This window comes from Diceros bicornis, chromosome 31 (genome assembly GCF_020826845.1).
Source record: "Diceros bicornis minor isolate mBicDic1 chromosome 31, mDicBic1.mat.cur, whole genome shotgun sequence".
Lineage (NCBI taxonomy): Eukaryota > Metazoa > Chordata > Mammalia > Perissodactyla > Rhinocerotidae > Diceros > Diceros bicornis.
Window position 1 is genome coordinate 77,295 of NC_080770.1, and position 66,227 is coordinate 143,521.

Genomic DNA, 66,227 nt, shown 5'->3' on the forward strand with positions numbered 1-66,227 from the left:
ACCCCCTTCCTGGTTACCTGCCGCGCGTGTGTGTTGTGTTGTGCTGTGCAGGGCAGCAGAGACAACTGAGATTTTGACTTAAGGAACAAGTCCAGGGCTCTTTCTCTAAATGGCAGCCCTGTTCAGGCGCCTGGATGGAGGAGGTGGGATTCCCTATGCTGTAAGCGTGTGTGTGCGCCTGGAACCTCGTGTTCTCAGTGGCTGAACTTCCGGAGCCAGGTTGTACAGCACCAACTGTATTTCACCTTCACTCCATTTCTTCCTGAAACAGTCTGGGCCCAGTCCTCCCTCCCCTCTGTTCCCCAGGCTGAATCAGACGCGAGCCTGGAGACCAAGCCTTCCTTTTGACTTGACTCCCAGAGATTTGAGAGGCCTGCAGTGGCCTGGAACGGGGACCTTAGGCTAGGTTCAGATCCTCGCGTCATCTAGCCGTATGACCTTGGGCAGATGACCTTCTAGACCTTGGTTTGTTTATGTTTGTTTCTGCTTAAAGTAGAGCTTCGTGCTCTCCTGAGCCCGAGGGTCACAGGCTTACGTTTTCACCTGTGCTCTCACTGACCCTCAGAGCAGCCCACTATCCCCTTTAATGGTGGTGAGGCTGGAATACATGTTGAGCCCATCCGAGCTCAGCTGTTAGCACCCCTTGTGTGCCAGAAGGCAAGTGGGTCCTGCAAACAGACCCCCGCCCTCCAACTGACTCTGCTGGCTGCTTCCAGAGCCTGCCCTGCAGGCGATGGCTGCAAGGACCCCTTTCCTGGAGTTGGGACACTGTCCCAGCCATAGGATTGAGACCCAGCACCCGGATCACCTCTAGAAACTGCAGGCCTGAGAGGACATGCCTCTCCTCTTTACCAGCCTGGCCTTTTGTGTCCCACCCTGAAACCCACCTCATCCTGAGAACCTCTCAGGACTGCCTACTCCCCCTGCCCAGGTCAGGCTCCCCTGCTGCCTTGGAGGTACTTACCATGGGAGAAGTGGGTGTTCTGGCTGGCTTGGCAGAGACATGTGCTTTGGGAACCACCCAGCCCCTCAGGGGGGCTTGCAGCAGCCTGACGGTGGGGGCCAGCCTCAGCATGGTTGTTGGGCCGTGCTCCCGCCTGAGTTCCGTGTGTCCGCTAGGCGTGTCCTCTGCTTGCCTGGGTGTTGGGCTTTTTATAGCTCGAGGAGGGAGCCACAGCTGTTCCCTCCCATCACAGGGCTTGGCAGAAAGGACACCTGCTTGGACCCGGGAGAGAGCCGGCCTCAGACCAGTGGCTATCCCCCAGCTGTGGTGCCCGAGGTGCCTCAAGCCCCTTGCAGTGCAGGGAGGTTTGGTTCTCTCCGGAAAGGGCTTTCACTTCTTTGTAAAAAAGGAACTCAACGAAGGAGCAGGACCAGGGAAGTCAGGTTTGAGAACGCAAGAAGGGAAGAGTGACATAATTTAAGAGTAAACCTTAACTATCTAGAGCGTCGCCTGGGAGTACCACGTAGAGCTGCTTGACAGTTCTGTGACTTAGGAACTCCTGGCTGAGCTGCCCAGCCTTCTCTTTCTTAACTGATGGATCAGCCGGGTGTTACCGGGGCACAGCACATGATGCATCTGAGCAGCTTCACTGCTGACTTGGGCGGCTTTGTCACTAACAGCCTCTGTTCCTCTGCGTGGTGGGCGACCCTCAGTTGTGCCGTGGAGTAACAGAGGTAGGAAGAAGTTCGGCAGACACTTTCTCAGTGCCAGCTCCAAGTGGGCACTCAGACCCCTGCCTCCAGGCCCTCATGTAGGTAAAGGCACCAGGGCCAAATGCTGAGTGAGCGCTGCCCTCTGCCCACCTGCCACGTGTGAGCTCAGAGCCTCTTTGCTTCTCTCCTGCAGACAATGAGTTGTTCATCCCTTCCCACAAAAATGTGTTAGTGAATTTGTTTTCCTGCTCTCTGAGAGACTGTTTCACACTTTCTGTCTGTGCAAACAGCCCCCACCCCTCTGCCTGCCTTGAATACCTGCTGTGGATGTCGCTGAGAGAATGGAAGCAACCAGATGAGACCCACTGCCCAACCCCAGCCCCTGACCTCCAGGAGAGCAGTGGGCCTGTGCCCTGTGCCCCCAGATGCCAAGGCCAAGTCCCCAGCGTCTTCTCCAGCCATTCTCTCCTTGGCCCCTGGTTTTCCTCCCGTCTTGTCCAGACCCTGCATGACCTCCAAGAGCCCCAGGACCTTTGCAGTCTCCCTATCCACCCTCCCCAGACCTCATCCGGCCTTGACCCTCCCACTGCTCCTTCTCAGTCGTGATATGTAGGATGTACTGAGGACTTGTGATCAAGCCCCCGTTCCTTTCCTCTGCCAGCTGCTCAGGCCAAATGTCTGAGCACCAGCCTTCATTTCTTTCTGGTGCTCGCACTCCACATCTAGTCCACCAACACCACCACACCCTCCCCCAGTCCAACCTTGAATGTGTCCGCTACAGCTGCTCCACACGCAGCCAGGAAATCCTTCTAGAGCAATCCTTCTAGGTCTCATCACTGGCTCTGTTCAGCGTCCAAGAGGCTCCACTCACCTCCTTCCCATGGCCCCCGAGGCCTGCGTGGTCTGACCAGTGCTTGCCTTGCCCCTCACCTGCTTCCCCTGCACCCCAACACGGGCTCCTGCCTTGTCCCAGACGCACCTGCCCACACTGGTGCCTTTGGACAGCCTTTCCCTCATGTTTTCAGGTCATTCAGGCCCTGTTCAAATGATGTCTCCTCAGATATATCTCGCTGATTGTTTGCTTTTATAGCTGGAATATAAGCTCCATGAGGGCAAGGACTGTTGTGTTCACCACGGAATCTTTGGGGCCTGAAGCAGTGTCTCCTTAGCAGATGTTGAATCAATGTTTGGTGGACGGAGGGAGGGGAGGCCAGGTGGGTGGGTAGATGGGTGGCTGGCTGGGTGGACGGGTGGAGATTCCCTTTTACACGGCACTGGGTTAGACTTGAGGGACACGTGGAGTCAGACGTGACAAAACGGCAGGGATTACACTCCACCGTCAGAACGATCTGAGTGGTTATCGCTGACAATGATGGAGGCCACGCCCCAGAACGTGCTCTCTAGCTCTCTCCAGACCAGATCCGCGTGGGTGCAAGTCCAGGAGCCAAGAAGCAGCAGGGCATCTGACCGCATCGGTCCCCACGCCCCCAAACTCATCCACGGTCATTGTCTGCTCCCCCAGACTCAGCTGTGGTCACTAGGGACAATCACGCCCGAGTCAGTTGTGTTGAAACGGTGAATTGATGTGACTACATTCCGCAAGGAACGTAATTTCACTTTTGTTCTTCCCTGGAAACCTCACTTGTTCTAAATGTGGGACTCGTTTCTGGGCTCCCTGCCCCACCACCCAGGGCCCAGCCCTGACCGTCTTCCTGTGACTTGGTTTCCCAGAGAGGAGCCAAGTCCTGGGAGGCCAGAGAGGGGAGCGTGTCCTGAATGTTATCTCCAGCAGCACTGGGTCCCGATGCCAGCCTCAGGCCACGGGGGGCTCTGCCCCTCCTCTGGAATAATCCCTTCCGTCTGAACCTTTAATTATAGCTTTGGGGTCCAGCTGAGGATAAGGCTGGGGATCAGAGGACCAATTACCCAGCAAATGGTGTTTCTTCTTTCAGAGATAAGACCTGCTGCCCTCACCTCCCAGGCCTGGCTCTGAGGGGGGCCTCCTCCTCACCCTCCCCAGCTGGGGTGGGGTGGGGGAGAGTGCATGCTGCTCTCCAGGCTTCCAAGCAAGTCCCCAGCCAGCCCAGTGCTAAGAATGGAACCCACAGTGAGGGCTGGGACAGGGGAGCTGGGGGCCACCCTCCAGGGGAGAGAGACAGCACAGGCCTTTCCCTCAAGCCTGGATGGCCACACCAGCTTCAGCCTTCAGCCCCTTCTCATCCATCCCCCAAAGGCCTTCTGACCTTTCCAGCCTTTCCAAACAAACCTGCCCTCCCTGCTCCCCTGTTCACACAGCTTCTGGAGGCTCCTACTGCCTGCAGCAGTAAGCTCAGGTCTCACCCTAACTGGGTTTTTAGTCCCCAGAACCAGTTGTTCAACCAAGGCCTACGCAGACCCCTGCTGCCCCCACCCATACCGAGGCTGCTGAGGTGGGAGCCTGACACTGCCTCTCCTTCATAGCCTCAAGGCCACGTCAAGCCCCACAGAGTGCAGCCCTGCATCCTGGACTCTCCTCCTCCACCAGGATCTGCCTCTTCCTGGAAGGAAAATAATGTGACCCATGGAGAAAGGGGTGGCGCCAAGTGGGGGTCACATTGAACAAGGCAGTGAAAGGCCCTGAGGGTACAGGGTGGGGATGAGGCCCCTGTAACGGCTGGAGAAACCAAGGTGTGGAGAGGAAACAGGGCCCAGGACTCAGGGCCGGCCTGGCCCAGATGGGGGTGGCATCAGGAAGAGCTCTCAAGGGCTCTGGTGGACACAAGTGTCCCTGTTGCCTGAATCCTCACCTCACCTTCTTCATCCAACCACACTCAGCACTTACCTATCGATCTGCGCCGGACCTGTCCCTACTGCCCCTGGGGGCGGGAGGTGGGGACCAGCCACCATGCACACCCTCCCTCGCAAAGCTGCAAGGCCACCTGGAAGGTCTGGGGTGGACACTGTGGGCACATAGCACCACCCTGTGTCCACACTCGGAACCACAGAAGCTGCTAGAGAAAGTAGGGAGGCACTGGGGCAGTAGCAGTGAGTAGAGAAAGTAGTGAGGCACTCTCACAGAGAGACAGTGGGGCAGAGCCCTCTGCAGCAGAGATTTTTAGTATCAGGGACCCATAAAAAATGCACAGGCATGCAAACGTTTGCATATTATTTTTATTGGAAATCTATTTTTATCACATAAAACAGTGGTTCTCAAAGTGTGGTCCCTGGACCAGCAGCATCAACATCACCTGGGAATTTGTTAGAACTCAGAAACTCTGGGGTGGTCCCAGTCATCCATTATAACAAGCCCCCCCCGACCCCCCCACCCCCACCCCCACCCCCGGCCAGGGAATTCTGGTGCACAGCCAAGTTTGAGAACCATTTTCACGTCATATGAAAACTTAATGCTTCACACTATTTCATTTGAAACTAAGTGGCCACTTCCAGAAACATTAAAATCTCACCCAGGTTGCAAAACTCAGCCCCTTCCTTTTATCTACAAAAACATACTTCCACTAAGTATTTCTTATGTTTACCAGGATCTACTGACACTTTCTGGCTCATGGGTAGAGATCCTGTGCAGGGGGCCTGCTGCCCCCTTCCTCACCCCACCCGCTCTGTGCTCCCGACCTCTGAAGCTCAGCTTCCACCCAGGCCCTCTTCATATGGAACATGCCCACCGAGAAACTCTAGTGCCAGTTGATAGTCACAGCATTCTCACAACCCTGGCAGTTTTGTTGGTGCGTTGATTAATTTTATGTGCCAGCTTGGCCAGGCCATGATGCCCAGATATTTGGTCAAACATTTTTCTGGGTGTATCTGTGAGGGTGTTTCTGGATGAGATTAACATCTGAGTCGGTGGACTGAGTAAAGCAGATTGCTCTGCACGATGTGGGTGGGCTTTGTGCAATCAGTTGGAGGTCTGACTAGAACAAAAAAGGTTGACCTGCTCATGAGTAAGAGGCAACTCCTCCTGCCTGACTGAATGAGCTGGGACATGGGTCTTTTCCCACCTTCAGACTTGGACTGAAACATCAGCTCTTCTTGCTGATGTTTTGAGCCTACAGGCTTTAAGACTGGAACTTACACAATCTGGTCTCCTGGGGCTCCAGGTGCCGACGACTGCAGATCTTAGGACGTCTCAGCCTCCATAATTATGTGAGCCGATTCCTTATAACTGTCAACTTAAAAAAGCAAATTTGCCTGTTATTTCATCTCAAAATGAGTTTATTGGGGAATAGCCAAAAGAACTGCAATTCAGGATATGCATGCTGTGGCAAACCACAGGCAAATCCAAAGAACAAAGCAGGGGAGCTGCTTTTATAGAGAAAGGGGGAGAGGGAGGGGCTGTTCTAAGGGAAAGTCCACTGGGGGAGAGAAAAAGTTCAGGGTGGCAACTGCGTCTCATTGGCTGGCTGCAGTGTTTCTATTGTCTGAGCTGCAGCATTTCTGATTGGCTGGGCTGTTGCAGGGTGGGGAGAGAATCTTTCTTCAGTAGTAAAGTAGTTGTACTTCCTGTCTGAGATGCAAGTGTGTGTGTCGCTTCCTGTTTGCAGTAATTGACAATGTGTAATGGGGCATGAGAGCTCCCCCTACAGGCCTCCTCAACTCCAGTTTAGTTAATGTTTCTTTTATTAATTTCCACATTTTTCCCTTCTGATCAAGATCTTTCTCCGAAAGCATCACTGATCAACAGTCAGGTTCTCTGCTCGTAGTGGTCTTGTCCCTCAATTCCAGGAAGGACCTTTTCCAGTTGACATGTCCCATGCTGGAGGGACAGTACATAGGGGTTGGAAACCATTTTGGCCACATTTGAGTAACGAGGAAGGTTAGGAGGGAGAATGCTCAGGCATTTCTTATTCAAAGTCTATATTTCTCTGAGGTCGCAGGCGTTGGAGATCATCTCGAAGTGCTGAGCCAGCATCACCTTATTGGGGACGTCATTTTTACAGAGGTTTGAGGCAACAGGTACAGAACTTTATAACAAGTATACAGAATAGGATTAAGAGCAATACTATAAGCCGAGTTGCAGGATGGTTCTAAACCAGGAGCCCAGACCTGAAGGTAACCAGCTGGACAAAGCAAAAGACAGTGGATTGTTAGGTGCAATTAGTTGTAGCCAATGTGCCTGCTCTCTAATCTTATGTAATTAGGTTTCTATTTCCCCAGAGGCATTTACCCATGTGCACCAGGAGGTGTTCACCACTGCACAGATACCTCCTTGCTTAGCAAGTAGGTAATCAAGGGCTATATGATTATCCAAAACTACCTTGACCAATGAGTTAAGTGACCATTGCTGAGTTGAAATTGCTTTGGCTGTGGAGTCGGCCAACTCTTTTGGTGTCAGGGAGAGATTCCCGATCGTTTGTTTGTCAGCACTCACTCTGATCCATGGGAAGAAAGCTCTTCCCATGGAGGCAAATCCAGAGTCACGTTTGCCTCCTGGAAGTTCTCCTTTAGAGCGACTATGGAGATTCAATGGGAGAGACCAATGAGAGGTCTCTGTTTGGTTATGCAGAGAGAACAGGACAGTGAATATGGCAAGGGCACACTGTCCTTGTATTCTCCGGCTGTCAAGGCAATGAGTTGTCCAAGCATAAAGGCCATTACTGAAACCTCCACAGATAAAGCTGTAACTAGGGGGTGTACATAAGGCCCTGGCATAAGTGATATATCATCCATAGACTCGTTCATCAGCATAGAGGTGTTAACATTATCTAACCAAGGCTCAGATATTATGTTGTTACATACCAAGAGGTTGCCTAAATATATGGGTATATCAAAAAATTTACAGATGGCCTGGGTTATACTGGCCGCCCTAGAGAATTTTTCATACAAATATTCAAAAGACCTTGTTTTCCCCTTCCAATGCTGGGTTAAATTAAAGCAAAGAACAAGTTTAGGCAGGCTTAGCACCCTGAGTTGGTAAAATGGGACAGCAGAGCAATTTAGACAAACAACAGCATCTGGAATCTCAGTGAAATTACTTACAATGGGATAAGGACAGTCTCTTTAATAAATTGTGTTGGGAAAACTGGACAGACACATGCAAAAGAATGAAACTGGACCACCATCTTACATCATTCACAAAAATTAATTTAGAATGAATTAGAGACATGAATGTAAGACCTGAAACCATAAAACTCCTGGGAGAAAACATAGGATGTAAGCTCCTTGAAATCAGTCTTGGCAATGATTTCTTGGATTTAACAACAAAAGAAAAAATAAACAAGTGGGACTACATTAAACTAAAAAGTTTCTGCACAGCAAAGGAAACCACCAACAAAATGAAAAGGCAACCTACCGAATGGGAGAAAATATTTGCAAATCATATATCTGATAAGGCGTTAATATCTAAAATATATAAAGAACTCATACAACTCAATAGCAAAAAACAAACAGTCTGATTAAAAAATAGGCAGAGAGAGGCTGGCCCGGTGACATAGCGGTTAAGTTCACACATTCCACTTCGGTGGCTAGGGTTTGCCGGTTGCGATCCTGGGCATAGACCTATTCACCACTCATCAAGCCATGTGGAGGCAGCGTCCCACATAGAAGAACTAGAAGGACCTACAACTAGGATATACAACTATGTACTGGAGCTTTGGGGAGAAAAAAGAAAAAGAGGAAGATTGGCAACAGATGTTAGCTCAAGGCCAATCTTCCTCAAAAAAAAAAAAAATAGGCAGAGGATCTGAATAGACATTTTTCCAAAGAAGACATACAAATGGCCAACAGGTACACAAAAAGGTGTCCAACATCACTAATCATCATAGAAATGCAAATCAAAAATATACTGAGATATCACTTCACACCTGTTAGAATGGCTATTATCAAAAAGACAAGAAATAACAAGTGTTGGTGAGGATGTGGAGGAAAGGGAATACTTGCGCACTGTTGGTGGGAATGTAAATTGGTGCAGCCACTATGGAAAATAGTATGGAAGTTCCTCAAAAAATTAAAAATAGAACTACCATATGATCCAGCAATCCCACTTCTGGATACATATCCAAAGGAAATGAAAACACTAACTCAAAAAAATATCTGCACCCTCATTATTTATAATAGCCAAGGCATGGAAGCAGCCTAAGTGTCCATGGACAGATGAATGGATAAAGAAGATGTGGTCTACATATACAATGGGATATTATTCAGCCTTAAAAAAGAATGAAATCTTGCCATTTGCGATGACACGGATGGACCTTGAGGGCATTATGCTAAGTGAAATAAGTCAGACAGAGAAAGACAAATACCACATGATCTCACTCATGTGTGGAATCTAAAACAAAATGAAAAACAAACTCATAGATATAGAGAACAGATTGATGGTTGCCAGAGATGGGGTGTGGGCAAAATGGGTGAAGGAAGTCAAAAAGTAGAAACTTTCAGTTATAAAATAAGACATGGGGATGTAATGTACAGCATGGTGACTATAGTTAATAATACTAATCATATATTTGAAAGTTACTAAGAAAGTAGACCTTAAAAGTTCTCATCACAAGAAAAAAATTTTTTAACTATGTGTGGTGATGGATGTTAGAAGACTTATTATGGTGATCATTTTGCAATATTTACAAATATCATATCAGGTACAGCTGAAACTAATATAATGTTATATGTCAATTATATCTCAATGAAAAAGTGACCCATTGTTTCCCTAAGGCCTGGTCCCATCCTTGAAATCAGGTTGACAGCATAAAAAACCAATCAAAGAAACCACAACAATTACAACAAATCACTAAGGCTATCAAAAACATACACATTTCCTAAATCCTACCCTATCCACAAGATAAAAGGGTAGGGACTCTCTCTCTCACTTCTTCCCCCTCATTTTGCTTTATTACTTCTCTTCTACTTCAAGGCTTCTTTGGCATTTATTCTTTCCTAATTTTACCTGTATCAAAATAGTGGGGCCCAGAATGAAATCAAGTCTTGCTCTAGGACCTAGGTCTTGGCCTCCAAGGGAATAGGGTGGGGGAGAGAAGAGGATTATCCCAGAAACTTCTGGGCTTTTCCCTTTGCATCTCTTGAAAAACCTCATTCCCCATTATAGCCCCCATTTCAAAGAAAGACAAAAGGAAGGAAAATGATCCTACAGATAATAAAAAATTAATAAAAGAATATTGTGAACAACCTTATGCCAACAAATTTGAAGATTTAAATTGGACAAATTCCCAGAAAAAATATTTTTAATAAAAATATTATGTCATGAGAAATAAGAGAAAATATAGATAGTTCTATATCTAAATAGTTCTACTAAATAAATTGAATCTGTATTTTAAAAGCTCCCCACAAAGAAAAACTTAAGTCTCAGATGGCTTCACCAGTGAATTCTACCTAAAACTTCACACAAAGAAAACTCAAGCCTCAAATAGATTCACTGGTGAATTTCACTAAACATTTAGGAAAGAAATAATACCAATCTTGCCCAAACTTTTCCAGAGAATAGAAAAAGAAAAAGAGGGAATGTTTCTCATGTCTTTTTATGAAGCAAACACAACTTTGATAATAAAACCTGATAAGGACATTGATTATAAAAGACAAGAACAGGTAAATCTCTCATGAACAAAGACAAAAAAAATTAAGAAAATAGTAGCAAATCAAATCAAGCAATGTATAAAAAGAATATGACATCATGACTAAGTTGGTTTTATAGGCTTGTTTAAATTTTTTAAAAAATTAAACAATGCAATTCATTACATTAATAGATAAAGGAGAAAATCATATAGTTACCTAAATTGATACAGAAAAAGTATATGATAAAAACCAACATCCACTCATCATTTTTTTTAAAGTAGTAAACAGGGCATAGAAGGAATTTCCTTAGTGTTGTCTTTATTTAAAAAAAAAAAAGAAGAAAAAGAAAGATTGGAGCAAGCGTCATAGCTAAGGCCAAAATATTGAAAGCTTTCCATCTCAGAATCAGAATGAAGCAAGAATGTCGGTATCACCAATTCAAGTCAACATTATACTGTAGGTCCTAGCCAGTGTGATATGGCAAGAAAAAGAAATAAAAGTTATAAGGATTGGAAAGAAGAAAAATAAAACTATAATTACTTAAAGACAATATGGTTGAGGATGTCAAAAATCCAAAAGAATCTACAGACAAGCTATTACAATTAATAGATGTATTTAGCAAGTCCACTGGATGCAAAATACAAAATCTGTTGTAGTTCCATGCCATCAATAAGCAATTAGAGAATGAAACAAAAAAATGACGTATTACAAAGCATAAAATTATCAAATGGTCTTTGGTTTCTAGTCCAGCATGTAAGAAGTTTGGAAGTCACCACTCCCTCCTCATAACAAGTAAAAAGCTGAAGAATCAACAACTCTTCTTAGATCCATAAGAGAAGTGAGGTCACAGGCAAACCATTGCCCCCCACATTGGAGAGACAGACGGGCAAATACAGAGAATCACAACTTACCAGAGCAGAAAGCCACAAGCAGAAACCTCTATGGGAACCAGTGCTGGGGTAGGAAACCCTGGATTGTAATTGATGAATTTCTGGAGGCTCAGTGTGGACAAGTCTAAGAGCCAAAAGCTCTGGGGAACCCAGTCATTGGAGGCTCCCACACAGTAGTGAGTTTACCTCCAGGAGCTCATCTGGCTTCTCACAATGAATATCAGAAAAAAAATCCTTTATGTCTCAGGCAGGTGAGGGGAAGAGGAACCATTTTAAAATATACCAGACCACTCTGCTCTTCTTAACAAGTCTGCCATCAGGAAAAACTACAAACAAGAGCTAACCTGCTGGGGTTTTATCAGAGCCTACCTGACTTGGGGGAAGGGAAATACCCAGCTCCAGGCCACTTCAGCCAGCCTGACCCAGCTAAATGGGGGGATGCGGGAGGTGCGGGGGCTGGGCTGAGAAGCACTTGTGAACTTCACAGTCCAGGGGCACAGGCTCCATAAGGACTGAGACCTAATCACAGGACTACAGAACGACGCCCCTCCCTCACCTTACCTCCACATGACGGAGACAGAACGCTGCCCTCCTCCACCTCACATCCACATCACAGGACGATAAAACGCTGCCCTCCCCTCCCCTCCACATCACAGGGCGACAGAACGCTGCCCTCCCCTCCCCTCCCCTCTACATGACAGGACGACAGAACGCTGCCCTCCCACACATCACCTCCACATCACAGGACGACAGAACGCTGCCCTCCCCTCCCCTCCACATCACAGGGCGACAGAACGCTGCCCTCCCCTCCCCTCCACATCACAGGGCGACAGAACGCTGCCCTCCCCTCCCCTCTACATGACAGGACGACAGAACGCTGCCCTCCCCTCCCCTCTACATGACAGGACGACAGAACGCTGCCCTCCCACACATCACCTCCACATCACAGGACGACAGAACGCTGCCCTCCCCTCCCCTCCACATCACAGGGCGACAGAACGCTGCCCTCCCCTCCCCTCCACATCACAGGGCGACAGAACGCTGCCCTCCCCTCCCCTCCCCTCTACATGACAGGACGACAGAACGCTGCCCTCCCACACATCACCTCCACATCACAGGACGACAGAACGCTGCCCTCCCCTCCCCTCTACATGACAGGACGACAGAACGCTGCCCTCCCCTCCCCTCTACATGACAGGACGACAGAACGCTGCCCTCCCACACATCACCTCCACATCACAGGGCGACAGAACGCTGCCCTCCCCTCCCCTCCACATCACAGGGCGACACAACGCTGCCCTCCCCTCCCCTCCCCTCTACATGACAGGACGACAGAACGCTGCCCTCCCCTCCCCTCCACATCACAGGGCGACACAACGCTGCCCTCCCCTCCCCTCCACATCACAGGGCGACAGAACGCTGCCCTCCCCTCCCCTCCACATCACAGGGCGACAGAACGCTGCCCTCCCCTCCCCTCCCCTCTACATGACAGGACGACAGAACGCTGCCCTCCCACATATCACCTCCACATCACAGGACGACAGAACGCTGCCCTCCCCCTCCCCTCTACATCACAGGACGACAGAACGCTGCCCTCCCACACATCACCTCCACATCACAGGGCGACAGAACGCTGCCCTCCCCTCCCCTCCCCTCTACATGACAGGACGACAGAACGCTGCCCTCCCCTCCCCTCCACATCACAGGGCGACAGAACGCTGCCCTCCCCTCCCCTCCACATCACAGGGCGACAGAACGCTGCCCTCCCCTCCCCTCCCCTCTACATGACAGGACGACAGAACGCTGCCCTCCCACACATCACCTCCACATCACAGGACGACAGAACGCTGCCCTCCCCTCCCCTCCACATCACAGGGCGACAGAACGCTGCCCTCCCACACATCACCTCCACATCACAGGGCGACAGAACGCTGCCCTCCCCTCCCCTCCACATCACAGGGCGACAGAACGCTGCCCTCCCCTCCCCTCCACATCACAGGGCGACAGAACGCTGCCCTCCCCTCCCCTCCCCTCTACATGACAGGACGACAGAACGCTGCCCTCCCACACATCACCTCCACATCACAGGACGACAGAACGCTGCCCTCCCCTCCCCTCTACATCACAGGACGACAGAACGCTGCCCTCCCACACATCACCTCCACATCACAGGGCGACAGAACGCTGCCCTCCCCTCCCCTCCCCTCTACATGACAGGACGACAGAACGCTGCCCTCCCCTCCCCTCCACATCACAGGGCGACAGAACGCTGCCCTCCCCTCCCCTCCACATCACAGGGCGACAGAACGCTGCCCTCCCCTCCCCTCCACATCACAGGGCGACAGAACGCTGCCCTCCCCTCCCCTCCCCTCTACATGACAGGACGACAGAACGCTGCCCTCCCCTCCCCTCCACATCACAGGGCGACAGAACGCTGCCCTCCCCTCCCCTCCACATCACAGGGCGACAGAACGCTGCCCTCCCCTCCCCTCCACATCACAGGGCGACAGAACGCTGCCCTCCCCTCCCCTCCACATCACAGGGCGACAGAACGCTGCCCTCCCCTCCCCTCCACATCACAGGGCGACAGAACGCTGCCCTCCCACACATCACCTCCACATCACAGGGCGACAGAACGCTGCCCTCCCCTCCCCTCCACATCACAGGGCGACAGAACGCTGCCCTCCCCTCCCCTCCACATCACAGGGCGACAGAACGCTGCCCTCCCACACATCACCTCCACATCACAGGGCGACAGAACGCTGCCCTCCCCTCCCCTCCACATCACAGGGCGACAGAACGCTGCCCTCCCCTCCCCTCCCCTCTACATGACAGGACGACAGAACGCTGCCCTCCCCTCCCCTCCACATCACAGGGCGACAGAACGCTGCCCCTCCCCCACCTCACCCCCACATCACAGGACAACAGAAGGCTGCCCGCCCGCACGTCACCTCCACATCACAGGACAACACAACACTGCCCCTCCCCCACCTCACATCCACATGAGAGGATTACAGAACGCTGCCCCTCCCCCACCTCACGTCCACGTGACCAATGGCCTTTTCATAGCAGTTCCTTCTATGAGTATGTCGTTTCCCGCTATCAGGAAAAAATTACCAGGCATACAAACAGCACAATTAAATAATGGAGCCCAAGTTCTCAAAAAACACCCCACCAAAGAAGATATAGAGATGGCAAATGAGCATGTAAAAGTTCAACAGCATGTGTCACCAGGGAAATGCAAATTAAAACAACACTAAAATGCCATTACACACCTATTAGAACGGCCAAAATCCAGAACACTGACAGCACCAATGCTGGCGGGGATATGGAGCTACAGGAACTCTCATTCATCGCTGGTGGGAATGCAAAAAGGTACTGCCACTTCGGAAGGCAAAAAACTGAACATGTTCTTACCACACAATCCAGCAATTGTGCTCCTTGGTAATTACCCAAATGAGTTGAAAACTTACGTCCACCTGCACACGATGTTTATAGTAGCTTTATTCAAATTACCAAAACTGGGAAGCAACCAAGATGTCCTTCAGTAGGCAAATGGATAAACTGTGTACATTCAGACAATGGAATATTATTCGGTGCTAAAAAGAAATGAAGCCTCAAGCCACAAAAAGACATGGAAGAACCTTAAATGCATATTACTAAGTGAAAGAAGCCACTCTGAAAAGGCCACATACTGTATGATTCCAACTATGTGACATTCTGGAAAAGGCAAAACTATGGAGACAGTAAAAAGATCAGTGGTTGCCAGGGGTTAATAGGGAGGGAGGGATAAATAGGCAGAGCAGAGGGAATTTTTACGGCAGTGAAACTACTCTGTATGACACTGGAATGGTGGATACATGTCATTATACATTTGTCCAAACCCATAGAATGTACAACACCAACAGTGAACCCTAATTAAAACTCTAGAGTTTGAGTGATAATGATGTGTCAATGTAGGTTCATCAATTGTAAAAATTGATGCAGAATATTGATAATGGGGGAGGCTCTGCATGTGTGGGGGCAGGGAGTATATGGGAAATCTCTGTACCTTCAGTGTAGGTTCATTAGTTGTAAAAATTGATGCAGGATATTGATAATGGGGGAGGCTGTGCATGTGTGGGGGCAGAGAGTATATGGGAAATCTCTGTACCTTCTCTTCAATTTTTCTATGATCTTAAAAATGCCCTAATAAAATAATAAAGTCTATTTAAAAAAAAAGACAACAATAATGTACAGAAAAGAATATAATGGGCCTGAGACTGCCATCCTTAGAAAGGCCTGCCTGCAAGGTGGGCCCTTGGCTGGCTCTGGGAACGGATGTATTCCCATTGTTCTCTAACTAATAAAGGTGGTTTACTGTACCTAAAAAAAATCAAATGTAAGATGTGCACGATGTCTACATAGAAAACAGAACATTCTGGAGAGAGATTAAAGTACCTCTAAATAATTGGAGGTATATATCATATTCATGCGTTGAAAGACATATTATTGTAATAATGTCAAGTCTACCCAAATTGGACTACAGTTTCAATGCAATTCCACCTGAAACCCCAACAAGGTTTTTGGTTTGTGGGAATTCAAAAGCTGATTCAAAGATGGAAACAGAAATGTAAAGAACGAGAATAACCAGACGATCTTGAAGATGAAAAAGAGTGAAGTTGGAGAACTGACATGCAGACTTATCAGGAAGCTGTGGTAACTGCATGGACTGGCATGAACGTAGACACATAGACCGAAGGCGCAGGATAGAGAACCCAGCAGCAGGCAGAGTCGTGGGGACACACCGTCTTTCCAATGAAGGGCTCCAGGTCCAAATGGAAAGAGGGGACTCCTAATGCCTACCTCACACCACATGCAACAGTCAATTCCAGGTGGATAGTAGATCTCAATGGGAGAGGTAAAGCAATAAATCTTCTAGAAAATTATGTAGGAGAATATCTTTGTGACCTGGGGCTAGAGAAAGGTTTCTTAAACAGGACACAAAAGGAAAAGACTGATGAATTGTATTTCATTAAAATTAGAGAAGCCTTTTACCAAAAGACTCCATTAAGAGACTGAAAGAACAAACCCCAGGATAAAAGAAAATATTTACAGTCTGGGTTAATGACAAAGAAATCACTCCTGTAAATCAACAGGCAGACAACATGACAGGAAATGGACAAGAGCCTTGAACAGACACTTCACAAACTGCAACATCCACGTGTCCAATAAACACGGAAATAGGCACTAAACCTGTCTTGTCATCAGGTAAAAGGGAACATAAAACCACAATAAGATACCGTTACTCATACTGGAGTAGCTACAATTAAAAAGACTGACTGCCAATGCTGACGAGAAGGTGGCATATGAGTTGGTACCAGCCCGGTGGGAGCAGTTTGGCTGAAGTTGTGCCCACGTGGGACGCAGCAGTTCCGCTCCTGGTGCAGAGAACATATAACCAGGAGAGACACGCACGCAAACTCACGTGATTTGGCCGAGACTGGTTCTAGCAACAGAGTTGCCAAAACCAGAGGAAGTGTCCATCAAAGTAGAATGGACAAATACATTATTAGGGTATGTTTATACACAAAAGCACACAGCAACTCGGGTCTCAGAATCATCATATCGGGAGAAAGTGCCAGACCTAAAGGAACACATACTGTGTGATTCCATGCGTGTGAAGGGGCAAAACAGGCAGAGCCAATCCACGGTATTAGAAGTCAGGGTAGTGGGAAGAGGGTGGGTGCAATGGGCGGGCCCAGGGGCTCCAGGCTGTGCCAAGGTCTGTCCCTTGACCCTGGTGGTCATTACACATGTGTGTTTGCTTTACGATTATTCATTGATTTGTTACTTATGATTTTTATGTATGTTATACCTCAATAAAATTATTAAAATAATAAATAACGTGTTTTATCTGGTCCACTTATGTTTTATAAAAGTCTTCATATTATAAATGCATATATAGCTATTTATCTATGTAATTGCACCAAAATTGGTCTGAGGTGTCACACTAAACGATTAACAGTGATTAGCTGCAGAAAACAGTGACTGGCGTAGAGAGAAAGGCTACTTTTACATTTCATTTCATGAATATCTGTATTGTTGGAATTTCTTAAAAATAATATATTCAACCACTGCTTGTAAAATTTAAAATAACGCCAATGGGGGAACAAACACCTCAGGCCCCTTCCTTTGCCTATTGAAAATCACTGGGCTCGTTCATTCAAAAAATATTGGTTGTGCACCTACTATGTGCTCGGGACTGTCCTAGATGCTCGGGACACGTCAGTGAACAAAAGAGAAAATCCCGAACCTCACGGAGTTTGCCTTTCAGCAGAAGGAGATGAACAATAATAAACACAACAACATTAAGGTATATAACGTGTTGGAGGGCGATGCATTCTACCAGGGAGGAGGCTGGTAAGGGGATCAGGACCACAGGCGGGGGTGAGTCGTGAGTTTAAATGGTGGCCTGTGCAGCCCTCACTGAGAAGGTGGCCTTTGAGCAAAGGCTGGAAGGACATGAAGGGAGAGCCGAGTGGACTTCAGGGAGAAGGCCCTCGGGTGGAAGTGACTCGGCAGGTTCCAGAAGGAGCAGGACGGCCAGTGTGGCAGGAGCAGAATGGAGAGGGAGAGACAGAGGAGAGAACAGAGATGACCAAAGGACCCGATGACCTCGAGGGGCCTGGATGTCCTTGCAGCAGCTGGTTTCACTCTGAGTGAAGTGGGAAGCCACTGGGGCGTTGAGCAGAGAAGGAGTGTGATCCAACTTAGGTTTCACAAGACTGTCTGGCGGCTGGGTTGAGTTAGACTGTGGGGCACCTGTGCAGGCCAGTGGAGAATCAGTGAGCCAGGTGAGGGCGGGACTGGGGCCAGGCAGGGAGCAGTGAGGTGGGGATCCAGTAAAACATCATGATGGTGGATCGGAGACTGAGGGGAGTCCCAGATGAAGCCAGGGGTTTTGGCCCAAGCAACTGAAAGGAGTGAGTCACCAACAACCGAGATGGGATGGCTACAGGTAAAGCACATTTCGGGAGAAGAGCTAGGAGTCTGAGGTATCTGTAGGACGTGTGGGTGGAGCTGAGACGGGAGTTCAGGAGAGAGGGTGGAAATGTGGGTGGAAACTTACCTCTGGGAGTCTTCAACTAGATGTGGCGTTTCAAGTCACAGTCTGAAGGAGGTGGACCAGGGAGTGAGTGCAGGGAGAGGGAGTCCGGCAGGACAGTGGGCTTGGAGGGAAGGAGACAGGTAGGGACAGGGCAGGCACGAGGGGTGGGAGCCGGGAGGAGGGGCAGCGGCCACGGCATCCACAACCTGAGGACCAGAGCTAGCTCAGGGGGTTCAGGGGGGACTACATTGGGGCAGACAGAAGCTCGACCAGTGGAATTAGGAGAGCCTGGGGAGCGAGAAATGGGAAACAGAAAACACAGACACTCCAGGAGCACCAGGGGTGGCAAAGAAGGGGGTATTTGCAGGACAGGAGGAATAGCAGAGTGCCTGCCTGCTGCTGGTGACCCAGGAGAGCGTGGACATTGCTGCTGCAATGTGAGAGTGCAGCTGGAGCCCAGCCCCGGGGCAAGGTGGGTGCAGTGGGTGAGGACAAGGGTGCAGATGCGGCAGGATGTGGTCACTATGGTGAGTCTGTCTCCAGCCATGCTCAGCAGCACTGGTCACATGTGGGGTTGGTAAGATTTTTGCCAGGTGAGAACCATGGAGTGAGAAGAGGTCCGAGGTGGTGGTAGTGACCACAGCAATTGCGTGGAGTGTGAGCTGGGGGGGACCCGAGGGGCAAGGGACAGTGGAAGGTTGTGGGATTCATGACTCGGAGGTCCTGGTGGGGGAAGGAGTTGAGGGGGAGTGAACGGGAGTGGGGGGGGCAGAGAGTAGTGTTGTGGGGGCTGGGGTGGGGGTCCCACTATGGGTCTAGTCTAAGGGGGACAGAGGAGGGAGCAGCTGAGGGGCAGAGAAGGGACCATTGCAGAAGAGAAGGTCAAGAGGGTGGAGGAGAAGGTGTTGGAAAGATGGTCTGCGTTGACTTTGAAATCACAACAGTTGCAAAGGAGCGCATTTGAGAAGACAGTGATGCAGGAGCTAAAATGTCCAAGAACGGAAGGGGAAGGGCCCGGGTTAGTGGACAAGGGGCATGAGAGTGGCAGGTGATACACTCTGAGGCATAATCCGGAGCTGGGACATCTGGGAGGAGGGATAGGCGACAAGGCCAGTGGCCATCCGGACAGCTGAATGGCCCGGAGATGCTATGGGGTTGGTGCTGAGGTTTCAGGGGAGCTGTCTGGGAGGGTGTGGCCTTAGTCACTCTTACCCTGTCCTGAGAAGGAGAATCTCCCCCACTGTCATGAGGGGGTCAACTGGAAACCCCGACAACTCCCAGGGGAGTGTTTTCCTTCGCTTGTCCCCACCAGGCACAAGTGCAATGCTGAGCTTCACTTCCCGGGGTTTGGAGGACAGAGAGCTATTTCCTATTATGAACAGCATAGTAAAGTGTTGAATTAGCTACTTCAAATTGCACGTGCCCCTGCTGCCACACTGAGGACCTGCCAGAGGGTGGTCCCAGCCACTCAGCTCCTGGAGGAAGCGGGTGAAGGATGCGCCCCTTCCCCATTCTCACTGGTAAGGTGGCTCCCAGACCTGGGCCTTGGAAGTTACCTGCAAAACCTGCTCCTCCCTCTGCCTCCCCGCTCCATCCTTCCTTGCCTCAATCCTTTCCCCTCCAGTCTGTCAAGTGATGTTTAATCTCTTCTACACAAATGCTGAATGTGACTCCCCTCCCCTCCAGGCCCACCCTCTAGCCCATTGCTCCCGCTCCGGCCCCTGCTCCTTCCTCCACAGCAGGGCTCAGACTTCCCCTCACACCTTCCTGGCTCTCCCAGACCTGGCACAGCTCAGCTCTCGTCCAGGACGCTCCCGCTGGAGAGCCACATGCTCCTCTTCACATAGGACCAGCCCCCTCCATCTGGCTGCTGTCCCCCGCTGTGCTGTGCACCCACTCATGTCTCCTCTCTCTGTTCTGCCCTGTCCTTGACACCATGTAATCCAAGTGTAGTTCCCTGATTTATCCTGTTTATTTTCTGTCTCCCTCCAGACGGGATTTTGTCCGTGGCACTCAGCATTGTGTCTTTAGGTGCAACATGGCCTATGACAGCTGCACTGTGGGCAGGCACTTTTTTTTAATGGAGTAAAGTATATACAACACAAAAGTTTCGTGGTAAGCATTGTAACCAAGTGTACAATTCAGTAGCATTAATTATATTTACAGCATAGTGCAACAACCACTGCTATTTCCAAAACCCTTTTGTTACCCTAAAAGCAACCCCGTATCCATTAAGCAACAACTCCACATTCCCTCCTCCCCCCAGTGCCTGGTAACTTCTCTAATTACTTTCTGACTTTATGAATTTGCCTATTCTATTTACTTCATATAAGTGAAATCATACAATATTTGTCCTTTTGTGACGGGCTTATTTCACTCAATCTTATGTCCTCAAGGTTCACTCATGTGGTAGCATGTGTCAGATTTCATTCCAATGTGTGGCTGGATGATATTCCATTGTATGTACAGACCACATTTTGTGTATCCATTCACCTGTTGATGGACACTTGGTTTGTTTCCACATTTCGGCTGTTGTGAGTACTGCTGCTACGAACATTCATGTACAAACATCTTTTGAATCCAGTTTTTTATTCTTTTGGGTCTTTTGAGGAACCACCAAACCATTTTCCACAGCAGCTGCCCGATTTTACATTCCCACCAGCAATGCACAAGGATTCCAATTTCTCTACATCCCCACCAACACTCGTTGTTTTCCATTTTCTTTTTTTTTAACTAATAGTCATTCTAGTGGATGTGAAATGGTGTCTCATTGTGGTTTTCATTTGCATTTTTCTAATAACTAATGATGTTGGGCATCTTTTCATGTGCTTATTGGCCATTCATATATCTTCTTTGGAGAAATGTCTATTCAAGTCCTTTGCCCATTTTTTAATTGGCTTTTTGTTTTTTGTTGTTGGGTTGTAGGAGTTCTTTATATATTCTGGATATTAATCCCTTATCAGATATATGATTTGAAAACATTTCCTCCCATTATGTGGGTTGTCTTTTCACTCTCTTGATAGTGTTCTTTGATGCACAAAAGTTTTAATTTTGATGAAGTCATGTTTATTTTTTTTCTTTTGTTGCTCATGCTTTGGATGTCATATCTAAGAATCCATCGCCAAATCCAAGGTCATAAAGATTTTCCCCTATGCTTTTTCCCAAGAGTTTTATAGTTCTAGCTCTGGCCCATTTTGAATTAAATTTTGTATGTGGTGTGAGGTGGGGATCCGGCTTTGTTCAGGCACTATTTTAAGTGCTTTAAACCGTTTTTGCTATATTACCTCCCTTCAACCTCACAACGACCCTAGGAAGCAGGTACTGTCCATTCTCAGATGAAGAAACTCAGGCCCAGGGAGGTCAAGACCTTGTCTAGGGTCACACAGCGGCCAGTGAGTGGCAGAGCTAGTGGTTAGACCATGCGTCGGACCCCCAGACCTCCAGACTCTGCCACCTCTGGAGACGAGGGCATGGGTGAGGGAATGAGAATGGGGGCTGTCTTAGGCAGGTGGTCAGGGGGTCTAGGGGTGACATCTGAGTGGAGGAGGGAGGGAGCATTGCAGCTGCATGCACTGCTTCTGTGATGCACCAGAGCTGCACTGTGGGTCTTGTAGGAGAGGAGGAGGCTCACGGGGGGGCACGCCAGGCGAGGGGTGGGCCAGCCTAACGTGGCCAGCTGCGCCTCACTGCAGACAACAGGCACAGTGTAATCCTTGGTGGGAGTGGAGCTGTTGGGCCAACTGGAGCACGGGGGGCGAGGTGGGGTCAGGAGCCCCTCACTGATGTGACAGGAGGAAGCCATGAGCCAGACCCTGGGAGGGGCTCCCCAGTGCAGCAGCAAGTCCTCAGTGCTTCTCTGTGTCTAATCCCCCACTACGATGGCCTCACCAGCCAGGAGAGCCCCCAGCCCTGCAGGACAACAGGGACTCTCAGGGCCCCCTCCCTCCCACGGAAGGGCTTCGTGCAGCTGTGCGTCAGGTGCCACCTGGCTCTTTGCTCCTGCCAGGCCTCTTGTCCCCTTGGCCCTGGGCCTCCTGCAAAGGTGGGCACTCCCTCTCATCCATCTGATGAGGCAACAAGGTGGGGTCTGTCCCTGAAGCTGCAGGTCCAGGTGCCTTTCGATGCAGAACCCCACCCACACCCTCCATCAAGCCCCACCGGCAGGAGGCCCCAGGGGCAAGACCTCCCCCGAGTGGAGACCAGCAGAAACCTGGGGGCCGGGTAAGGGTGGGAGGCTGCCCTTCCCTCCCCGCAGGTGATGTGGCCAAAGGTTTAGAGCTTTGGGCTGGTGGAGGCGCCCTACTAGCTGCCAGCAAGGCAAGAGTTAATTCAGCCTTGAGGGAGTTGCAGGGTTCCAGCTAGCCCAGGGGCCAGCCCAGGCCCTGAGAGGAAGGCAGCAAGGGGCCAGCACCCAGCAGGCCTCCGCTCTCTGAATGTGGCAAAGGTCGGTGCTTGATAAGCCTGATAAGATTTTCTGGACCTTGTTCTCGGGGCGGGCCACAGCATTGCTAGTCTCAAGGTCCTTTGAGCAGCCCTTTCTTGCTAAACAGAGGCCTCAGTTTTCCACCTGTCTGGGGAGAACACTTAAGCTAATAATTAATCAGATTATGGATACATTGACTTTCTTTGTGTTGTTTTTTTAATTGTGGTAAAATATATGTAACATAAAATTACCATCAACCATTTTTAAGCGCACAGTTCAGTGGCATTAAGCACATTCACATTGTTGTGCAACCATCACCACCATCTACCTCCAGAACTTTTTCTTTTCCCAACTGAAACTCTGTTCCCATTAAACATTAACTCCCCAGCCCCTCCCCCAGCCCCTGGCACCCACCATCCTACTTTCCGTCTCTGTGAATTTTTTTTGTTCTTTTTTTTTTTGCAGTAACATTGGTTTATAACATCATATAAATTTCAGGTGTACAGCATTATATATTGATTTCTGTGCAGATTACATCATGTTCACCACACAGACACAAATTACAATCCATCACCACACACATGTGTCTAATCACCCCTCTCACCCTCCTCCCTCCCCCTTCCCATCTGGTAACCACCAATCCAATCTCTGTCTCTATGTGTTTGTTTGTTGTTGTTTTTATCTTCTATTTATGAGTGAGATCATATGGTATTCGACTTTCTCCCTCTGACTTATTTCGCTTAACATAATACCCTCAATGTCCATCCATGTTATCACAAATGGCAAGATTTCATCCTTTTTTATGGCTGGGTAGTATTCCATCGTGTATCTATACCACATCTTCTTTATCCATTTGTCCCTTGATAGGCACCTAGGTTGCTTCCAAGTCTTGGCTGTTGTGAATAATGCTGCAATGAATATAGGGGTGCATATATCTTCAATCATTCTTTTTTTCTTTACGATTTCTTTCAATAATGTCTTATAGTTTTCAGTGTATAGGTCTTTCACCTCCTTGGTTAAATTTATTCCTATATATGTTATTCTTTTTGTTGTGGTTGTAAACGGGATTGTATTCTTGACTTCTCTTTCTGCTAGTTTGTTATTAGTGTATAGAAATGCAACTGATGATTTTTGTAAGTTGATTTAGTACCTCGGAACTTTGCTGTAGTTGATTATTTCTAATAGCTTTCTGGTGGATTCTTTAGGGTTTTCTATATATAGTATCATGTCATCTGCAAACAGCAAGAGTTTCACTTCTTCCTTTCCAATTTGGATACCTTTTATTCCTTTTTCTGGCCTAATTGCTCTGGCCAAAACCTCCAGTATCATGTTGAATAAGAGTGGCGAGAGTGGGTACCCTTGTCTTGTTCCTGTTCTCAGAGGGATGGCTTTCAGTTTTTCTCCATTGAGTATGATGTTGGCTGTGGGTTTGTCATATGTGGCCTTTATTATGTTGAGGTACTTTCCTTCTATACTCTTTTTATTGATAGTTTTTATCATAAATGGATGTTGGATCTTGTCAAATGCTTTCTCTGCATCTATTGAGATGATCACGCAGTTTTTATTCCTCATTTTGTTAATGTGGTGTATCACATTGGTTGATTTGCAGATGTTGAACCATCCCTGCATCCCTGGTATGAATCCCACTTGATCATGGTGTATGATCCTTTTAATGTATTGCTGTATTCACTTTGCCAATATTTTGTTGAGGATTTTTGCATCTACGTTCATCAGTGATATTGGCCTGTAATTTTCCTTCTTTGTGTTGTCTTTGTCTGGCTTTGGGATCAGGGTGATGTTGGCCTTGTAAAATGTGTTAGGAAGTATTCTATCTTCTTCAATTTTCTGGAATAGTTTGAGAAGGATTGGTATTAAATCTTCTTTGCAGGCCGGCCCAATGGCTTAGCGGTTAAGTGCGCGCGCTCCGCTACTGGCGGCCCAAGGCGCGCACCGACACACCGCTTCTCCGGCCACGCTGAGGCCGCGTCCCACATACAGCAACTAGAAGGATGTGCAACTATGACATACAACTATCTACTGGGGCTTTGGGGAGGAAAAAAAAGGAGGAGGATTGGCAATAGATGTTAGATCAGAGCCAGTCTTCCTCAGCAAAAAAAGAGGAGGATTAGCATGGATGTTAGCTCAGGGCTGATCTTTCTCAGAAAAAAAAAACAAAAACTCTTCTTTGAATGTTTGGTAGAATTTTCCAGAGAAGCCATCTGGTCCTGGTTTTGTTGTTTGCGAGGTTTTTGATTACTGTTTCAATCTCTTTACTTGTGATTGGTCTATTCAGATTCTCTATTTCTTCTTGATTCAGTTATGGGAGGTTGTATGAGTCTAAGAATTTATCCATTTCTTCTAGGTTATCTAATTTGTTGGCATATAGTTTTCCTTAGTCTTCTCTTATAATCCTTTGTATTTCTGTGGTATGCATTGTAATTTCTCCTCTTTCATTTCTAATTTTATTTATTTGAGACTTCTCTCTCTTTTTCTTAGTGAGTCTGGCTAAGGATTGATCAATTTCATTTATCTTCTCAAAGAACAAGCTCTTAGTTTCATCGACCCTTTCTATGGTTTTTTTAGTCTCTATTTCATTATTTCTGCTCTAATTTTTCTTATCTCCCTCCTTCTGCTGACTTTGGGCTTTGTTTGTTCTTCTCTTTATAGTTCTGTTATGTGTAGTTTAAGATTGCTTATTTGACATCTTTCTTTTTTATTGAGGTGAGTCTGTATTGCTATAAATTTCCCTCTTGGGATCACTTTTGCTGCATCCCATATGAGTTGGTATGTTGTGTTTTCATTTTCATTTGTCTCCAGGTATTTTTTTATTTCTGCTTTGATTTCTTCATTGATGCAGTGGTTGTTCAGTAGCACATTGTTTAGTCTCCACATATTTGTGACTTTCCTAGGATTTTTCTTGTAGTTGATTTCTAGTTTCATAGCCCTGTGGTTGGAAAAGATGCTTGATATGGTTTTAACCTTCTTAAACATTCAGTTTTCTTTTGATTAGTGTCAGCATGGTATATCTTTCTCCATCCCATTACCTTTAACCTGTCTGTGTCTTTATATTTAATGTGGGTTTCTCGTGGACAACATATATTTGGGTCATGTTTTTTATCCACTCTGAGAGTCTCTCTCTTTTAATCAGTGTATTTAGGTCATTTATATTTAAAGTGATTACTGATATAGTTGGATTAATATTTACCATATTTGTAACTGTTTTCTATTTGATGCCTTTATCTTTGTTTCTTTTTTTGTCTTCTACTCTTTTTCTGCCTTCTCTGGTTTAGAGTATTTTGTATGATTCTGATTTCTCTCCTCTCTTAGCAATCAAGCATACTTCTTTTTTTAAATGCTTCAGTGGTTGCCCTAGAGTTTTCAATCTACCTTTACAATGAATCTAAATCCACTTTCAAATAATACTATACCACCTCACAGGTAGTACAATTACCTTAAAACAGAGTATTCCCAATTCTTCTCTCCCATCCCTTATAACATTGCCATCACACATTTCCCTTATCCACAAGCTATAATCATCCCATATATGGCTATTATTATTTTGAACAAACTGATAGATCAGTTAAGTATAAGAAAAATAAACTATTTTATTTTACTTTCATTTATTCATTTACTGGTACTCTTTATTTCTTTATGTAAATCTGAATTTTGACCTATATCATTTTTCTTCTCTCTGAAGAACTTCTCTTAACATTTCTTGAAGGGCTGGTCTGCTGGTGACAAATTCCCTGAATTTTTGTTTTTTTGAGAAAGTCTTTATTTCTCCTTCGCTTTTAAAATACAGTCATGTGTCACTTAACGATGGGGATATGTTCTGAAAATGCGTTAGGCGATTTCGTCATTGTGCAAACATCATAGAGTGTACTTACACAAACCCAGATGGAATAGTCTACTACACACCTAGGCTAAACGGTACTAATCTTATGGGACCACTGTCATATATGCAGTCTGTCACTGACTGAAATGTCGTTATGCAGTGCCAGACTGTATAATTTTGCTGGATACAGAATTCAAGGTTGGTGGATTTTTTCTTTCTTTCAATAGTTTAAATGTTTCATTCCATGCTCTTCTTTACTTGCCTGATTTCTGAAGAGAAGTCTGATGTAATTCTTATCCTGGTTCCTCTATTGGTAAGGTGGGGGTGTTTTTCCTCTGGCTTCTTTCAAAATTCCTCTTTGAGTTGTCAACTTAAAAAGCAAATTTTCCTGTTATTGTATCTCAAAATAAAATTTTGAGATTGATTGAGATTATTTTATCTCAAAATAAAATTTTGAGTTGATTGGGGAATAGCCCAAAGAATTGCAATTCAGGATGTACATGCTATGAACCATAGGCAAATCCAGAGAACAAAGGAGAAGAGCTGCTTTTATAGAGAAAAAGGGGGAGAGGGAGGGGCTGTTCTAAAGGAAAGTCCATTGGGGGAAAGTAACAGTTCAGGGTGGCAACAGCTTCTCATTGGCTGCGCTGTGGGTCTTCTCATTGCCTCAGCTTCAGTGTTTCTCATTCGCTGAGCTGCGGTGTTTCTCATTGGCTGAGCTTCAGCATTTCTCATTGGCTGGGCTGCAGCGTTTCTCATTGGCTGAGCTGTGGGGTTTCTCGTTTGCTGCGCTGTGGTGTTTCTGATTGGCTGGGCTGTTGCCAGGTGGGGAGAGAAACCTTCCTTCATTAGTAAAGTAGCTATACTTCCTGTCCGAGATGCAAGTGTCCCTTTCTTCCTGTTTGGTGACATTGATGATGTGTGATGGGCGTGACAGCTCCCCTTGCAGGCCTTCCTGACTCCATTTTAGTTAAGGTTTCTTTTCTTAATTTCCACGGAGTGAGACAGGAAGGCTGGAGAGGGCTGGGGTTGGATAGTTTCCTTCCCGCCGGTAGGTGAGGCTCAGTTAAAATCCATTTTGCCTACCCAGAGGGAACACCATGTGAAGACACTGGAAGAAGACAACTATCTACAAGCCAGAAAGGCCTTAGAAGAAGTCAGCACTGCTGACACCTTGATCTCAAACTTCTGAAGGCTGGGAGACAAGACATCTGCCTCCAAAACTCCCCATGTGTTATAGGAACAGACTCACCGCAGTGGAAACCTTCGCTCGGAGCAAAGGGGAATGAGGAGCTGGACGCCTGGCCAGCTCCTGCTGGGTGGGAACGCCAGGACCCTCCTCTTACAATAACTGATTTTTCAGATGTCAAGCCAACTTTGCGCTACTGGGATAAAGCCCACTTAGTCGTGGTTTATAATTCTTTTTATATGTTAATGGGTTCTGTTTGCTAGTAGTTTATTGAGGATTTTTGTGTCTATATTTATCAAGGATATTGGTCTCTAGTTTTTCTGTGATGTATTTGCCTGGTTTTGGTATCAGGGTAATATGGCCTTATAGAATGAGTTGGGAAGTATTCCCTCTATATTTTTTGTAAGAGTTTGTGAAAGATTGCTAGTAATTCTTCTTTAAATATTTGGTAGAATCACCGGTGATGCCATCTGGGCCTGGGCTTTTCTTTGTGGAAAGTTTTTTGATTATGAATTCAATCTCTTTACTTGTCATACATCAATTTAGATTTTTAAATTTCTTTTGAGTCAGTTTCAATAGTTGTCTTTCTAAGAATTTTTCCATCTCATCTAAGCTGTCTAATTTGTTGGCTTACAGGGGAGTGGGACACCTGTAGGTCCACCCACTCCTCCAGAAAAATAGGTTGTGGAGCCTTCAAATGGTTCTTTCTCTGAGGCCAGGATGTAAAGTGGAATGCCCAGAACAGGGAAAGGACGCTGCTCAGGGCTCACAAAGTGCTCAGGAACTAGGCTTTTCTAAGGCAGGAGGACTAAGGGGAGGGGAACCCCAAAACAGGAGTGGGTGACATTGAGGGCACAGCCAGGAGGGCTCCAGGAAGACCTCACTAGCAGCTGCCAAGAGGGCAGGACTTGGGAGTGAGGAAGAAATGATCAAAGATTTTCATGAAGTTTTACTGGGCAGTAAAACCCCTGTGGGAGGGACCCTGGAGGAAATTCACATTGCAGTTTAAATTATTTGTTAAAGATTTCCAAGTTATACCTTTGCAAGTGGCCCTGCTCAGAGACTAAACCTTGTGGGTGACACAAATCCAGACGAGTGGGCATTGCCTGCCACGTGGGCTCCACACCTCTTCCCATCTCTTACTTTCTTTTTCTCATCTGCTCATTCCCTTCCCTCCCCTCCCCCTCTCCTGGTCTCCATCCTCAGCCATGCCCTCCCTCTGCTCCCAGCCTCTTCTCCTCATCCCCATGTTTCCACATCTCGCCTCCTGACAAGATTCCTGGAAATGTTGGCTCCTGTTATCAGCAGGTGCTGAGAGTTTATGGGGCACAGAGTCCGCTCAAGGAGAGTCTATCTTAGGAGATGGGGTGACCTTGGCATCTCCAAATCACAGGCCTCAAGCCCTTCCCCATGCTGGTTATGGCACAGCAGATGCAAAGCCTCTCCTTGACCTCATGTCACCCCGGCCCCAGTGCTCTCGGACCTGCACCCCTCGGTTCCTTTGACCGAAGGAAAAGAGAATTTTAAGGAAAAGCTCATGGTCAGCAGTGCTAAGTGCTGGGGAGAGGTGAAGTGGAATCAGAACTGAAGTGTGTTTAGAAATGGGGACATTCTTGGTGATCCCAGCAAACACAGACTCATCCCCAGAATGTGCGTGATGGTGATAATGGATGCCCAGAATGTGCCAGGCACACGCATCACAACTTCTCTCTCCTCACCCTCCACATTGAAGCGTTGTCACCACGCCATTTTGCAGATGAGGAAATGGAGGCACAGGGAGGTTACGTTACTTGTCCAAGGTCACCCAGCTATTGGATGGTGGAGCCAGGGTTTGATGCCAGACAGTCTGGCTTAGGAGACTGTGCTCCTGACCAGGGCACTTTCTGTCTAAAATAACAATGAAAGGGACACAGCGCAGTTGTAGAGAACTTGCTTTCAAGAATTTGTACTCTGGAGAGAGAAAAGTGAATGTACGTTTAGAAGAAATACAGCAGTGGCCTGTGCGGGACATCCGTCTGTGCCTGGAGGAGTGAGTGTGTGTGGGAGCGTCTTGGGGTTAGAGTGGGTTCAGCAAGGGGATCAGCGAGGGGCGCACGGTGGTCTTCAGGAGTGGGGCTGTGGCCCGGGGCCCCGCAATGCCCACCAAGCTGTGCAGAGCCAGATTCTGCCCACAGTCAATCTCTGAAACTTCTGCCTCTGTGTCTGGGCTGTTGCTTTGCTTTGCAAAGTTCCCTCTGCAGAATCCCAGCACATCAGAGGAGCTAAGTCAGGGGCCAGCAAGTCGAAGGAGCTGGGAACCCCCAGAGCTCACGGTACTGCCCCTCAGGCAGGTGGGGACAGACTCTGCTCAGGGCTTGTCCCTGGGACCCTGACCCCAAGGAGACCCTGACCACTTCTCTGCTCTGCTGGGTGCTGCCCAGTCCGTGGTCTACAGTGAGGCTCTTGTCCTTGCTCTGGGCCCGGCCCGACACCACGGGGCAGATGTGCTGCCCTGCCTCTCAGGGCTCTGTGGGAACCAGTGGGATAGGTCATGTTCATGAAAGTCCTTTAAACAGCACAAAGTGCCCCCTCCCCCCAGGAAATGTGCTGGCTCTCCCCTCACCCCCCCGCCCTGTGCCCAGGAGGCTGGCCGTACAGAGGGCAGTCAGGTTAGGAGGGTGGGGCCCCAGCACGTGTTCAGGGAGCAGGAGAGGGCGAAGAGGCTACCATGGGGTGATGTCAGTGTGACTAAACAACCGTACCTTGGACAACCTGAGGCCCCCACAGGGAGAGGTGGGGTCTATTTGTCTTAAATGGCAAAAAGTCATAGGGAGGAATGGGCATCTCTGTGGGCCCTTCCTCCTGGGGGCAGCGGAAGAGGGGCGCCCAGGACTCTGGTTCTCTCCCCAGGGCAGCTCTCTGGGCTCCTGACAGAAGCAGGACTGGACACAGAGGTGACTCGTGGCCCAGAGGCGATGGAGCCGGAAAAGCAGTGACAGTTCCAGAGACAGTTCTTGCCGACACACCTTCTCCCTCACGGCGTCTCTCAGAGACACTGGGTCCTTTCCTGCGGCTGCTGAAACAAGTTATTACAAACTCAGTGGCTTAAAGCCACACAAGTTAATTCTCTTACAGTTCTGGAGGTCTGAAGTTCAAACTCAGTGTCACTGGGCAGAGACCCAGGCGTTGGCTCGGCTGCACTCCCTCCGGCTGGAGGGGAGGACCCTTCCTGCTTCCTCCAGCCTCCAGGGCTGCATTCCTTGTGCTCCTTCCCCCACCTTCAAAGGCAGCAGCCTAGCGTCTGGCTTCAGGGCCATGCCGCCAAATCTCCCTCTGCCTCCATCTGAAGACACCTGTGATGACATTTAGGGCCTGTCTGCATGATCCAGGGTCATCGCCCCAACTCAAGATCCAAAATTTAATCACACTGGCAAAGTCCCTTTTGGCATGAGGGCACATCCACAGGCTCCAGGGAGGAGGACCGGTGTCTGGGGACTATTGTTCACCGACCACAGAGGCATTCACACCAACACAGTACTGACGTGGTCACAGACACACACACACATTCACACAGCAGACACTGTCCATAGAACCCATATTCGTGGTCACACTGGTCCCACATCAGTCACACACACTTCTCACGTCCAAACCTCTTCCCATCAGCCTGCTCAAGCCAGGTGTGGAAGCCACAGAGCTCTCCCTGTCTCATCGTCTCCTGGCCCCCTGGTGACTGCCTTCTTTCCCCTGACAACACCGTGCAAATCCCTCCTCTGCTCCCAGTGCTCCCTCTACCTAGGAAGCCATTCCTCACCCCTGCCTTCAGAATTTAACCTATCTTGAGGACTTTAAGCTAAAGGCCTCGTTCTGAGCCAGCCACCTGCTCACAACCATGCCTCGCTGCCACACCCCATGGGTTCTCAGAGAACATTAATCGAGTAAAGGGGTAGTCGGAAATCAAAGGTCACCAAGCAGAGCTCTTAAAGGGTGACTGCATATGTACGACAGCGCCTGAGCCTGGGAGCTTGTGACTCTTGGACGGACATTGCAGTGCTGGTTGAGCTAGAGCTCCTGGGCCTGGTGCATGGACGGGGCCGGACAGCCCCCCAGAACTTGGCTCCAGTCAGCCTAGGGAAGGATTGCTCTCTGACCCCCACCTCTGCCCCTGAGCCCTAGACCCCGGGGCCAGACTCCAGGAAACAACCAGAGGCCTCCTGCTGCAGGTGGGTGTGGCTCTCAGAGTGGTCACTTGGGAATTGGCTGTCTCTGGCCGCTGGGGCCTTTACTTCACCCTGCCAGCCCCCTAGGCTTCACTCCCCTTTCTCCACATCCCTACCCCACTGCCCTCCAGGTTCAGGATTCTAGGGGGTGCATCTCCACCGAGGGCATCTGTGGGGTCTGTCCTCACCAGGGGTTCAGACTCAGCCCCTGGGGCAAGGCCCCCAGGCTGGGCCCCAGTGAGGGGTGCAGTGAGCATTCCGGAACACAGCCTGGGCCAGGTGGGGAATCCAGCTCTGAGACCAGCTCTGCCTCAGGCTCCCAGATAAGAGAAGGCAGGGAAGAGACAGAAAGGGAGAGCACAGGCCCATGCAGACACCGCATCTGGGGCGTCTGGCTTGGCCTGGCCAGGTGTGAGGAAGGAAGGAGCAGGAAGGCACCCTAGCGCTTGGGTCTGCGGCGGCCAGTGCCCGCCCTGGGGTGACCCCACTTCACCACCAAGCAGTGAGCGGGTCAGAGGCAAAGCCCCCGGACGGGAGTCCTGGGAGGGAGGACACTCCTCCCCGCAGAGTGCTACAAGCATTAGCTTGGAGCCGTTGGCCTGGAGCCGTCTGGGGGGATACGAAGCGGCGGGGCCGTGGTCACGAGGCGGGGGGTCGGGGGGGGGGGCGAAGGGACGACGACACGAGTTGACCCCGCCGCCCTCCGCCCCCAGCATGGAGGCCCGCGCCACCGCCGCCCGAGAGCTGCTCCTGGCCGCGCTCGAGGACCTGAGCCAGGAGCAGCTCAAGCGCTTCTGCCACAAGCTGCGCGACGCGCCGCTGGACGGCCGCAGCATCCCGCGGGGGCGGCTGGAGGGCGCGGACGCCGTGGACCTCGCCGAACAGCTCACCCAGTTCTACGGGCCAGAGCCCGCGCTGGACGTGGCCCGCAAGACCCTGAAGAGGGCGGACATGCGCGACGTGGCGGCGCGACTCAAGGAGCAGCGGCTGCAGCGTGAGCACGGGGCGGGGGTCGCCGGGGTCCCTGCGCCTCGGTGCCCTCCCTCCTGGGCGGAGTCCGGGCCAGAGGCCGCCCTCCCTCCCACTCCCCCGGAAGAGTCCCAGCGCGCCTCGGCCCGGGCGCGCTTCATTCACAAATTCGCGGGCCCCCGGGCTCGGGTCCTGGGTGCTCTTGAGGGTGGCCCCGGCCCCCGACTGCGCCCCCGGCCCCCGCACATTCGGCGGGGCCTCACCTCAGGTCTCCCTTCCAGGGCTCGGCCCCAGCTCCTCGGCGCTGCTCTCCGTGTCCGGTAGGTCCCTCCCGGTGGGAGGCGCAGGCCCCGAGCTGCCGGGGCCCTTCAGCCCCAGGCGTGGAGCACGAGTGTTCTCAACGCCACCTGGAGGTTCCCGACAGCTGGTCCCAGGGAGCAGCGGGCGTGGGAAGGCCAGCGGGGGACGGGGGAAACTGAGACCTGAGCGGGGGGGGGGGGGCACCGGGTGCACGAGGGTCGGCTGACACAGCCTGCCACATCCTCGTCCCTCTGTCCGCCTCTCCTCCGCCTCTCCCCCTGACCCCAGAGTACAAGAAGAAGTACCGAGAGCACGTACTGCAGCAGCACGCCAAGGTGAAGGAGAGGAACGCCCGCTCGGTGAAGATCAACAAGCGCTTCACCAAGCTGCTCATCGCGCCCCAGAGCGCCGCCCCGGGGCCCGAGGCGCTGGGGCCCGCGGAGGAGCCGGAGCCGGAGCGCGCTCGGCGCTCGGACACGCACACCTTCAACCGCCTGTTCAGCCGCGACGAGGAGGGCCAGCGGCCGCTGACCGTCGTGCTGCAGGGCCCGGCGGGCATCGGCAAGACCATGGCGGCCAAGAAAATCTTGTACGACTGGGCGGCGGGCAAGCTGTACCACGGCCAGGTGGACTTCGCCTTCTTCATGCCTTGCCGCGAGCTGCTGGAGCGACCGGGCACCGGCAGCCTGGCCGACCTGATCCTGGACCAGTGCCCCGACCGCAGCGCGCCCGTGCGGCAGATGCTGGCGCAGTCCGAGCGGCTGCTCTTCATCCTGGACGGCGCGGATGAACTGACGGCGCCGGGGCCCGCCGACGACGCGCCCTGCACGGACCCCTTCGAGGCCGCAGGCAGCGCGCGGGTGCTGGGCGGCCTGCTGAGCAAGGCGCTGCTGCCCAATGCCCGCCTGCTGGTGACCACGCGCGCCTCGGCCCCGGGGAGGCTGCAGGGCCGCCTGCGCTCCCCGCAGTGCGCCGAGGTGCGCGGCTTCTCCGACAAGGACAAGAAGAAGTACTTCTACAAGTTCTTCCGGGACGAGTGGAGAGCGGAGCTAGCCTACCGCTTCGTGAAGGAGAATGAGACGCTGTTCGCGCTGTGCTTCGTGCCCTTCGTGTGCTGGATCGTGTGCACCGTTCTGCGCCAGCAGCTCGAGCTCGGCCAGGACCTGTCGCGCACCTCCAAGACCACCACGTCGGTGTACCTGCTTTTCATCGCCAGCGTCCTGAGGTCGGCGCCCGCCGCCCACGGGCCCCGGGTGCAAGGCGAGCTGCGCAAGCTGTGCCGCCTGGCCCGCGAAGGCGTCCTCGGGCGCAGGGCGCAGTTCGCCGAGAGGGACCTGGAACGACTGGCGCTTCGCGGCTCCAAAGTTCAGACGCTGTTTCTCAGCAAGAAGGAGCTGTCGGGCGTGCTGGAGACCGAGGTCACCTACCAGTTCATTGACCAGAGCTTCCAAGAGTTCTTCGCCGCGCTGTCCTACCTGCTGGAGGACGAGGAGGCTCCCGGGGCGCCAGCTCGCGGCGTGAGAACGCTGCTGCGGAGGGACGCGGAGCTGCGCCACCACCTCGCGCTCACCACGCGCTTCCTCTTCGGACTGCTGAGCGCGGAGCGCATGCGCGACATCGAGCGCCACTTTGGCTGCGTGGTTTCAGAGCGCGTGAAGCAGGACGTCCTGGCGTGGGTGCAGGACCAGGCCCAGGGCCGCCCCACGGCGGCGCCAGAGGGGCCTGAAGAGCCCGTGGAGGGCACTGAGGAGCCAGAGGAGGAGGCCGAGGAGCTCAACTACCCGCTGGAGCTGCTGTACTGCCTCTACGAGACGCAGGAGGGCGCCTTCGTGCGCCAGGCCTTGCGCGGCCTCCCCGAGCTGGTGCTGGAGCGAGTGCGCTTCAGCCGCATGGACCTGGACGTCCTGAGCTACTGCGTCCGCTGCTGCCCTGCCGGACAGGCACTGCGGCTGGTGAGCTGCGGACTGGCCACTGCACGGGAGAAGAAAAAGAAGAAGAGCCTGATGAAGCGGCTGCAAGGCAGCCTGGGCAGCAGCTCGTGAGTCTCCAGGGCAGGGCTGCACTCTTTCGCAGGCTTCTGTGTGGGGCATGTGTGCCAGTGCACGCCTGTGCACCTGAGTGTCCGTCTGGACGTGGGAGATGTCCGGACCTGATGTCTGCTCCCCTAGACGAGAGGCAGGACTTTATGGCTGATTTGGCTCACTCCTTGCAAGGCAGCCTCCCAGCGGCCAACTTCGCCAGGGTGTCCTCACCATGCCCACCCCCAGCTGTCCACATCCAAGACAGACCTCCTAGCTTGGCATGTGGCCACGGCCCAGCAACCCCCTTCCCATTATGCTTTCTCATAATATGTTCTGGAATACACCACGCCTGCTGTGCCCTGACCCTTTGCATCTGCTGTTTCCTCCACCCAGAACATGCTGTTTGCTACCTATCCTCAAAGCCTGCCCAGGCTTCCCCAGCTGGCCTGGGACCCCTTTGGCCCCAAAAGTGCCCCATGGACCACTGTCCACCATGACATCTGTCCGTGCCTGGCTCCTCCTCCAGACCCTCCACTCCACCAGGGCAAGGCTTGTGCCATTGTTTCTGTGCATTTAGCTCCAACCCCACGCCTGACCCAGGTGCTCAGCATCTGTTGAGAGTGAATGTCAGGATGTTGACAGGGTGGAGCAAGGACAGACCCACACTGGGAATGCGGGTGACACGCCCCCACTGGACTTATATACATGGCTCCAGTGGGGAGGTGCATGAGGCCACAGACGAGTGATTTCACTCTGGGTTTGCGGTGAAGGGGGTGGAGGAGTCCTGGCTCAGCTTGGGGTGGGGCCGAGGCAGCTCTGACACCTCAGCACCATAAGAAGCAGCCCTCTTTAGGAGGGAGGGCATGGAAGGGGCCGGGTGGACGTCACTTTCCTCTCTCCCGCAGCTCTCAAGCCACCAGGGGAAGACCCCAGGCCTCTCCGCTGCGCCCACTCTGCGAGGCCATGACTGACCAACAGTGTGGTCTGAATAGCTTGACGTGAGTGACCGCACCCCCAGCCCTTCCCCTGGAAGGCACGTAGAGCAGGATCCCTTGGCAGAGAGAGGTGTGGCCCTGTCTGGGGATGGCTGAGGGGACAGGCTGAGTCTGTGGCCTCTGGTGTCCTGTGTTGGGGTAGACAGGCTCTGCCCACACAGAGCAGAGGAGGGAAGAGGGGCTGGGAGCAGGGTCCCCATCACCAACTTAGGTGCCAGTTAGGAAGGAGGGTTTGGCCCTGGTTTGAGTGGACATCGAGGTGCAGCTAAGCCTTCTGGGAGAGGGATAAAGAAGACCAGAATGTATTTTCCTTCCAAAAGAAGGCCGCTAGGTGCTGTTGGAAATGGCTGGGTGGTCCCTCTGGATTCTTAGAAGCAAGGGAGGAAGGTGTTCAGGGCACAGGCTCGGAGGCCACGCTGCCTCCCTCTGGCCCTCAGGCCATCGGGCTGTTGGGCTGTCTGAGCAGCAGGTTCCTCCCCTGTGAAATGGAGCCAGTAGATTCTACCTCAGAGGGTTGGTGTGAGAAGTAATAAGGAACGCAGGTACAATACTTAGTACACAACAACTTTCCAATTATCACCAAGTAAACAGAAAGTAAGAAAAATTATAGCATCTAGTACTGATGGGTGATATAGGGATGGTCATCCGTAGATGGTGACCTGGTAACGCAGCTGGTGTGGGGGCGTTTCCAGCAACCTGGAGATGATCATAGGGAGCCACACAGGTGGTCGGCACATCTGGCCCATCAATTCTACGGCTGAACTAAATGCACGAAGATGTTCCTCGCAGCATTACTTATAATGGCTGAAAAAGTAGAAACTACACAACTGCCCAGTGTTAGGGACCCGCTAACTAAATAAGTGCTGACTGCCCCCCCCGAAGAGGATGGGCAGTAAACATGTTGAGAGCAGGGTCTGCCAGGGCTCGTCAGACAGCTGTAGGGAACAATGTCCTGAGGGAAAGTGAGCGCAGCCCTGCAGGTGCACACATGGTCATGGCCCCCCAGGGACACATGGTGACAAAGGGCAGGGGAAGCTCTGGAGCCCACACAGCTCCTAAACCTCAGCCCGCGAGCCGGGCAGTTTGCATAATCAGGATGTAGTGAGGTGGCCAAGGGGCCTGCAGGCAGACCCGTGTGCTTCTTGACCACAGGTTGTGCCGCTGCAGACTGGCTGACTCGGTCTGCCGAGACCTCTCTGAGGCCCTGAGGGAGGCCCCCGCCCTGATGGAGCTGGGCCTCCTCCACAACGGGCTCAGTGAGGCGGGCCTGCATGTGCTGAGTGAGGGCCTGGCCTGGCCCCAGTGCCGGGTGCAGACGCTCAGGTGAGGCCTGGCCTGGGAGGAAGTGAGGGAAGGACTGGCCCCCCAGTAGTTCCTGAGGTCAACCTTCCCCCCAGGGTGCAGCAGCCTGGCCTCCAGGAAGCACTCCAGTACGTGGTGGGTGTGCTCCGGCACAGCCCGGCACTGGCCACCCTGGATCTCAGCGGCTGCCAGCTGTCGGGACCCGTGGTGACCCACCTGTGTGCGGTCCTGCAGCAGCCAGGATGCCGCCTGCAGACCCTCAGGTGGAAGCAGGGGCAGGAAGGGTGCTGGGTTGGGGTGGGTATGTAGGGGCTTCCCCTGACCCTGAAGAGGAGCCCCTCCCAGGGCCCTCCTGAGTGATGGCTCCCAAACCCAGCCCCCAAAGGCCCACCCTCCAAAGCCCTGACCCCAGCCCTTGGCCTCGACTGCTCTGCCAGACCAAATGTCCATCCGCTATCTGGTGCCCCGGCCAGTGTGGGCCAGAGATCCCGACTCCCCTTTACTCTCCCCAACTGGCCACCTTCTGTCACTGTGTGCCCCATCACGGCCCCCATCGCTGCCCTGTCACTGCCTCCCCCCAGCCCTGGCCTCCTCCTCCCCAACCTCCCCCTTCTGTCCTGTGCACGTGGCTGCAGTCTGACCTCCGTGGAGCTGAGTGAGCAGTCACTGCAGGAGCTGCGGGCTGTGAGGACGGCAAAGCCGGGCCTGGTCATCACACACCCTGCGCTGGACAGCCACCCCGAGCCTCCCGAGGGATTCAGCAGTGCCCTCTGAGGTCCTGAAGGCCAGAGCAGGCCAGGAGTACTCAGTCAGCCCTGTGGGGTAGACCTCCCCATTCCAAGGGCAGGAGCATGCTGCTCTCAGCTCTGGGCAACTCTGTGGAGCCTGGGGGCCTGGACAGGCAGGTAGGAGGCCCAGACAGACAGGCCCCTCACCTGGTCCTGGACAGGCCCTGGGAAATGCCCTTCCACCCACACCGTGGGAACAGGTCATAGCTTTGTCCTCCACGCCCAGGGACTCCTCCCCTAACCCCCTTCCTCTCCTGGGACCCTCCAGCCGCCCCCCATGCAGACACCCCCACACAACGAGAATGATGCTGAGAGCACCCAGTAACTGAGCACCTGCTGTGTGTTGGTGACCCCTTTGCTGATCCCATCCCTGTCCGCGGCATGGGCCCCAACAGCCCTATACTCTGCCCCTGGCCACAGGGGTCAAGCAGGGGCTGACCCTTGACCGAAGGCAGGCAGGTCACTGTCCCTCCCCAAGATTTTGGCCCTGGCCTTCGAGTGAAGTCATCCTGAGGCTGTGTGGTCAGAGCCCAGAGGCGTCCACTCCCTGTCTAAGGTCTGCGGGGGCGGCGACCAGGGGAGGGAGAGGTGGAGCAGTGGCCCCCGGCTCTGGGTGGAGCTGGGATGGCACAGGGGTGGGCCGCCCCCCGTGCACTGATAATAAATTCTTCCTTGGATTCTTTTCTGTTGGTTTCTGTTGCACTTGGCCAGGCGTCGTACGTAACAGGAGCTCATAAGTCTTTCCTTCGGTCCCCAACCCACCTGCAGTCCTGCCTCACAGATGGGGAATCAGAGGCTCAGGGAACAGCCTGACTGCAGGGAGGAAGCCCTGAGGCAAGGCTGGGCCTTGAGGGACAGGGCCAGCAGTGGACAACCCCCACATCCTCACGTCTTCACTGCTGGGCCCGCCGGCTCGTTCTCCTCCTGTGGGAGGGAACCTGGGAGTCAGCCCCTTCACTTCCCAGGGGCAGTTGTTCCCTTCCAGAATCCACTTTCAAGGCCCATCATTCATCCCACACACAGACACAAATCCTGCCCTCCTGGAGCTGGCATTCGAGGCTGGAGGACAGACAGCACACAGGTGCAGGGAGGGCCGGCAAAGCTGCAGAGGACAGTGAGGCGGGCCGGAGGGGCCGGGGGAGAGCAGCCCAGCGCCTCCTGTTACACTGAGGGCGCAGCATCTGGGAAATCTAACTGAGGACCGAGCATCTGAAGACAGGAGGAGGTGAGGGATCAAGTCCCAGGGACATCCCAGGACGACCGTCCCAGACACCGGACTAGCAAGGCGAAGGCCAAATAGGGGGGTCTCATTTAGCTTGGCTGCTGCAACAAAACACCACGGCCTGGGGGTCGTCAACAGCAGACGTTTGTTCTCACAGCCCGGAGGCTGCGAGCCCAAGGGCAAGGTGACAGTGTCTGGGGAGGGCTGCAGAGGGCTGGCTGTCTTGTCGCTATGTCCTCCTGGGAAAGCGAACCAGCTAGCTCTCTGGCCTCTTCTTATAAGGATACTAATTCCACTCTTGATGGCTCTTGACCTAATTACCTCCCAGAGGCCCACCTCCAAATGCCATCACATTGGGGATTAAATTTCAACGGATGGATTTTGGGGGGACACAAACGTTCGGTCCATACAGGGAGCACGCCTGGGACATTGCAGAAGCAGCAAGGAAGCAGGGAGGCTGCAGGGGAGGTGGGGAGGGGGCTGGACGCCCACTGCTTGTGCTCCAGGTGAGGGGGGCACCACAGCAGGCTTCTGAGCAAAAGGCCTGGTCTGACCTAACTGCTGTTGGGTGGCTGTGTCTCTAAGTTAACAAGGCCTGTAGAGGGCAGAGCAGAAGCAGGGAGCGTCCACAACGCTAGATGGCCTGGTCTCAGAGGTCACAGTGGGGACAGCGAGAGCAGGCACACCCTGGAAGGTGGGGCCAACAAGACTTGGGACAGATGGGGTGTGGAGTCGCCATCGCCTGCGCTGGGGAGGGGGCAGGAAACGCAGGTTTCGCGGGACACATTGACCCTGAGTGTCTCTGGCTGGACCGAGTGGTCAGAGCACGGGCATTTGGTTCAGGCTAGGGCGCCAGCGACAAAGCCGTGACAGGCTGGGGCCTACCGTAGAGTGTCCAGGCAGGCATGTGAGGAGATGGGTGCCGGAGACCAGAGTGTCCAGAGGGGCAGGTGGGGAGATGGGAGGCGGAGACCAGAAGAGGGTGGGGCCGGAGCAAAAGGAAGGAGCGTCTCCAAGAGGAGGGCCGCCTGCGTCACCTCTCCTAAAGGGGGGCGCGGGAGCTCACGGAGAGGGAGGAGCCGAGACGGGAGGGGGCAGGCCAGACAAGGCCCCGCCCCTTCAGATCCACCCTTGAGACTTTCTCGTGGCCGAAGTCCGCGCTGTGCTTCTCACCACGGGTTCGCGCACCGGACGCACCAGGTCCACAGACGAGCCCACGCAGTCTCGCGGGTGGGGACGCTGGGGGAGGCAGCCGGTGCCACCCGCCCGGCGGGCCCCGCCTCCGGCCTGAGAGGCGTCTGGCCCCGCTCCGCCGTCCCGCCCTGGAAGTAGGGGGGGTGTCCAGCTGACCCGCTCTAGGGTGGCGGTCCAGTTGCCCTGCCTTAGGGGTGGGGGGGTGTCCGGTTGCCCCGCCCTGCGACGCCGGGGGGCGGGGACCGCGGGGCCTTCCGGCTACACCGCACCCCAGGCCACTTCCCCGTCCGGCCCTGGAGGGGTAGCGCCGGCCGGGCTGGCGCCGAGGGACACGGCAGGGCCGCGGTGAGCTCCAGAGACGCGGCCGGCGACCTGCCCGCGTCCCGCAGCCTGCCCCCCGAGCCCCGGCTCCTTCCTCGGCCAGCGCGGGCCTCTGGCCTCCGCAGCCCTCCCCCCGCCCCGACCCACCCGCGCCCCCAACAGGGCACGTTGACCTTGAGGACGAACTTCCCCTAGGCTGAAGCCAACTTCCCACCAACAGGGCGGGGTTCGTGGGGGTGCGGCCTGGGGAGAGCTGGAAGGGTTAGGATTGAGGTCCTCCAGCCGGAGTCTGGGGACTCAGCTGGGTCTCTGGAGATCAATGTTAGGGGATTCGAGCATCTCTGAGGGTGGAGGTGTTTCCTGGGGAGGCTTGAAAGCGGCGCTCTGGAAAATCAGGACTGCCTAGGTGGGTCCACTTCCCCCACCATCTGTCGGTGGCATCAGCCGAGTTCCAAGGGGGCTATGGGGGCTTAGAGACAGAGAGGGAGGCCCAGCCAATTGCTGGGGCCCCTGACCTCCGACTTTTCCAGGCCACTGTGCTGAGCAAGCCTTTCCATGGAGGATGCCAGCGAGGACCCCACCACATTCACTGCCCATTCTCTGCCCAGTGACCCCCGGCTCTTGGCTGCTGTGACCAATGTGTACCTGGGCACACGTGTGTATCACGATACACTCCATGTGAGTGGCGTGTACAATGGGGCTAGGGGGGACACGCACCGGGCCATTCTGCCCAGTCCCCTCAACGTCCGGCTGGAAGCCCCTGCAGGGACAGGAGAGCAGCTGACTGAGAGCTTTGTCCTGGACACTAGCACAGGTAGCCACCGTCTATCCTCCCCCCCAATTGTTCCAGGTGAGTGGGGGGACCAACAGCAGTCCCCTCCCTGCGCCCGCTAACTCGGGATGCCCGACTGGCAAAGGAAAGGAAGCCCGAGAGGTGGCCTTGCAAGTTGCCCTGTCTTCCTGTCTGCCCCTCCCCAGGCTCCTTCCTGCATGCCCTGGAGGGCCCCAGCTTCCGGGCCTCCCAGCGCATCTATGCCCACCGCACGCTGCCTCACGTCCTGGCCTTCAGTGTGTCCATCACCCGTGTGGCCGCAGGGAGCTGGCCCATCTCGGTGCTGCTGCGGTCAGCCTTTTCCCCAGAAAGCCCGGACCTGGACCTGTACCTGGGTCCAGACTTCCTGGGAGCCCGGTGAGCAAGGGGACAGGAGGAGGCTGGGCAGCCTGGGGAGGGAGCCCGTCCCTCAGACATGGCTGCACTCTCGCAGGTACCTGTATGGCCACACGCTCATCCCTGAGCAGCCTGGGGGGCTGCAGCAGGAGCTGCACATGCTGTGGACACCAGTGCCCCCAGCCCTGACCCTCGGGGAAGGCGAGGAGGACAGGACCTGGGAGTTCCTGACCGTGGTGGGTGGCAGCCAGGCTGAGGCCCGGGCCTGCCTCGCCGAGGCCCTGCAGCTGCAGGCCGGGGGTGCTCTGTACACTGCCCACACCCAGGCCTGGGCCCAGCTCTGGGCAGGCTGTGGCCTGGATGTGGTGGGGCCCCTGCCCCTGCGCCAGGCCCTGCGTGGTGCCCTCTACTACCTGCTCAGCGCCCTGCCCCAGCCCGGGGCCCCAGGATACATCTGCCACGGCCTCAGCCCTGGGGGCCTCTCCAATGGGAGCCGTGAGGAATGCTACTGGGGCCACGTCTTCTGGGACCAGGTATGCACCATCCAGCCTCAACACGCACCTGCCACAGGGCGAGCAGCATGTGGGTGTGGAGGGTCCTGTGGCTAAGGGCACAGGCACAACTGCTGCCTCTGCCCTCCCTGGAATGGGGGCTTTGGTTGAGGAAGCACAGGGGCCATGGCAGAAGGGAAGGCTTCCTGGAGGAGGTGGTGTCTCTGCTGAAGGATGTGTAGGAGTTTGGTGGAAGAGAGTGGTTCAGAGCTGAGAGAGCACGTGGCATCAGGCCAGGGCAAGGGCGGCCCTCACTGAGGCAGGAAGAGCAGTTGTAGAGGGGGCTGAGGGAGCCACGGAGACTTTAATTGGGGAGTGACAAGGACAGAGGTGTGTTCTGGAAAGACCCTCGTGGCTGCCCAGTGGAGTGTGGGTGGAGGAGGGTGAAGCCTCGGATAGGAGTGGGGGCCAGGAGAAGCTGGGACTTGGTCTCTGATGGGCATGGCGGGATCAGCTGATGCCCCGAGAAGCCGGTGCTGTGGGCCACTTTACAGGCGAGGCTCAGAGGCGCTGAGGCGTTCCCTAAGTCAGGCAGCCGGTGAGCGACGGAGCAGGCTCCCCGCAGGCTGCCCACGCCCAGATTCTGGCCTGAGCTGCTGGGCGGACCCAAATGCCCGCTGGAAAGGTGAAGCGCTGGGCTGAGGATGAGGAGCATCTGGGCTGGAGACTGGGACAGAGTGGGCAGGTGGGGAGGGTCCAGGACAGACCCGGGTGGGCAGCAGAGGAGGAAGCTGGAAGGAGGCTGCGTGGAGGCCCGCCAGGGCAGGACGTGGGCAGGTGGGGAGAGCGGAAGAGGTGAGAGACCCGAAACAGGGACCCTGCGGCTGTGTCTCAGGATCTCTGGATGTTCCCGAATGTCCTGCTGTTCCACCCAGAGGCCGCAAGGGCTCTCCTGGAGTACCGCATCCGGACGCTGGGCGGGGCCCTGGACAACGCCCGGACCCTGGGCTACCAGGTGAGGGGGACCTGGACACCCACCTTACAGGGCCCCCACTCCCCTCCTAGGCCTGCACCCCTCACCCCAGGCCCCCTCTCTGGGTGGGGCTGGGACGTCCTGGATGCTCATGGGGGCTCAGCAGCATCCCCCTGTCTGCACCGTACAGGTGGGAACAGCCTGGCTGGGTCCCAGCTAGGGTCCCCTTACTGCCCTGCCCCAGGGTCAGCACACAGTGTAAACTGGGCAGAAGCCACCTGGCCATGGTGGGGACATACAGTGGGCACTCAGAGCCACAGGCCCCCATGAGGGCCCCCAGAACAGATGGCGCCCCCTTCTCTATCTGCCCTCCCCAGCTGAAGGCTGAGAACACGGGGAAGTAGGTGGGCTACCCCTGGCCCCCAAGAACAGAGTTGAGTCTGCTCCAACCCCCCAACCCCTCAGGGAGCCAAGTTTGCCTGGGAGAGCACGGGCTCCGGCCTGGAGGTCTGCCCTGAGGACATTTATGGGACCCAGGAGGTCCACATCAACGGGGCAGTGGTGTTGGCCTTCCAGCTGTATTATCACGCCACCAAGGTGAGGTGTCACGGTGCCCACCAGGCGTGACCACCCACCCGGTGGGGCCACGCTCACCCACCCTGCTGGAACTTCCTGTTTGGGGCCAGTCCTGTGAAGCATCCTGGAGCCAGGTCTTCATTTCTGGGCCCTCGGAAGGGTGGGCATTGGCAAGAAATGTGGTGACCGGTGGGAGCTAAAGTCACGGAGGCCATGGCTTCTGTCCCACCATCTCTTCCTCCCCCAGGACCTGCAGCTCTTCCAAGAGGCTGGTGGCTGGGACGTGGTCAGTGCTGTGGCTGAGTTTTGGTGTAGCCGTGTGGAGTGGAGCCCAGAGGAGGAGAATTACCACCTGAGGGGTAAGGGCATGCGGGGGCAGGTGGCCAGGGGAGAAGGAGGGGGGATGGTCATGGAGGCAGGGAGCATGGGCAGAGGGGGTGGATGGTCATGGGGGGGTGGTCATGGGGGGAAGAAGGATGTGCATGGGGGAGGGCAACGGGGGAGGGGTATGGTCATGGGGGGAGGGCATATGTCACGGGGGAGTGGATGATGGGGGGAGGGCAGACGGTCACAATGAGGGGGCAGGTGGATGCTTCTGGATTCGGTGTGTGATTTTGGCACCCAATGCTGCCAGCCCCACGCTGGCTGCTGGCATCAGGGGCAGGTCCCTGAGACCCAGATTTATGTGCCCAGGAGTCATGCCCCCCGACGAATACCATGCAGGAGTCAACAACTCCGTGTACACCAACGTCCTGGTCCAGAACAGGTCAGACCCAAGACCCTGGCCCGCCTCCATCCTGCGGGGGCCAGCCGGGAGTGCTGCGACTGCAGCCCCTTTCCCCACTCCACCCCCAGCCTGCGCTTTGCTGCGGCCCTGGCCCAGGACCTGGGTCAGCCCGTCCCCAGCCGGTGGCTGGTGGTGGCTGATAAGATCAAGGTGCCCTTTGACCCGAAGCGGAACTTCCACCCTGAGTTTGATGGGTACCAGCCTGGTGAGTGGACGCAGGGCTCCTTCATGGCCTCTTCTCCACTCCCTCAAAGACTGTGTCCGCCCCGATGCCCCCCTCTCTCTCTCTCCCTGCTCTCCCCCTTCCCGTCAGAGCCGTCCCCGCCCTCCCCCTCCCTTCCCCATCAGCAGCGCCTGCCCCCCCAGGAGAGGAGGTGAAGCAGGCAGATGTCGTGCTGCTGGGGTACCCTGTCCCCTTCCCCCTGAGTCCTCAAGTTCGCAGGACAAACCTGGAGATTTATGCGGCTGTGGTATCCCCCCGGGGCCCCGCCATGACCTGGGTAAGGAGACTGTGGGGAGTGGGCGGTGGTGCTCATGGCGCCCGGCCCTGTCCCACTGGCCTCAGTCTTCCCTTGCCACACAGGGGGCCTCACCCCAGCGTGTCCTCTGACCTCTGACCCCAGAGCATGTTTGCCGTGGGCTGGATGGAGCTGAAGGACCCTGGAAAGGCACGTGACCTCCTGGAGAGGAACTTTGCCAACATCACCGAGCCCTTCAAGGTCAGCCTGGTCACCCACACGCTGACCGTGCCTGCCTCCTGCTCAGGCCCCCTGGGTGGTGGGAGGGGGAGCCCAGCCTCAGGGGTCACAGCAGGGTCGTGCCCTGGCAATTCCTGCCTGACCTCGGGCCCTTCTAGAAGCAGAGGAACGGCCTCAGGAGAGCAGGTGTCCTGGGGTCCCGGCACTGACTGCCCTGCCCTCTGCAGGTGTGGACGGAGAATGCAGACGGGTCGGGCGCCGTGAACTTCCTGACCGGCATGGGGGGCTTCCTGCAAGCAGCGCTCTTTGGTTTCACGGGGTTCAGGTGAGTTCAGTGGCCAGCAGAGGGCAGTCACCGGCCCCCACCTGCCCTTCTCGCAGAACTTCCCCTCCCACCAGGATTACCAGGGCCGGGGTGACCTTCGACCCCATGTGTCCAGCGGGCGTCTCTGGAGTGTGCATCTGGGGCATCTCCTACCAGGGGAGCAAGCTTGACTTCTCCTTCTCCAAGGACACTGTGACAGTCGAGGTCACAGCCCCCACAGGGCCCGGGGCCGCCCCGCTGGAGGCTGAGCTGTGGCCATCACTGGCTCGGCTCCCCCTGCCCCCAGGTAGGCAGCCACACCCAGACTCCCCCAGGGGTCTGGGGCATGCGACTCCCAGGGTAGCCCACTGGGTGTGTGCCCTCACCCCCAGGATGCCCCCTCTCCCTGCAGGACACAAGATTTCCTTTCCCTGTTCAGCTGGCCGGATACAGAGGTCACTCTCATAGGAAGCTGGGGCAGCAGGTTTGCTCCAGGAGTTTCCTGCAAGAACTTTTTGAAGACCTTAGAGGCCTGCTCCAGAGCCCACAGGACCGCCTGTGGACACTCTTGGGCCCTCCAGCCCCACCGAGTCCCTCACCAGATGCTGTCCTGGCACTGCCCCTAAATGACCAGGGCTGTTGGCTCCAGGGATGTTCTTGGGTCCTTCCCTCTGGCCACTCCCTCTGCAGGTGCCCTTCTTCGATGCCCTCTTGGCCTGCCATCCCCCTCACCCACCCTGCCCCTGGCAGCCAGGCGCGCGGGCTCCAGGGAAAGTCTGGATTCTGTGGCCTGAGGTTCACGACAGTCTTCCTCTCACCTGAGCCCCTCCCAGCCTAAGCCCCCTTGATGAGCGGCTTCCCTATGGCCTCCCACAGCAGCCACATCTGGATCTGCTGTCCCTCAGTGCCCCTTCCCCAGGACGCCACAGGACAGGGCTGGGGAGAGGCTCTGCTGAGAAGGCAGAGGAGGGCACAGTCCTCCATGAGGAGGACGGCAGGACGAGGGCATTGGGGAGGGGACTCAGTCCCTGCAGGACTCTCAATTGCAGCTTCACCACAAAGGAACTTTCTGTATCACACAACTGAGCATCAGGCATGGCTGAGTATAGGTGCTCTTGGGCTGTCACAGAGACCGCATCCTCAGTCCTTGGCTCCTGTGGCCGCTGGGCCACTTCAGTCAGGTTGGATGGCCTCCGTCACATGCCTTTCCTCAGTCGGGAAGGGAGGGGGTGGGATGTGGAGCAAGACCCTTCATCTTCCCTCTGACCAGCCAGAAGGACGGGCAAGTGTGCATGGCTTCAAGGCCACGGCCCTGGGCCCATCTGTCCTGTGCAGGCTGCCTATGGCCAGAGGCTCTGCCCAGGTCTCCTGGGGCTTCAGGCCCTCGGTTGGCATGTCCAGCTTGGGTCCTCCGGGGTGTCCCAGGAGTGAGGGGAGATGGCACCTGCCGCTGAGCAAGGTGGTGAGGAATTAAAATTTGGTGCTGGGAGAAGCTCTCTCCTCCTGAGAGGATTGTGCAGCAGAGAGTGTGTCCCTGCTGCCGGTGGGAGGGGCAGTAACTTGCTCACTAGAGCAAGCAGGCGTCCGGTCCCTGGTGTCAGCAGCTCCCACCCTCCTTGGCTCCAGCAAACCGCTGTTCTCTGCTCTGCGAGAAGCAGACACCAGGCAGAGGCACTGTCTGGACGAAGCTGCATGCGGGAGAGAGAAAGGAGGTGGGTGGAGGCATCGGGGGCCCCAGAGCCGTGTTGCTTCGGAGAGCAACATGGGGGACAGAGCATGGCCTCCGAGGAGTGTGGCCACGTTGCAGACCAGCATGCATGTCACTGACGGCTACCCGAGGGCCTATGACCTCGGGGAATGCAGCCAGCGTCTTGGTGGGGCTTGCCGAGGCACCCACAGGCTCTCTCTCAACTGCTGGCTATGTAGCAGAGGCCCCGGCAGGTCTGGTAAAGCAGAGCATGGCGGCCGGGGACTGTCCCTGTGGAGCAGACACTAGCCCTGGAGCCAGACATGGGTGCAGGCCTAGGTGGGGTGGCAGGTGGCCCTGCACCCACAGGACTGGTGTAGCCTAATATTTGCTGCCTGGGCAGGCCACGTGCATGCAGCCACCTGTGGGCATAGTGGGCGACCCTCTGAGGGGCCGGGGCAGGGTGGCAGTGCATGTGTGCTGGCATGGCTGGTCAGGGGCCTGTGGCATCCAATTGCCTAAAGCTGATCAGGGTCCCTCAGCCTGCCCAGGAGACAGCCTGAGCAGGGAGGGCTGCTGGTGACTTTCCCCATGCCTGGCTTGACCACACGCTTTCTATCCTTGGCACCTGGGCATGGGCCAGACAACGTCTGCTCCCCTCACCAAATCTGGGAACTGGCAGACCATCCCGTGCCTGGGGAAATGTACCCAGCCACACGGAGGCCGACCCTGCTCCCAGCCTCTGTGCCCAGCGTGGTTTGGTCCCTTCTTGGGCCAAGCCTGGAGCTCAGGGGTGGCATGCTGTCTCCATCCTGGTCCAGGCACTGGCACACTGCCCCGTCCTCTGTCCAGTGTGGGCCCGGCACCCTCTCTGCTGGCACCCTGGACACAGCTGGGCCAGCGGCTAGGTGGGAGTTGTCTGGGGGCTCCAAGTAGAGCTGTTAGACAGAGACCCCCACCCCTAGCCCAGGCAGAATGAGCAGGAGTGGGGAGGGAAGGCACCCTGGGTGGGGTGCTCAAAACTCTGAGCTGCCCTGTGGTTAAGGCCCTGCAATTAGCTTGCCCTGTCATTGGCCTGGCCACAGCAAGGCCCAAGGGGCCTCACCCCAGCCACACAGGGTGTGTGTATCTGTTTAGCAACCCCCTTTGCCATGCTCTGCTGGTTCTGGCCGGGGCGGGCACAAGGGAGGTCAAATAATACAAGGACACGTACCTAGCACCAGAGACACTAAGAAGACCCTCACCCCCCAATTTCCTCCCTCTCTGCACAGTTGTGTGGGGGGGTGCGATCCTGTCACATGTGTATGATGTACATGTGCATGGATGACCACGTGACCATGCCTGTGTGCTTGTGTGTCTGTGTCCAGCCCCCCTGATCCACGAGGGAGGGAACCCACCGCGGAACCGATATGTCTCAGAATTCAAGGAACGCAGGAGTCACAGGACAGACAGAGCGACCCATAGAAGGAGGTCGTGCCCAACCCAGAGGAACCTGCAGGACGAGGATGAGAGAGCTCACTGGCTAGGGACTCCCACCTGACTTGTGTGCACACACATGCGTGCACACAGACTGGGGATGGGCACACACGTGGAATCAGGGAGGCACATCACACCCGTTCTGGAAGACAGGCCACTAAACCACAGCAGGCAGCAGAGACCAATGGAGTTCCCAAACTTGACCCTAAAATACTCAGGCGCCTCCGCCCCAGAAGCCACAGGCCACCCAGTGCCTGAGCGAAGGGAAAGTCGGGGCACAGCCAAGCAGACAGAAGGGGGTGTCCCTCCCGTCGACACTGGGGTCAGTCCACGGGGTTTGGCTGCAGTGGTCTCTAGCATAGCTCCCTCAGGAGGACACCCTCCCCCACCCCAGGAGGCACTTTTGGAACCAGGCACTTTTAATTGTGAAACGAGTCTGAGACTGGTGAGTGGGGAGGGAGGGTCTGGGGGTGCAGGGAGTTAGGGGATCAGAGCCACGGAGGTTGGAGTGCAGCCCCTGGGATCCAAAGGGGGTCTTCAGGGTGCCCAGGCGGGGGCGGTGGGCAGCAGGCCCTATAGTCGAGTTGGGCTTCCAGGGGGTCAGGATGGAGCCCCTGGGGCAGCACCCTGGGGACTGGGGTCCCTGGGTCAGGACGGGGACAGGGTGCAGCCCCTCAGTCATAGTCTGAGTCGTCGAACTTGGTGCTGAAGAAGGCAGCAGAGTCCTTGGCCAGCCGGGACAGGTGCAGGGCGCCAGTCACCACCAGTGCCAGGAGCAGCAGAGGGGGCACCAGGGTCCACATGGTGGCCAGGATGTTGTAGCACTTGGCTCTGGAGCCGAGACGCCGGGCTGCCTCCAGGTCTCCGGCCACCTTCTGGTCTCGGGCCTGCAGACCAGTGGCAGGGCCAGGTCTCTACACGCGCTTGGGGCCTGGGGTCCCTGCCTCCCCCACCCCAGGCAGCCACTGGGTCCACACCTTGGAGGGCCCGTGCTGGACCCAAAATCTGGATGGAGGGATGCGGCCTGAGGGGACATTGCCCTGACTTGACCCACTCCCTTCAGGGCCCCCAGATAAACACCTGGGCTTGGCCCTCAGCGGTGCCTTGGGTCTTAAGGGACCTCAGCCTAAGGTGAGGCTGGAAGGGGCCCCTGCCTCCTCCCACTCCAGCTGTGGACCCAGTGGCCATACCAGGCCAGCCTCCAGGGACTCTCTAGGTGGGGAGTCCTCTGGGGTGCTGAGAATCACCCCCCACCCCCTCCCAAACCCCTGCCCCACCACAGGAGCCAAGGTCTTTGTTCACAGGACCCTCAGCATGTGAAAATTCCCCATTTGATGAAAGAGACCCCCTTGGGTAAGCCCCCTTCGACTCTGCTCTCTTGGATGGACTAGACCCCCTTGAGGACAGCCCCTTTGTTTTTGTGAGCAGCACCCCCTTAGGAGAAGCCCGCATGAGCGGAAAAGCGCCCACTACCGCCCTGCCCAGGGAGCAGCCCCTCATAAGCAGCTCTCCTTGGAGACCCCCTTCTCCCCCTACTTGATAAGCAGCTCCCCAACGAGCCTCTAAGCCCCCCCTAACCAGCAACCCCCACAGAGACCCCACCCCTGCCCACACCTTGCACGCAGCGCCCCCTGAAACACTCTTGGGTCCCCTGGACAAACAGGCCCCTAGGAGGCACCCCGCCCGCCCACCTTGATGGAGTAGGCGAGCGCCAGGAAGCCAAGGCAGCACAGGTTCAGGTAGAGGGTGCTGAACATCGACCAGATCAGGTGGTCCCGAGGCGGGGGGCGCGGCGTCCCCAGCGCAAGGGCTGTGTGGGCGGCGCCGTCCGCCTTGCGGGGGGCCCGAGGGTCCTCGCGTGGGTACGACGTGTCCATGGGTTCCAGCGCCGTCTCAGCCTCGCGCAGACTCCACTCCGAGGGTGGGCGCCCCAGGCCGCTTATAGCGCCCGCCGCCCTCCCCCCGTCCCGCGGGCCGGCCAGCGCCGCTAAATATAACGACAAATGACAGCCTGGAGCCGGGCACGGGCCCGCCCGCCGCCCCGAGCCCCCCTCCCGGCCCCTGGCCCCTACGCGCGAAAGCCTCGATGGAAGGCTGCTGTGGGTGGGAGGGGGGCGTGCAGTGGCCGCGGACTCCCACCAGAACCCCTCCGTCCCTCAAGCCCCGCCCCAGGGAGCCCCCCCATCTAAGGCTGCTAATGGGGAGTGTGCGGTGGCTGCATACCAGCCGCGGGAGACCCCCAACTGCACACCCGCTCCCCTCACACCCCCAAAGGCTGCTGGCGGGGGTGTGTAGTGGCTGCAGACTCCCCACCGGAGCCCCCTCCCCAGCGGCCAAAAGGAGTTGGAGGGCCACCTCAGGGCCATGCGCGGGCGCGAGGCTACCTCAGCGTCAGGGAAGGGCTGGAGCCCCCCAGGCTTGTGCTCGGCCCCCTCCTCAGGACCAGGGCTGCTGGAACCCCAGCCCATCTGTTCCTAGAACTCAGCTCAGGCTCTGCCCACATCACCTTCTGGTCACCAGTGACCAGCCTGGGAATGCAAAAGTCCCTGCTGCCCTGCTAGTGGGAGGGGACCGGCCCCTGCAGGGTCAGTGCTCAGGAGAAAACAGAGTAGGGAGGAGGGAAGGCTGGAGGGGGGGGACGGGGGGGGGGGGGGGACGCGCGGGGAGGGGGGGGCCGCATGTGGGGGGTCAGTGGGAGGAGACCCGGGGACCAGCCATAAGGCTAACATGGCTGTCAGGCCTGCAGTGAGCTCTCCGTGCTCGCTATGGGGCCCACCCTCCTCCCTCACCGGCAGGCAGCTGCTTCTGCCTCCTTGACTGGTTCCTCCTGCCCTCCCCGGTCCAGAGATGTTGGGGGTGACTCAAGGCTGCTCCTGGTCTCATCCCCTCCTGAGGGCCCAGCAGCCTCTTGGCTGTAAGTAACTCACGTTGACATCCAAGGGCCAGACTTCACTCCCAAACCCCTGACTCACATACTGAAGTGCTGCTCCATGGAGGAGGCTGGTGGGATCTCCAGCCTAACTCTTCAACCAGAGACCTCGGGTTCCTCCCCCCAGACCTCCTGTCATAGTCAGTTGGGCTGCGATAACCAAGTACCACAGACAGGGTGGATCATAAACACCAGAAGTTTACTTCTCACAGTTCTGGAGGCTGGAAGTCGAGATCAGGGTGCCAGTGTGGACGGGTTCTGGTGAGACCCTCTTCCTGGTTGCAGATGGCCAACTCATCAGTGTCCTCACAAGGTGGAAGAGGCTAGGGAGCTCTGTGGGGGTCTCTTTTATAAGAACACTAATCCTTATCACGAGAGCTGCACCCTCACCACCTAATCACCTCCCAAAGCCCCCACCTCCTAATACTATCACATTGGCCATTAGCTTCAACACGGGAATTTGGGGGGACACAAACATTCAGTCCATCGCACCTCCTCTGCCCCATCTCTCCCAGCACAGGTGATGGCAACTCCACCCATCCAGCTACTCAGGCCAAAAAGGTTGGCTCACCCTGCCAGCTCTGCCGCCCGTACCAAGTCCATTTGGCCCCATCCTCCAGGGCATGTAGAATCTCAACCCCCACTGCAACCTCCGAGACCAAGCCATCCTCACCTCCTGCTGGATTAGCGGAGCCACCTCTTCTTGGCACTCTCAGTACTGCCCCAGAGTGATCCTGTTACAGCAGAAGACAGGTCATCTCCCGCCTGCTCAGAATACTGCAATGGCTCCCACCTCCTCCGAGGGAGATCCCAAGTCACCACAGTGGCTAACAAGGCCCTGCAAGGTTGCTCCAGGCCGTGGTCCCTGGACAGCAAACTGAGAAGGAGATTCGGGTGTAGGACGTTTAATAGCTCTAGGGGTCAAGCCCTGTGGAAGGGAAAGGAAGCAGGATGAGGCAGAGGAGAAGCTGAGCTGCACTGAGCCTCAACAAAGACGTCCAACCTCTCAGGAGCTCTGGAGCTTAGAAGGCCCTTCGGAGACATCCAGAGCAGAGGGAGGGGTCCAGGTCTTTACACCCCTGTGTTGCTCAGACGTTGGAAGCAGGATGCCCCCTCGAAGAAGGCGTGGCTCTGAGTGACACCACTTTCTTCAGTAGAGGCAGTTCCCAGGGACGGCTGCCCACTCTCCCACCAGCCGGAGGAGTGAGTCCTTTCTTCCTGAAGGTGGGTCTGAATGTGCATCATGGCATTGGCCATAGTCTACCCCATGAGCTACTCGCGTGGGCTTCTTCAGGTGGGTTCTGGGAGCGGCCCCTCCAGGCTCCCAGTAGGCTCCTCCTCCTGGGGGAACCTGGAAGAGGGAAGTGAGTGGAAGGAAACCTGCCTCCTGCAGCTGCAGCTGGTCTCAGGGCCATGCTAGTGCTCTTCGTTTCTCTCCAGAATCCATCCCACAGTCTCCTCGCCCTCAGCTATTACCCTGCTAGGCCCAGGAGGTGACTGCGTGATGTGACGCCTTCTCTGAGGCATCTAGGCCCTGGTCACCATGCCCTTCTTGGCGCGATGGCACTGCGCATGTCCAAAACTGGGCTCCATGTGGAGCAACAGCCCTCCCTTTTCTCCAGGGCCAGAGTCCAGTGGCCCTGCCTGTGACCCTCACGTGAGGACCCACAGGGCCTGAGTGGCATCCGGGGCAGTCAGGTCAACGTGCCTTGTTGTGTCACCTGACGGAAGCTTTCCCACTTTGGGAAATAGAACTTCTGAACTCAGAACCCAAAGTAGCAGGGATGGAGAGCGTGAATGCGCCAGTGGTCCGGGGGGTCCTGCCCTTGGGTCCTTGACCCCTGCCCACACAGCACCTGATAAAGGTCTTTGATCTGATGCCCACCCTTGGGGCCATCACCTCTGCTCTGCTCGGTCTGTCAGGCATCTTCAGGGTGGTGTGGGGTGGGGCGTGACTGGCAGACCCAAGCCCTGCTCCTGTCACTGGGTAGACATGATATGATGTGGGGCCCTGTGTAGCGGTCAACATGCTGAGCCCCTGGAGGTGCTGACTGAGGCCTGGGAACAGGGCGGGCAGCCACACCCAGAATACATGTCCTCTCTCTGGAGGGGGATGTCCAGTGAAAGTCACTGGCTTGCACCTCTGCCCATGGGGACCTTTCCCTCCCAGGGGTGTTCAGGCCACCCCTGAGGGGGCTGGAGTGGAGACTCCATCTGTGTCCAGCTTTCTCCTAACACTGAGCTGACCCATGGAGAACCAGGCTGGGAATCCTTCCTTTGCCACCATCTGGTCCCAAGGGGTTCCTCCTGCAGAACCAGGCGCCAGCAGAGCGACAGGCGTTGAGAAGCAGCGCTGGATGACACAGGGTCAGGACAACCTGCCTGTTTGATCTGGAGTGTTCCATTTCCATCCTCGCATGCATTGCTGCTGGGCCCACCTGACGCTCTGACTTAGTGGGTCTGACACAACCCTGCTGAGTTGGGCAGTTCTGCCACCAGGTCAGCAGGTGGCGCATATCCATCTTTAGAGACAGGATAGGAAAGACTGCCTTCACCAGATCCGCCTTCCGGGGCCTGTCCCCGTCGTGCCCCCACACGTGGGACACCATGGAGAGCGGCACCCCGAGCACTCCCAAGGCCCACCCTGGGGACCCGGCCCAACAGCTGTCTCCTGGAGTTAGGCCGCTGATTTTCGGGGCACATAACGGGGTGTGGGTGAGATATGGAGGGGACCCTGGCAGACCCGCCCCTCTGGATCTGGGAAGGACGCACTCGGAGGTGGAAGGGCTCGCGGTGCCCCTTCCCGGCCGACAGTGCAGACTTGGGTCCGGTGACGCCCACCCTGGCCCCAGTGGACAGGAGGGCCCCCATTCCCCAAGGGCAGCCATCATGAAGAGCGGTAACACAGCACTGTCACATAAAGTTGAGCTTTATTGAGTACAGGTGTAGACAGGTCTGTCTGTGCAAACTGCTATAGAAAGGGGTGGGGGTAAGGGGGCAGGGCCAACAGCCCCAGGATGCGGGGCCAGCAGGGACGGTGGGGATGGGGCCACAGCCATGGGCAGCTAGAAGTGGCCTCTGCCCTCCTGCATGGACTTTGTAGCTGTCTGGTAGAGGGTCAGGTTGGCAAATCCCAGAAGAACAATGAATCCAGTGGTCAGAAAGAGGCCCAAGACCAGGGCCCAGATGTTCAGATGGGGCCACAGCCATGGGCAGCTAGAAGTGGCCTCTGCCCTCCTGCATGGACTTTGTAGCTGTCTGGTAGAGGGTCAGGTTGGCAAATCCCAGAAGAACAATGAATCCAGTGATCAGAAAGAGGCCCAAGACCAGGGCACAGATGTTCAGGCACTTGGCAGTGGACGCATAGCTCTGGGCCCCAGTCACGTCGTCCACCATCTTCCGGTCCCTAGACTGGAGGAGAAGAGAGGTGAGAGGGACTTGGAAGGGTGCTGGTGAGAGCCAAGTGCTATGACTCAGGTCCTCCCCTGGCTGGTCCCTGCCCAGAGCAGCCTCCACCTGCCCTTCACCCACATGAGGAGCCGCCATCCCCGGCCCCTGAGCCTGAGCAGGACAGCGCCTGGTGGGCCCCCTCCCTGCTGGGGCCTCCATCTCCTTCCTCACAGCCTCAGCCTCTCCCCGAGGCCTCAGACTCCTCCTCCCTCTGCTCTGGCCCCCTCGCTGGCCACTCACCCCACCTTGGGGCAGGGTTTCCTGTGAGTCCCTTTGTTCTTTCTGAGAGAGCCTTGGAGCCACATCCCGAGTCTGAGGGATGTAATTTCTGGTTTGGTCAGTAAGGAAATCCCTGGTCCTGGGGACAAAGGCTGACCCTGGCCATCGCCATGCACCTCATGCAGCCTCATCGTGGCCTACACACACACACACACACACACACACACACACACACACACACACCAGGAGATACCCACACACCAGGCCTCCCCACACCCCAAGTGCCATCTCTGCAGGCTCACACACTTTCTGGAGCATCCCCCACCTTCACAGAGTAGGCAAATGCCACGAAGCCCAGGCAGCACCAGTTCATGAAGAGCGTGTTGAACAGGGACCAGACGATGTGGTCGGGCACAGCCGTCTCGCTGTGGATGTTGATCACAGTAGTCGTCATGGGAGCTGAGCTCTGGGGCGCCCCCAGCACTGACACCTCATGCTCCTCCTTGAGCATCTCGTAGGTCGGGGGGACGCCGGTGTGGGTGCCACTGACGAAGGTCTGGACAGTGCGGTTCATGGCGCCGGGACAGAGCAGTTGTGGGTGGGATACTGGATGGTGCTCAGTGGGCCGTCCCTTTGCCCAGTAGTTTCGATTTCTCCGAAGTTTCTTTTTCTTGCCTTTGGGGGAATTAGGAACTGGCTGGGCACCAGGAGGGTGGAACAAATGAGTGAGTGTCAAGTTACACCAGGGCGGGGTGGGAGGAGGGGCTGTGGTCTGAGGCGGGGCTTCCTGTCCCAGGCACTCAGGCCTGGTCCTGTCCCTGCTGACCCACCTCCTCCTTCAGGGTGTGGGACTTTCCCCAGCCTGGGAGTCACCCACCCTTTCCCCCAGCCCAGACCCAAGCCTGCTGCAGCCCCCCACTGTCCCCACGCAAGGCCCCACAAGGCCCTCATTCAGACTCCACACTGCAGGCCCAGAAGACGTCCCCCGCCCCCAGAGCCCACATCTGGGCTGTCACAGGCCCCCTCTCTGAAATCCGCTGTCCTTTTTTTTGTGCCTGTCTCTGCCTATCGATGGTAGGGCTATCGGCTAGAAATGCCTGGGGGTGCTCACCTGGCTCCTGTGAGCTTCCCATGGACATAAATCCCCTCTCCAAACCGTTGTTACCATGGACCAGCCCTTGTGGTCCTTATTATGATTGCATGACGCTCTTCAACAATAACCATCAGGAAATGTGGAAGAAAAAAGTTTATTACTTACAAGTCTTGCAGTGTACAACGCACGCCCGGGGCCACACAGCAAGGTCGTGGGTAGACAGAGACATGGAGCGGGGTCCAGGCTGGGGTCTAGGGTTCCCGGGGCTCACTCTTTATTGCTGAATTTAGAACATAAGAGTGGGAATTTAAAGCACAGGAAGACAAAGACACAAAGAAAAACAAACAAGCAGCCCAAAGACCAGCTATCTAAATCAACCAGAATCTCTAAAACAAAGGATCATCATGGGGGGCCCGGAGTGGAGGGGTGCCCTGGCTCTTTATCTAGCTCAGTGGCTGGCAAAGTGTTGATTCCAGACAGACTTTCTTGAGCGGATGCCTCAGCAATTAAGACTGAAGTCAGGCACTTGCCTCAAGAAGAAAGCCCGCTCTCCAGGCTTCACAACTCTTCGTGGTGCTGAGTCCATGCTCCAGGTGGGGTTGGGTGTTTCCTGGTTGCAGGTCAGGACCCAGCAGCTGTGTTGCCTGCCCCCTAGGAGCCTTCCAGGCCCTCTCACCAGGGTGCCCCAGGAACAAGAACACTGGGCACTCTGTGAGGTGAGGAGGCGGCTGTGGGGGGAGACAGGACGACTCGGGGGCATTTGGCAGCAGCTCCGGAGCACAGGGCCAGCATCTCCGTGCAACCCCACCCTCCTCCTCCCTCCTGTCCCCCATCATTTCCCATGGGTGTTGTTGGGGTGGCGACAGGAGGAAGCTCCAGCGTTGGCAGGATGGCTCCTGGGCTGGAAGGCTTGTGCCCCCTTCTCTGGGAGAGGTTCAGGTCAGCTCAGTAGCCAGGACACAGCTCCATTTAAGACAGAAGGATCAGGTTGTTCTCGTTGTTGTCTGCAGTCCTCACCAGAGGAACAGGCTGTGGGAGGCCAATGGCCAGGCCTGCACTGTCCTGTTAGGAGCTGTCGCCTTTACCTGCTGGCCCCGTTGGGTCAAGGCTCCCAGACCAGCCTCCAGCTGCCCCAGTGGCTCTCACACCACCCAGAGGTCTGGGTCTCCCACTCTGGGGCCTCCTCCAGGTCTCCAGGTTCTGATCATTTCAGCCCCTTCCCTTGGTTCCCCTCAAGGGTGTGCGGGGAATTTGATACCCCAAAATGTGTCTCTTTACCTTGATTATTTTTAAGAATAAAAGTCTCTGAAAGTAAGTTTGATTTTCCCCCTAACTGCCTAAAAGAATTTAAGATAGAAGGCCTGTTCCAGGAAGGAGCTAATACCATGAGATAACTATGGTATAATGTAAAACCGGTGGCCTAGAAAGGCACCAGCAAGCCCATTTTTGTCAAAATCTTGTTTCTCAGGTCACATTGTCTATAGAGGGCCCAGTGAACACTTGTTTAACAAACATTTGCTTTTCTGTCTCCATGTAAATTGCCTTCCTCCCGCTCTGAAGTCCCCAACCACTGCCCCAACGTCCTCTTTTTTGTCTTTAGCTGAAGATGGTATTTAAGGCCGTCACTTCAGCCATTCTGGCGAGTTACCCAGTTTTCCTGGGCTTCTCCTAAGTATACAAAACTGTCAGGGGAAGAGGAAGAATCTCCCTCTGCCCTTTTCCTTAAGGTTCTTATGGCTGGCCAAATAATCAACAAGACATGTTAGCAGGAGAAAATAATACCAAGTTTAATAACATGTATACATGGGAGAAACTCAGAAATGAGCAACTCGTCCCTCTGTCTAAGCTGCTTGCTTAAGTATTGCAGCTAAAGGCGAGGAGCGTGTTGGGGGCAGGTAGTGGCCTGGGACTTCAGAGGGCAGGAAGACAATTCTTTTCAGGGTCATCTATAGATAATGTGGTCAGGGAGAGACAGAGTTTTTGATAAAAGAGGCTTGGTGCCTTTTCTATTGTAACCTCTATCCTACATTATCTTTACAGCCATCATGATAGAAGATCTGTTCCAGGAAGGAGCCACCATGTCAAATTCTGTAGGCAGTTAGTGGGGGAGGTCAAATGTCCTTCAGAGAAAACAATCAAGGTAAAGAGATATTTTTCAGGGTGGCCAAATCTTGATCTCCCACAATATGTTATTAAACTTTGATTTTCTCCTGTTATTCTCTCTTGTCAATTTAATTCTTAGACCAGCCAGAAGGACCTAGTGGGTAGAGGGATTGTCTTGCTCCCCTGCAGTTGGGTGACTTGGACAGGATAAAACTTCACTATCTGCACACTGCTGGCTCCTGGACTACTGCAGCTGCGAGATCCTGGACCCCTGACAAGAGGTAGCAGGAGGTGAGGGTTCTTACCATGTCAGTCTCCTGGATCTCTGCCTCAGGGTCCAGTGGCAGTGAGAGTGGTGAGTTTTTTCCTTTTCTACATTTAGATTAGCAGGAGAAAATATTGGTAAAGATAGCTTCTTGGAGTCAGCAACTCTGGGAAATTTGGCTTGAGTACTCATTGGTTTATTGATCCTTCTCCTCCCAGAGATGGTCACCATTTTGCCTTGTCTCTGTCTTTTGTGTCATTTGTCATAAAAAGGAAAAACCATAGTGCAGGATGCAGGCATAGACCCCAAAGCCTGTTGCCTGGGCCGGCCTGCAGTAAACTTCACTGTGGGTTAATATGCACAGGGGTGAAAGTTGTTGTTAAGGGACACCTTGGAAGCCAAAAGGCCACAAAATTGTTGGGCACAGGTTGAGTATTTAAGAGCCGTTAGGGCACTCAATACCTCAAGAAGACTCTTGTGATAGCATAAGTCGTTCACAGAATTAGGTAGATGACACAGGTCACTTGCCAACCTTAAGAATATTTCAGTGCAACAAGGCATTCCATAAAACAACATACAATCCCCAATCCTGCGGAACATCCCTCTTAGGTATTGGTTTGGCTCTAAGAGACCCAAGTCTTAGCTGAAGCTGTTAATGTGCACAGAAGATGAGCACAAATTCTATGTTTTGAGGTCTTAGCTTTGTGACCTCTCTGTTCTCTGCCATCCAGAGGGTGCACATACTGGCGTGCATCTTGGCAGCCAGTCAAATAGACTGGGGTTCCAAGATGCACTCTCTTTGTCCAGCTGTGTCAGCTCCCAGGGGAGTTTGTCATAAGGGGTCCCAGTCTATAAGAAACCTTTGTCTTCTCAAAGGTTCATTGCTTGTTATTCCTGGAAAAATTCAATTCCCGTAGCACCTGCCAGCGTCACAGATTAGCAGGTTTGTGACTAGAGGCATCCGTGTTCCCCTGGGAGACCGGAGACACTGTTTTCACTACATCCTCCTTACCATCTGTGCGACGAAGGCCTCTGCTTTCTTAGACTATTTTTGGGAGTGAACGTTCTGGATCTTGTGAAGGCTGCTTCTTTTGAACTCTCTTTTGGGGACACCTCCTAAGTCCATAGTTATGCCGTAAAAGGCTTATTGGTTTCAGTTGCCATTAAGATCCCACTTGTCAATGGCCAGACGATGGATCCCTTAAGTTGGAAAAACTTCTAAGTTGGAAACATTTTTAGAGAGCTCTTTTTATAAACAGCTGTTTTATTGGTACCTATGAAAAGACCAAATTAAAAGAAAATACAAAGAAATAACGATTAGCCTTAAGAACTTAATCAAATTGGGGTTCAGCTTCCCCTCATCGTCTTACAAATGCTAATGAAAGCATTAGGTTAATTAATAAGAGAATAAAAGAAGCCTGGGGGGAAATCAAGGGACTTTTCTCAATAAGATGGAAATTTTTAAAAGGGTTTTTAGAAAATAAGGTAAATAAAGCAAACATTCAAAGAGGAGGAAACAAAGAGGAAACAGAAAGGGAAAAGTCACAGGACTCACCCCTGCAGGACGAGACTCTTTAGATGGTTGTTTTAAAAAGTGGGATGAATAAAACAGACATTAGTGGGGTTAAAAAACGGTTTTAATACAGCCCTGCCTAAGGTTGGGCCAGTCAAGGGGAAACCCTACTGGCACCCCCAACATTAAAGGGCTGCAACCAAGTCTGTTCTACTTGCCCCAGTTTGGAGAAATTTAAAAAGTTGGAAGGCAGAGATCATGATGAGAAACCTCACCAACAGTCGCTTAGGGTACCAGTGAGGCCTGTTAATCATGTTAAAGACTAACAGAAGGGCCGGAGTCCCTGGGCTCGACCTCTCCCTGGGGACTAAAAACCTTTTGCACAGGAAGGGATAAAATAACTAGGAGATGGAGAAATTTCCGGGACTCCTTGAGGTGGGAACCCCACGAGTTGTGGTACCAAAACCTCTTGGTGGGACTCTGAGTCAGGCTACAATTAGATTGAGAAAATGTAAAAGTGTAAAGGTTGATGAGGTTATAAACATTGGAATGTTTGAGCTAGTATCACATGAAGAGGTTATGTCAACTTTGCCTGAGTGTTTTTTGGAAATAAATGTTATGTCTGGCCAGGAACGCTTCCCCTACCCAACACCATAAGACCAAGGCTTATTGATGAAGTTATAATGGAAGCTATGGTTAGAGAGGTATAAGAGTTGGTGAAATTAAGATAAAAATTTGTAGGAAAAGTGGTATATTTAAACAGGTTTTATGTGAAGTGATTGCATCTCTTTTGCCTGATTGTAGTATAGATTATATTGTGGGGATAGACTTTGTGTCTCACTGGGAAACGTGTCCCCTGCCTGACATTGTAAAACAGAACATACAAATCTATCCAGGCAATGTTAATTAAACATGCTAAAGGGAGTCAATAGGGTTGCCTGTGCCCACAGTGTGAGATGGAAACTAGAGGCTAATATTCGAAGGGAGACTAATAGAAAAGATAACAGACCCCCCAGGCAAATTGGTCTAGCGTTGAATTGTGCACTCAGGTAGGTGGCCTCTGTTAACCACTTTGTGCAGACTTTTTAAAGGTGTGGTATATTGTCCTGAAGTTTTAGAACATAAAAATCTCTTCATTTACCTCTTAGTTAAAAATCTCCCTGACGTAAAGAAGCAAATTAAAGAAAATGTGGTTGGATGAGCGCATCAGCCTTTTGATATCATTCAGGCTTCAACCCAAGTATTTGAGAAATTGATAGAACTATCTTTGTCTTACAAAAAGGGAGAGGAAATATTTGGAAATTTAACAACAACAACAAAAAGAAAATCTTAAATGTCTTCTCCATAAATATTAGTAAAAAGATTTAGCAGGTGAACTTAACTGTTTCCAATTGCTAAAATGAAATTTGGATCCAACTATTCTCTTATAAACTAGTGAGTTTTGTATTGTACCTGATTCATAGCAAAAATTTAACACAAGATATAAGGCCTCTGTCTGTGTCTGCCTGTGTGTTATGTATGTCTGTATGTATATGTTGTAAATGTGAGATATTTTTCTACCTCCAGATAGTATGGCCAAAATTAAGAGCTCTATTTAATTGGCTTAAAGTAAGCACTTATATACATTATTTCTAAATGTAATAAAAACTAACCCAAATGTTTTTCAGGTTAACATGATATAAAATAATCTTTGATAAGTAAAAACTTATTTAAGTTTGTTGGTTTGGTTGAAATAGACGTGTCCTCAGAGTTATCAGCATTGGAGAGGATGCAGCCTGGGTTTCCTGGTCAAAAAAGCTCATGTTATCTTTGTTACAAATTTGTCAGCAAAAATAATAACTTAGAATGATAGCTAATTTTGTCTAATGTCTCATGAAGTTTTCATCGATAATCTAAACATAATTGTTGAGAACAAATGATTTAGATAGATGTAAGTGAGAGAAAAGTTTATAGATAAACTTTTAACAACAATTATATTTTATGGCGTGTGTATTTAAAATAACTTCCAAAATCTCTTTGGTAACTTGAAACTTTGAAGTTTTGCTAGGATAAATTAAATGATTGAAAATTCATTGACTATCTAGATCATTTTCAAATAGGATAAAATACTGAAACATTAATTGCTAAACAAGTCTACATTTATCTACTTTTATTACAGAGAAGCTAAAAAATATTTAGGGCTATTAATAAATATGTCTTGTAAAGAAGGCATAATAAATGGAGATATTTTTGTTTGTTAAGAAAGGTAGAGAAGGTTTGTGGAAGAAGAACTCTGAAAAAAGAGTTTTGTGCATGGTCAAGTTGGCTAAGATTGAAATGAATTTAATTAAGTAAATGAGTTTTAATGTCAAATGTAACCTGGTGCAAAATTAGAATTTGGTTTTCTCTCTCTTAAAAGGATAATTTTCTTCAACTTTTAGTCTGCCCTTGATAAAGAGATTAAAAAGGTTTTTCTTGGGGCTGGCTTGGTGGTGCAGAGGTTAAGTGCCTGCGCTCGCTCCACTTTGGCGGCCTGAAGGTTCATGTGTTCGGATCCCGGGTGAGCACTGATGCACCGCTTATCAAGCCGTGCTGTGGTGGCATCCCATATAAAGTAGAGAAAGATGGGCATGGATGTTAGTCCAGGGCCAATCTTCCTCGGCAAAAAGAGGAGGATTGGCATTGGATGTTAGCTCAGGGCTGATCTTCCTCACAAAAAGAAACAAACTAAAAATAAAAACAACAACAACAAAAGGTTTGTCTTTACCTTTGAGTAAGTCTACTTAAAAGGCAGAAATTCTATGTTTTGTCAAAATAATTTCCTGTGTTCAAAAAGCTGAAGTCTCTCTATTAAGAGAGCTAAGGTTTTTTTTTTTTTAACTGTTTAACTCTTTATGTTAAATGGATAACGAAGCATTGTTTCACAGTGACCTATGATCCCATTGAAATTTTTTATAAACTTCCCCAAAATTCAAATCTTAAATAAAGTCTTTCTTTTGACCTGAATGTAATTTTAGGAATTTTATCAGGTCCCTGGGACTTCTCAAAAAATTTGTTCTCTCTTCCCATAGAGAGGGAGATATTAAACTAATTAGGCTTATTTGGCATGTTAAATCGCATGAGAAGCATTGTCAAATAAATGATGATAAGTCTTCCTAGGATATATTGTGTGGGTAAATGTTATTAATATGTGTTTTAAAAATTATACAACATTCCTAAAATTCTGACCTGTCCTGTTTATCAGTCATAATTCTAGTTATCTTAAAATGCTATATGTCACAGAAATAACTGAATTTCTTTGTCAACTGCCATTTTTAAGTCTTTTGTCATTTACAGACAGTTATTGTTTTACTCTGATGCTTTTGCAAATATATTTCATCTTCAGAGAGATTCATGGAAAGAACTCTGACATTTACTCTAGAATACAGGTTTCTGATAAACTTTCAGATCATAAAATTGAACTGGCTAAGAAATTACAGAACTCTAGTGGAGAAACTGATGACTTCATGAAACTGCTAGCAAAAGATCAAGATCAAGAATTGATTACATGGGGCTGAATGAACTGATGAGGATGATTATAATTTTTATGACTTTTGTTTGAAATATTGCTGAATTTTTAATGTTTTTCCATATTTAAGGAAAACTTTTCCTCTTTTCACTTAAGCTAACTATGACTTATAACAATTTGGTAAATTATACCTTTGTAAGCAAAATTGAAACATTTATCTTTCTCTCCCTACCTGATCCCTCTAGAATTTGGAAACTCTCAATGAGTGAATTTCTTATTTTCATGGCAATATAGTTATTTTCATAAGTTCAATAAGAATCTCTTCTCTTTATAACAGGATACAATGGGAAACATAGGTTATATTACCAAGGCTTTGACTGGAATATCATATTTGAGAGAGACATACATAAACTCAGATATGACCAAACAGCTTTGAGGAACAAAGGTTGACTTTATGAAACCACTAAAACCCCTTGGAAACATTGGCCTCATACATTGCTTACAGGGCTCCCAGCAAGCTTACCAAGTGAGTAAAGAATATCACTTCCTGGCGGGTGCAAAGAACCGCAGGATATTTTGGGAACCTCGGGAAGAGAGGGATTCACCCAAATCTGTAGGTATTGCAGGCAGAGTCTGGTGACAAGTCCTTGGCTTGGCTTTCCTGGCCTCAAGAGATCTATAAAGTTCAATCTGAGGTTCCTTATAAAAAGCTCCAGCAGGGGCTGGCCCGGTGGTGTAGCGGTTAAGTGCATGTGCTCTGCTGTCGCGGCCCGGGGTTCGGATCCCAGGTGTGCACCAAGGCACTGCTTGTCAGGCCATGGTGTGGCAGCATCCCATATAAAGTGGAGGAAGATGGGCATGTATGTTAGCCTATGGCCAGTCTTCCTCAGCAAAAAAAAAGAAAAAGAGGGGGGTTGGTGACAGATGTTAGCTCAGGGCTGATCTTCCTCATAATAAATAAATAAATAAATAAATAAATAAATAAATAAATAAATAAATAAATAAATAAAATATATAAATAAAATGTTTAACAAAAAAGAAAAGAAAAGAAAACAAAAGCTCCAGCAAAGCAAATTTAAAAGAGCCTATATGATCAATCAGTACTCTTGCATTACTTATGTAATTAATTGGCCCAAGTTTATTGAAACCAGACTTATTTTTGCAAACCAATTAGTCTTAATTTGGCTATCTTTTGATAAAAATGAGGGTGATTTTAGAAAGAAAAATTATGCTTCAGTAGAAACTATACTATACATACTTGTGCATATTAGATTCTACTTCTGTTAATTGTCTTTGAGGCTTTTTTTTCTATCTGTAAACTGGACTGGATTCTGATTTCTTCTAGTTTTCTCGAGTGTCTTATTACAAATCTCCAAACTAATGTTTTCAATATTTTCCATCCTTTTCATTTGGAATCATTGAGAACTGAAACCACTCTTCCTAAAGCCCTGCACACTGAAGCTGAGCAACTTGATATAAACTTGAGAGACATCACTGTGGTAGCATGCCTGCTGCTGTGTAAGCCACCCAAAAAGATACCTGAACACCTGATGACATCATCAGAGACTTTTCAAACTGCAAAAGATGCTTCAACCCTGACATCTAGAAATCTTCATGACTGGCTGTCCCCTGGGCTCAGAAACTGGGATATAATTTGATCCAACCATTAACCTTGTTTTTCTTTTTGTTTCCGTAGAAATGCTTCTTATTAAATACCTGATTGCTTGCTTATACAATATAGGCCTAACTTTGGGAGCCCACCTGCATCACTGCCTCCTGAAATGAATTTAACTGGACTGACCTGTCGCCAGGACTAAGAGACATGTTCAATGAGATGGAACAATCTACAAACTCAGCTTCTGGACCATGAAGTTTCTTAAAGTTTCAAAGGTGGGACTGTGAGGGATCATAATTTGCCACCCCAAAATGTGTCTCTTTTCCTTGATTATTTTTGAGAACAAAAGACTCTGAAAGAAGCTTTGACCTTCCCCCTAACTGCCTAAAAGAAGGCCTGTTATGGGAAGGAGCTATCACCATATAACTGTAGTATAATATGAATTAGGTGTGGTAGACAAGGAGAAGCCTAGCAAGGTCCATTTAAGCAAAGTCCTCCCCATGTCC

At 52.9% G+C, this 66,227-nt stretch overlaps 4 protein-coding genes across 4 annotated transcripts; 2 read left to right on the forward strand and 2 right to left on the reverse strand.

The window, feature by feature from the left end:
• Positions 1-32,489: 32,489 nt before the first annotated feature.
• On the forward strand, positions 32,490-38,136 carry NLRP6 (NLR family pyrin domain containing 6). Its single transcript, XM_058527669.1, has 7 exons — positions 32,490-32,769; positions 33,026-33,064; positions 33,333-35,082; positions 35,971-36,063; positions 37,213-37,383; positions 37,458-37,625; positions 37,998-38,136. Exons 1-7 carry the CDS (start codon positions 32,490-32,492, stop codon positions 38,134-38,136), a joined length of 2,640 nt encoding a protein of 879 aa, XP_058383652.1.
• Positions 38,137-40,773: 2,637 nt separating this feature from the next.
• Positions 40,774-47,376, forward strand: PGGHG (protein-glucosylgalactosylhydroxylysine glucosidase). The gene is given in 15 exon segments (XM_058526037.1): positions 40,774-40,911; positions 41,418-41,701; positions 41,866-42,076; positions 42,153-42,588; positions 43,368-43,410; positions 43,413-43,561; positions 43,985-44,116; positions 44,343-44,454; positions 44,789-44,861; positions 44,951-45,087; positions 45,249-45,382; positions 45,506-45,601; positions 45,808-45,905; positions 45,980-46,191; positions 46,297-47,376. Coding segments are annotated over 14 exon segments (2,148 nt in total). The 5' UTR covers positions 40,774-40,911; positions 41,418-41,442; the 3' UTR covers positions 46,353-47,376.
• Positions 47,377-49,326: 1,950 nt separating this feature from the next.
• IFITM5 (interferon induced transmembrane protein 5) lies at positions 49,327-51,002 on the reverse strand. Its single transcript, XM_058526036.1, has 2 exons — positions 50,739-51,002; positions 49,327-49,934 (listed from the first exon to the last, which is right to left on the reverse strand). Exons 1-2 carry the CDS (start codon positions 50,922-50,924, stop codon positions 49,722-49,724), a joined length of 399 nt encoding a protein of 132 aa, XP_058382019.1. The 5' UTR covers positions 50,925-51,002; the 3' UTR covers positions 49,327-49,721.
• Positions 51,003-55,175: 4,173 nt separating this feature from the next.
• Positions 55,176-56,360, reverse strand: LOC131395478 (interferon-induced transmembrane protein 1-like). The gene is made up of 2 exons (XM_058527336.1): positions 55,971-56,360; positions 55,176-55,387 (listed from the first exon to the last, which is right to left on the reverse strand). Exons 1-2 carry the CDS (start codon positions 56,217-56,219, stop codon positions 55,193-55,195), a joined length of 444 nt encoding a protein of 147 aa, XP_058383319.1. The 5' UTR covers positions 56,220-56,360; the 3' UTR covers positions 55,176-55,192.
• Positions 56,361-66,227: the final 9,867 nt, after the last annotated feature.

Bases quoted from the DNA above. Each gene is read 5' to 3' on its own strand.
- LOC131395478 (XM_058527336.1), bottom strand. From the start codon at position 56,219: ATGAACCGCACTGTCCAGACCTTCGTCAGTGGCACCCACACCGGCGTC. The intron at 55,388-55,970 runs GTGGGGGATGCT...CTTCTCCTCCAG, and splicing joins CATTTGCCTACTCTGTGAAG to TCTAGGGACCGGAAGATGGT.
- NLRP6 (XM_058527669.1), top strand. From the start codon at position 32,490: ATGGAGGCCCGCGCCACCGCCGCCCGAGAGCTGCTCCTGGCCGCGCTC. The intron at 32,770-33,025 runs GTGAGCACGGGG...TCTCCCTTCCAG, and splicing joins CAAGGAGCAGCGGCTGCAGC to GGCTCGGCCCCAGCTCCTCG. The intron at 35,083-35,970 runs GTGAGTCTCCAG...TCTCTCCCGCAG, and splicing joins GGCAGCCTGGGCAGCAGCTC to CTCTCAAGCCACCAGGGGAA.
- IFITM5 (XM_058526036.1), bottom strand. From the start codon at position 50,924: ATGGACACGTCGTACCCACGCGAGGACCCTCGGGCCCCCCGCAAGGCG. The intron at 49,935-50,738 runs GTGGGCGGGCGG...ACTGGTCTGCAG, and splicing joins CGCTCGCCTACTCCATCAAG to GCCCGAGACCAGAAGGTGGC.